The sequence below is a fragment of the Triturus cristatus genome, chromosome 9, assembly GCF_964204655.1.
Source record: "Triturus cristatus chromosome 9, aTriCri1.1, whole genome shotgun sequence".
Lineage (NCBI taxonomy): Eukaryota > Metazoa > Chordata > Amphibia > Caudata > Salamandridae > Triturus > Triturus cristatus.
The window spans coordinates 481,432,049-481,504,137 of record NC_140592.1 but is presented as its reverse complement, the minus strand read 5'-3'; positions in this window follow the sequence as shown (position 1 = coordinate 481,504,137).

The following is a 72,089-nucleotide window of genomic DNA, read 5'->3' as shown; positions in this document are numbered from 1 at the left end:
GTGAGTAGTAGAGAGAGGGTAGTAGAGAGTGAGTAGTAGAGTAGTAGAGGGTTAGTGGTAGAGAGAAGTAGAGAGTAGTAGAGTGAGTAGTAGAGAGTAGTAGAGAGTGAGTATTAGAGAGTTGTAGAGAGTGAGTAGTAGAGAGTTGTAGAGAGTGAGTTGTAGAGAGTGAGTGGTAGAGAGAGAGAGTAGTAGAGAGTCCGTAGTAGAGAGTAGTAGAGAGTGAGTAGTAGAGAGAGAAGAGTAGAGAGTACTAGTGTAGTAGAGAGTGAGTAGTAGAGAGTAGTGGAGTAGTAGAGAGAGAGTAGTAGAGAGTGAGTAGTAGAGAGTAGTAAAGTGAGTAGTAGCGTGAGTAGTAGAGAGTAGGTAGTAGAGAATGAGTAGTAGAGAGTGAGTAGTAGAGAGAATAGTAGAGAGTGAGAAGTAGAGCGAGTAGTAGAGTAGTAGAGTAGCAGAGAGTGAGTAATAGAATGAGTAGTAGAGAGTAGTTGAGAGCGAGTAGTAGAGAGTGAGTAGTGGAGAGTGAGTATTAGAGAGTAGTAGAGAGTGAGTAGTAGAGAGTGAGTAGCAGAGAGTAGTAGAGAGTGAGTAGTAGAGAGTAGTAGAGAGTGAGTAGTAGAGAGTAGTAGAGTGAGTAGTAGAAAGTGAGTAGTAGAGAGAGAGTAGTAGAGAGTGAGTAGTAGAGTAGTAGAGAGTGAGTGGTAGAGAGAAGTAAAGAGTAGTAGAGAGAGAAGTAGAGAGTGAGTAGTAGAGAGAGTAGTAGAGTGTGAGTAGTAGAGAGTAGTAGAGAGTGAATAGTAGAGAGTGAGTAGTAGAGAGAGAGTAGTAGAGAGTGAGTAGTAGAGAGTAGTAGAGAGTGAGTAGTAGAGAGTCAGTGGTAGAGAGTAGTAGAGAGTAGTAGAGTGAGTAGTAGTAGAGAGTAGTAGTAGAGAGTAGTAGAGAGTGAGTAGTAGAGAGTAGTAGCGAGTGAGTAGTAGAGAGTGAATAGTAGAGTAGTAGAGAGTGAATAGTAGAGAGTAGTAGAGAGTGAGTAGTAGAGAGTGGGTAGTAGAGTGAGTAGTAGAGAGTGAGTAGGAGAGAGTGGTAGAGAGACAGTAGTAGAGAGTGAGTAGTAGAGAGTGAGTTGTAGAGAGTAGTCAAGAGTGAGTAGTAGAGAGTGAGTAGCAGAGAGAGTAGTAGAGAGTAGTAGAGAGTGAGTAGTAGAGTAAGTAGTAGAGAGTAGTAGACAGTGAGTAGTAGAGAGTAGTAGAGAGTGAGTAGTAGAGAGAGGGTAGTAGAGTAGTATAGAGATAGTAGTAAAGAGTGAGTAGTAGAGAGAGAAGAGTAGAGAGTACTAGTGTGGTAGAGAATGAGTAGTAGAGAGTAGTGGAGTAGTAGAGAGTGAGTAGTAGAGAGTGAGTAGTAGAAAGTAGGTAGTAGAGAGTGTGTAGTAGAGAGTGAGTAGTAGAAAGTGAGTAGTAGAGAGAATAGTAGAGAGTGAGTAGTAGAGAGTAGTAGAGTAGCAGAGAGTGAGTAATAGAGTGAGTAGTAGAGAGTAGTTGAGAGCGAGAAGTAGAGAGTGAGTAGTGGAGAGTGAGTATTAGAGAGTAGTAGAGAGCGAGTGGTAGAAAGTGAGTAGTGGAGAGTGAGTAGTAGAGAGTAGTAGAGAGTAAGTAGTAGAGAGTAGTAGAGAGTGAGTAGTAGAGAGTAGTAGAGTGAGTAGTAGAAAGTGAGTAGTAGAGAGAGAGTAGTAGAGAGTGAGTAGTAGAGTAGTAGAGAGTGAGTGGTAGAGAGAAGTAGAGAGTAGTAGAGTGAGTAGTAGAGAATGAGTAGTAGTGAGAGAAGTTGAGAGTGAGTAGTAGAGAGAGTAGTAGAGTGTGAGTAGTAGAGAGTGAGTAGTAGAGAGTAGTAGAGAGTGAGTTGTAGAGAGTAGTAGAGAGTGAATAGTAGAGAGTGAGTAGTAGAGAGAGAGTAGTAGAGAGTGAATAGTAGAGAGTAGTAGAGAGTGGGTAGTAGAGTAGTAGAGAGTCAGTGGTAGAGAGTAGTAGAGAGTGAGTAGTAGTAGAGAGTAGTAGTAGAGAGTAGTAGAGAGTGAGTAGTAGAGGGTAGTAGCGAGTGAGTAGTAGTGAGAGAGTAGTAGAGAGTGAATAGTAGAGTAGTAGAGAGTGAATAGTAGAGAGTAGTAGAGAGTGAGTAGTAGAGAGTGGGTAGTAGAGTGAGTAGTAGAGACTGAGTAGGAGAGAGTGGTAGAGAGAGAGTAGTAGAGAGTGAGTTGTAGAGAGTAGTCGAGAGTGAGTAGTAGAGAGTGAGTAGTAGAGAGTGAGTAGCAGAGAGAGTAGTAGAGAGTAGTAGAGAGTGAGTAGTAGAGTGAGTAGTAGAGAGTAGTAGAGAGTGAGTAGTAGAGAGAGAGTAGTAGAGTAGTAGAGAGAGAGTAGTAGAGTAGTAGAGAGTGAGTAGTAGAGAGTAATAGAGTAGTAGAGAGTGAGTAGTAGAGAGTAGTAGAGAGTGAGTAGAAGAGAGTAGGAGTGAGTAGTAGAGAGTAGTAGAGAGTGAGTAGTAGAGAAAGAGTAGTAGAGAGCGAGTAGTAGAGAGTGAGTAGTAGAGAGTTGTAGAGAGTATTAGAGAGTGAGTAGTAGAGAGTGAGTAGTAGTGAGTAGTAGTGAGTAGTAGAGAGTAGAGAGAGAGTAGTAGAGTGAGTAGTAGAGAGTGAGTAGTAGAGAGTAGTAGAGAGTGAGTAGTAGTGAGTAGTAGAGAGTGAGTAGTAGAGAGTGAGTAGTAGAGAGTAGTGGAGGGTGAGTCTTAGAGAGTAGTAGAGAGCGAGTAGTAGAAAGTGAGTAGTAGAGAGGGAGTAGTAGAGAGTTGTAGAGAGTGAGTAGTAGAGAGTAGTAGAAAGTGAGTAGTAGCGAGAGAGTAGTAGAGAGTGAGTAGTAGAGTAGTAGAGAGTGAGTGGTAGAGAGAAGTAGAGAGTAGTAGAGTGAGTAGTAGAGAGTAGTAGAGAGTGAGTAGTAGAGAGAGTAGTAGAGTGTGAGTAGTAGAGAGTAGTAGAGAGTGAGTAGTAGAGAGAGAGTAGTAGAGAGTGAGTAGTAGAGAGAGAGTAGTAGAGAGTGAGTAGTAGAGCGTAGTAGAGAGTGAGTAGTAGAGTAGTAGAGAGTCAGTGGTAGAGAGTTGTAGAGAATAGTAGAGTGAGTAGTAGAGATTAGTAGAGAGTGAGTAGTAGTAGAGAGTAGTAGTAGAGAGTAGTATAGAGAGTAGTAGCGAGTGAGTAGTAGTGAGAGAGTAGTAGAGAGTGAATAGTAGAGTAGTAGAGAGTGAATAGTGGAGAGTAGTAGACAGTGAGTAGTAGAGAGTGAGCAGTAGAGTGTGAGTAGTAGAGTAGAAGAGTAGTCGAGAGTGAGTAGTAGAGAGTGAGTAGCAGAGAGAGTATTAGAGAGTAGTAGAGAGTGAGTAGTAGAGTGAGTAGTAGAGAGTAGTAGACAGTGAGTAGTAGAGAGTAGTAGACAGTTGAGTAGTAGAGAGTAGTAGAGAGTGAGTAGTAGAGAGAGAGTAGTAGAGTAGTAGAGAGAGAGTAGTAAAGAGTGAGTAGTAGAGAGAGAAGAGTAGAGAGTACTAGTGTAGTAGAGAATGAGTAGTAGAGAGTAGTGGAGTAGTAGAGAGTGAGTAGTAGAGAGTAGTAGAGAGTGAGTAGTAGAGAGTGAGTAGTAGAGAGTGAGTAGTAGAGTGAGTAGTAGAGAGTAGGTAGTAGAGAGTGTGTAGTAGAGAGTGAGTAGTAGAGAGTGAGTAGTAGAGAGAATAGGAGAGAGTGAGAAGTAGAGTGAGTAGTAGAGAGTAGTAGAGTAGCAGAGAGTGAGTAATAGAGTGAGTAGTAGAGAGTAGTTGAGAGCGAGAAGTAGAGAGTGAGTAGTGGAGAGTGAGTATTAGAGAGTAGTAGAGAGCGAGTAGTAGAAAGTGAGTAGTAGAGAGTGAGTAGTAGAGAGTAGTAGAGAGTGAGTAGTAGAGAGTAGTAGAGTGAGTAGTAGAAAGTGAGTAGTAGAGAGAGTAGTAGAGAGTGAGTAGTAGAGAGTGAGTGGTAGAGAGAAGTAGAGAGTAGTAGAGTGAGTAGTAGAGAGTAGTAGAGAGTGAGTAGTAGAGAGAGAAGTTGAGAGTGAGTAGTAGAGAGAGTAGTAGAGTGTGAGTAGTAGAGAGTGAGTAGTAGAGAGTAGTAGAGAGTGAGTAGTAGAGAGTGAATAGTAGTGAGTGAGTAGTAGAGAGAGAGTAGTAGAGAGTGAGTAGTAGAGAGTAGTAGAGAGTGAGTAGTAGAGAGTCAGTGGTAGAGAGTAGTAGAGTGAGTAGTAGAGATTAGTAGAGAGTGAGTAGTAGAGAGTAGTAGTAGAGAGTAGTAGAGAGTGAGTAGTAGAGAGTAGTAGCGAGTGAGTAGTAGTGAGAGAGTAGTAGAGAGTGAATAGTAGAGAGTGAGTAGTAGAGAGAGAGTAGTAGAGAGTGAGTAGTAGTGAGTAGTAGAGAGTCAGTGGTAGAGAGTAGTAGAGAGTAGTAGAGTGAGTAGTAGAGATTAGTAGAGAGTGAGTAGTAGTAGAGAGTAGTAGTAGAGAGTGAGTAGTAGAGAGTAGTAGCGAGTGAGTAGTAGTGAGAGAGTAGTAGAGAGTGAATAGTAGAGAGTAGTAGAGAGTGAGTAGTAGAGAGTGGGTAGTAGAGTGAGTAGTAGAGAGTGAGTAGGAGAGAGTGGTAGAGAGAGAGTAGTAGAGAGTGAGTTGTAGAGAGTGAGTTGTAGAGAGTAGTCGAGAGTGAGTAGTAGAGAGTGAGTAGTAGAGAGTGAGTAGCAGAGAGAGTAGTAGAGAGTAGTAGAGAGTGAGTAGTTGAGTGAGTAGTAGACAGTGAGTAGTAGAGAGTAGTAGAGAGTGAGTAGTAGAGAGAGAGAGTAGTAGAGTAGTAGAGAGTGAGTAGTAGAGAGTAGTGGAGTAGTAAAGAGTGAGTAGTAGAGAGTGAGTAGAAGAGAGTAGTAGAGAGTGAGTAGTAGAGAGAGTAGTAGTAGAGAGAGTAGTAGAGTGTGAGTAGTAGAGTGTGAGTAGTAGAGTGTGAGTAGTAGAGAGTGAGTAGAGAGTGAGTAGTAGAGAGTAGTAGAGAGTGAGCAGTAGAGATAGTAGTAGTAGAGAGAGTAGTAGAGTGTGAGTAGTAGAGTGTGAGTAGTAGAGAGTGAGTAGAGAGTGAGTAGTAGAGAGTAGTAGAGAGTGAGTAGTAGAGAGTAGTAGAGAGTCAGTGGTAGAGAGTTGTAGAGAATAGCAGAGTGAGTAGTAGTGAGTAGTAGTAGAGAGTAGTAGTAGAGAGTAGTAGAGAGTGAGTAGTAGAGAGTAGTAGCGAGTGAGTAGTAGTGAGAGAGTAGTAGAGAGTGAATAGTAGAGTAGTAGAGAGTGAGTAGTAGAGAGTGAGCAGTAGGGTGTGAGTAGTAGAGTAGAAGAGTAGTAGAGAGTGAGTAGTAGAGATTAGTAGAGAGAGAGTAGTAGAGAGTGAGTAGTAGAGTAGTCAGTGTCAGTCTGTGTCAGTCAGTTTCAGTCAGTCAGTCAGTGTCAGTCAGTCAGTGTCAGTCAGTCAGTCAGTGTCAGTTAATCAGTGTCAGTCATTGTCAGTCAGTCAGTGTCAGTCAGTCAGTTTCAGTCAATCAGTGTCGGTCAGTGTTAGTCAGTGTCAGTCAATCAGTGTCAAAAAACAAGCACTTTCCTGAATAGGAAAATGTCCTTCGTGTTGCACTCGGTCTCAGAGATGCGATCGCTTTTAGTGAATTGAACTCAGATAAGTCGAGGTTGATTCAAGCGTAAATTCAGGTTTATTAAACCGTTATTCCAAAATAATAGAGTCAAAGAATTGTATTCATTCTTATTCAATACATCATTTGTCCAACTGCCCAATGCATTTTGGGCTTTCTGAGCCCTTCTTCAGGGGCGATGCTCTAAAAGGTCAGTCAGTGTCAGTCAGTCAGTGTCAGCTAGAGCAGCTCTGCCGACCTGGTTTCTCTGTCTCTACAGCCGGTCTGCTGACCTGGTTCTCTAGCTTTAGAGCTGCTCTGCTGACCTAGTTCTTAGGCTACAGAGCAGCTCTGCTGATCTGGTTCTCTGGCTCTAAAGCAGCTCTGCTGACCTGGTTCTCTCCCTCTAAAGCAGATCTGCTGACCTGGTTTCTCTGGCTCTACAGCAGCTCTGCTGACCTGGTTCTCTGGCTCTAGAGCAGCTCTGCTGACCTAGTTCTTGGGCTAGTAGTAGAGAGTAGTAGACAGTGAGTAGTAGAGAGTTGTAGAGAGTGAGTGGTAGAGAGAGAGTAGTAGAGAGTCAGTAGTAGAGAGTAGTAGAGAGAGAAGAGTAGAGAGTAGTAGTGTAGTAGAGAGTGAGTAATAGAGAGTAGTGGAGTAGTAGAGAGTGAGTAGTAGAGAGTGAGTAGTAGAGAGTAGTAGAGAGTGAGTAGTAGAGAGAATAGTAGAGAGTGAGAAGTAGAAAGAGTAGTAGAGAGAGTAGTAGAGAGTAGTAGAGTAGTAGAGAGTGAGTAATAGAGTGAGTAGTAGAGAGTAGTTGAGAGCAAGTAGTAGAGAGTGAGTAGTGGAGAGTGAGTAGTAGAGAGTAGTAGAGAGTGAGTAGTAGAGAGTGAGTAGTAGAGAGTAGTAGTAGAGAGAGCATAGTAGAGAGTGAGTAGTAGAGAGAGTAGTAGAAAGTGAGTAGTAGAAAGAGAGTAGTAGAGAGTGAGTGGTAGAGAGAAGTAGAGTGAGTAGTATGGAGTAGTACAGAGTGAGTAATAGAGAGTATTAGAGTAGTAGAGAGTGAGTAGTAGAGAGAGTAGTAGAGAGTGAGTAGTAGAGTAGTAGACAGTGAGTGGTAGAGAGTAGTAGAGAGTGAGTAGTAGGGAGTAGTAGTAGAGAGTGAGTAGTAGAGAGTAGTAGCGAGTGAGTAGTAGTGAGAGAGTAGTAGAGAGTGAATAGTAAAGAGTAGTAGAGAGTGAGTAGTAGAGAGTGAGTAGTAGAGAGTAGTAGAGTAGTAGAGAGTGAGTAGTAGAGTAGTAGAGAGTGAGTAGTAGAGTAGTAGAGAGTAGTCAGTGTCAGTCTGTGTCAGTCAGTTTCAGTCAGTCAGTGTCAGTCAGTCACTGTCTGTGTCAGTCACTGTCTGTGTCAGTCAGTCAGTTAATCAGTGTCAGTCAGTCAGTGTCAGTCAATCAGTGTCAGTCAATCAGTGTCAGTCAATGTCAGTCAGTCAGTGTCAGCTAGAGCAGCTCTGCTGACCAAGTTCTCTGGCTCAAAGCAGCTCTGCTGACCTGGTCCTCTGGCTCTAAAGCAGCTCTGCTGACCTGGTTCTCTCCTTTTAAAGCAGCTCTGCCGACCTGGTTTCTCTGGCTCTACAGCAGGTCTGCTGACCTGGTTCTCAGGCTCTAGAGCTGCTCTGCTGACCTAGTTCTTAGGCTACAGAGCAGCTCTGCTGATCTGGTTCTCTGGCTCTAAAGCAGCTCTGCTGACCTGGTTCTCTCCCTCTAAAGCAGCTCTGCTGACCTGGTTTCTCTGGCTCTGCAGCAGCTCTGCTGACCTGGTTCTCTGGCTCTAGAGCAGCTCTGCTGACCTAGTTCTTAGGCTGTAGAGCAGCTCTGCTGACCTGGTTCTCTGGCTCTACAACAGCTCTGCTGACCTGGTTCTCTGGCTCTAAAGCAGCTCTGCTGACCCAGTTCTATGGCTCTAAAGCAGTTGTGCTGACCTGGTTCTCTGGCTCTAGAGCAGCTCTGCTGACCTGGTCCCTTGGCTCTAAAGCAGCTCTGCCAACCTGGTTCTCTCGCTCTAAAGCAGCTCTACTGACCTGGTTTCTCTGGCTCTACAGCAGCTCTGCTGACCTGGTTCTCTGGCTCTAGAGCAGCTCTGCTGACCTGGTTCTTAGGCTGTAGAGCAGCTCTGCTGACCTGGTTCTCTGGCTCTACAACAGCTCTGCTGACCTGGTTCTCTGGCTCTAAAGCAGCTCTGCTGACCCAGTTCTATGGCTCTAAAGCAGTTGTGCTGACCTGGTTCTCTGGCTCTAGAGCAGCTCTGCTGACCTGGTCCCTTGGCTCTAAAGCAGCTCTGCCAACCTGGTTCTCTCGCTCTAAAGCAGCTCTACTGACCTGGTTTCTCTGGCTCTACAGCAGCTCTGCTGACCTGGTTCTCTGGCTCTAGAGCAGCTCTGCTGACCTGGTTCTCTGGCTCTAAAGCAGCTCTGCTGACCTGGTTCTATGGCTCTAAAGCAGCTCTGCTGACCTGGTTCTCTCCCTCTAGAGCAGCTCTGCTGACCTAGTTCTATGGCTCTAAAGCAGTTGTGCTGACCTGGTTCTCTGGCTCCAGAGCAGCTCTGCTGACCTGGTCCCTTGGCTCTAAAGCAGCTCTACCAACCTGGTTCTCTCGCTCTAAAGCAGCTCTACTGACCTGGTTTCTCTGGCTCTACAGCAGCTCTGCTGACCTGGTTCTTAGGCTCTAGAGCAGCTCTGCTAACCTGGTTCTCTGGCTCTAAAGCAGCTCTGCTGACCTGGTTCTATGGCTCTAAAGCAGCTCTGCTGACCTGGTTCTCTCCCTCTAAATCAGCTCTGCTGACCAGGTTCTCTGCCTCTAGAGCAGCTCTGCTGACCTGATTCTATGGCTCTAAAGCAGCTCTGCTGACCTGGTTCTCTGTCTTTAAAGCAGCTCCACTGACCTGGTTCTCTCCCTCTAAAGCAGCTCTGCTGATCTGGTTTCTCTGGCTCTAGAGCAGCTCTGCTGACCTGGTTCTCTGGCTCTAAAGCAGCTCTGCTGACCTGGTTCTCTCCCTCTAAAGCAGCTCTGCTGACCTGGTTCCCTGCCTCTAGAGCAGCTCTGCTGACCTGGTTCTCTCCCTCTAAAGCAGCTCTGCTGACCTCGTTCTATGGCTCTAAAGCAGCTCTATTGACCTGGTTCTATAGTAGCTCTGCTGACCTGGTTCTCTGGCTCTAAAGCAGCTCTGCTGACCTGGTTCTCTCCCTCTAAAGAGCTCTGCTGACCTGGTTCTCTGGCTCTAAAGCAGTTCTGCTGACCTGGAGCCATATGTAGGAAGCCAAATTGCAATCGCAAATGCTGAAATTCGCAGAATTTCAGCGTTTACGATCGCAATTTGGGCAGTGTGCTATGTAGCACACAAAAAGCCACACGCAAAATAAGGAATCGCAAAATTTGCGATTCCTTATTTTGCGAATGCATTTAAGGAATCCCAAATTGCGATTCCTTAAATGCAATGTAGGAAGCGCCCAAGTTGTGCGATTTTGGCTTAAGGAATCGCAAATTACCACCAATTTCAGGATGGTGGTAATTTGCGATTTCTTTGAATAATACACTTTTTTGCATTTTTCAAAGTGCCATGTGGCACACATACTTGCCCTAGGCGCATGTATGTGCGCCACATGTGCACACATGTTTATTTCAGGGGTGCAAAAGGGTGTCATTTGACACCCTTGCAACCTTGAAATTGCATTCTCAATTTGCGATTCTCTAATTGAGAATCGCAAATTGAAAATGTCTTCCTATTCATTCCTATGGGCCTTCTAGCCCATAGGAATGAATGGCAAGGTATTCCTTATTTGCGAATCTCAATTTGCGATTCGCAAATAAGGAATATGTGGGATTCGCAAAATATTTTGCTAATCCTACCTACATTGTGTTTTGCGATTCTCTAATTGCGATTCCCTAAAAATCGCAATTTGAGAATCGCAAAACACGTTTTACCCAAATATGGCCCATAGTTCTCTGCCTCTAGAGCAACTCTGCTGACCTGGTTCTATGGCTCTAAAGCAGCTCTGCTGACCTGGTTCTCTGGCTCTAGAGCAGCTCTGCTGACCTGGTTCTCTTTCTCTAAAGCAGTTCTGCTGACCTGGTTCTCTCCCTCTAGAGCAGCTCTGCTGACCTGGGTCTCTGGCTCTAGAGCAGCTCTGCTGACCTGCTTCTTAGGCTCTAGAGAAGCTCTGCTGACCTGGTTCTCTGGCTCTACAATGGCTCTGCTGACCTGGTTTCTCTGGCTCTACAGCAGCTCTGCTGACCTGGTTCTCTTCGCTCACGATGCATGCACCCGACTTCGCGAAAATATATTTAATTTAATAAGATAAGTTTATTATAAGTACAAATATATTATTTTTATGAATATCTTGGATAATCTCTTGTCCTAATATGTATATTAAAGACACATACATATCATTTTGAAACATACATTTTTTTTGCAGGAGTCGCGCACCCAGTGCGCCCCAGCATGTATATGACATCACGCGGGACCCGCCGCCGCGCAAGCATCTCGTACTGTAATGCGCATGTGTCGCGAATGTGCGGGAAAAACCATAGGTTTTACAGACGTTATAGTTAGAAATTTGCATTTAAAAAACCATTGAAATTCACTGAAAAAACCATAGGTTGCAGGGGTGTTATAGTTAGCTGGACATTTCACACGTACAAATCCAGAGAAATTTCACCGTTATAGTTAGTTCTGCTAACTATAACTCGTGCCCCCGCAATGCACTGCTCATGACGTCACATATTACATAATTCATGGCATGGCCAGTGACATCACTGATGGCATCACTGATGACATCTCAAATAAAATCACTGATGACATCACTGATTACATCATCCAGTGACTGTGTTTTTGTAAAGTTTAAATATGTTTTATATATATGCCAAGGTATAGTGAAGAATGAGTGGGTGTATAAGTGTCTGGATGGACGATTTAGCAGCTGTGTGATTGATTGCATAAGTGAGTGATTAAACGTGTCTTACTGAATGCATTGGTTAGTGACTAAACTGTCTGAATGTCTGTATCAGTCTGTCTGTTGTTGTGTAAACTGCTACATGGGTTGGTTAACCCCTTCTGTGCCCATGACGAGATGGTCTCGTCATGGAGCACAGTCGCACTGTGCCCATGACGAGACCATCTCGTCATGACACCCACCCACGGGGGAAGCGCTGGCGCTCCCCCCGTGAGTGCTCGATCTTTTTTTTTTTACTGGGAAGGCAGGGGAAGACCTTCCCCTGCCTCCCCCCGCGTCATCAATGACGTCAGCGCGCGAGCCGCGCTGACGTCATTGGAGGTTTCCCTTTGCTCTCCGAGGCGCAGGAAGCCATTTGCTTCCTGCGCCACGGAGAGTAAAGGTGAGTTTTGGTGCTGGGGAGTTTTTTTTTTTTTGCATCGTTGGGTTTGGGTTAGGGTGAGGGGACTTTGGTCTTGGAAGGCATGCCACGAGGCTCGGCTTCGTTCGTGTGTGCCTGTTGTTGCTTCCCTCTAAATTGTTTCCCAAGTTGAAAAACGCTCATCTTTCAAGTTGCTTCCGTGTGAAATGGATCTAAAAATGCAGAGAAATGCCCTTCTTTGTAATTTATCGAATTCAAAGTGCAGCAGCATGATTTTTGCCTCGGTGGTTTTGGGTTAGGGTGGGGGCACTTTGGCATGCCACGAGGCTCGGCTTCGTTCGTGTGTGCCTGTATTTGCTTCCCTGCGAAATGGGTCCAAATTTGAAAAACGCTCGTCTTTCTAGTTGCTTCCCTGTGAAATGGATCCAAAAATGCAGAGAAATGCCCTTCTTTGTAATTTTTCAAATCCAAAGTGCAGCAGCATGATTTTTGCATCAGTGGGTTTGGGTTAGGGTGGGGGCACTTTGGTATGCCCAGGCATGCCACGAGGCTTGGCTTCGTTTGTGTGTGCCCGTTGTTGCTTTCCTGTGAAATGGATCCAAATTTGAAAAACGCTTGTCTTTCTAGTCGCTTCCCTGTGAAATGGATCCGAGAAATGCCCTTCTTTTTAGTTTTTCAAATCCAAAGTGCAGCAGCATGTAGAGAAATAGAATTTCTTATATGATACCTAACTAATAGCAAGACATAGGGGTTGCAAAGTGGCCAGATTGTTTTTTTTTACATCCAAATACACCAGCATCACTTTACAGAGTTTGCCAGTGAAGTGCTACTTTCATTTTCTCGTCTTTCTTTGAAGAGCATTGTTGTTTCCAGGTTGGGAGAGTGTACCATTCCTGGAGGTACTGCAATACCTGGTTGATGGGTGGATTGGAAAACACAATGTGTACCATGGCTCTGTGTTTATGGATGTGGTCTTTTTATACCATACTGCTTAAGTTTTGTAAGGATGTAAGCAATGGACAGTGAAACTGTTCCCTTCAGGGCCCTCTAGTCATGTCCATAACTTTTCAGGTGAAACCACTTGCTGATTTCTGAATAGTTAGTGAGAGATCGTTTAGGTAACCATGTTGTTTCTGCTTACATTTCACATGCTTTGCATTCCCTATGAGTGGTTGCTTTTTTTTTTTTAGGCAGCATATTACTCTTATCAAGTGCATAATTTGAATTGAGCCACATCCAAGTGTTTATAGCGGGCACAATTAGGTTACAGCTGAAGGCAGTGCGAGTTTCAGTGGGCAAGTATGGTGTTCAGTGGGGATGTGGCACTATGGACAGAGCTGTGGAATTTGGAACTGGGGAACCGGGTTCCGCATTCATGACCAGTCCACCACACCACTGTACTGAGGGAGCACATTCCCATGCTAGACCGTAGAAGGCCCCACTAGACCTTAGAAGGCTTGGTGTCTTAGCACAATCAGGTGTACCCTAGTGGTGTCAATTGTGGGTTAACCTTGAAGGCCTGTCCACCACAATCCATACTGAAGTCCATCTCAAATTTCCCACCTCCCAGCGTTCCCCTGGGTCTCCCGGTAAAAATGGTGCCTCACTTGTGTGGGAGGCCCAAGTACCCGCGACAGACAAGGGCCCAAAACGTAGTGAGGTGACATCAAAATTGCCTATTTCAAAACCACCTGGTTTAGCAAGGGGGGTCACCTGGGTTTTTGGCCGGTGCTCGGCGGCCATCTAGGGAAACCTACCAAACCCATACATTTCTGAAAACTAGACACCCGGGGGCTTCCAGGGAGGTATGGCTTGTGTGGATCCCCCAACATTTCCTTACCCAGAATCCCCTGCAAACCTCAATTTTAGCTGAAAAAATCACTTTTTCATACATTTATGTGTGGGAAAGTTGTGGCATCACCGGGCTCCCTCAAATTTCCCACCTCCCAGCGTTCCCCTGGGTCTCCTGGTAAAAATGGTGCCTCACTTGTGTGGGAGACCCAAATACCCGCGACAGGCAAGGGCCCAAAACGTAGTGAGGCGACATCAAAATTGCCTATCTCCAAACGACCTGGTTTTGCAAGGGGGGTCACTTGGGTTTTTGGCCCGGTGCTCTGCGGCCACCTAGGGAAACCTACCAAACCCACACATTTCTGAAAACTAGACACCTGGGGGATTCCAGGGAGGTATGGCTTGCGTGGATACCCCAACGTTTCCTTACCCAGAATGCCCTGCAAACCTCAAATTTAGCTGAAAAAATCACCTTTTTCACACATTTTTGTGTGGGAAAATTGTGGCATCACCGGGCTGACACAAATTTCCTACCACCCAGCGTTCCCCCGGGTCTCCCGATAAAAACGGTGCCTCACTCGTGTGGGAGGCCCAAGTACCCATAAGACTTTGGGGAACGCGGGGTGGGTGGAAATTTGTGGATCCACGCAGATTCCGGAACTTTCCACTACAGAAATGTGGGGAAAATGTGTTTTTTTTGACAATTTTTTAGGTTTGCAAGGGATTCTGGGTAACAGACCCTGGTGGGAGGCAGTCAAGTCACCCCATCCTGGATTCCCCTGGGTGTCTAGTTTTCAAAAATGTATAGGTTTGCTAGGTTTCCCAAGGTGCCCGCAGAGCTAGGGTTCAAAAACTACAGCTAGACATTTTGCCAAAAAAGGGTCATTTTTCACTGCGAAATTGAGGTGTGACCACGTTGCGTTTTGCGCCGTTTCCTGTCGCGGGCACTAGGCCGACCCACACAAGTGAGGTACCGTTTTTCTCGGGACACTTTGGGGAACGAGGGGTGGGTAGAAATTTGTGGATCCACACAGATTCCGGAACTTTCCACCACAGAAATGTGGGGAAAATGTGTTTTTTTGGACAATTTTTTAGGTTTGCAAGGGATTCTGGGTAAGAGACCCTGGTGGGAAGCAGTCAAGTCACCCCATCCTGGATTCCCCTGGGTGTCTAGTTTTCAAAAATGTATAGGTTTGCTAGGTTTCCCAAGGTGCCCGCAGAGCTAAGGTTAAAAAACTAGAGCTAGGCACTTTGCCAAAAAAGGGTAAATTTTCACTGCGATATTGAGTTGTGACCATGTTGCGTTTTGCGCCGTTTCCTGACGCGGGCACTATGCCTACCCACACAAGTGAGGTACCATTTTTATCGGGAGACTTAGGGTAATTCAGATTTATAAAGGAACTATTATTATCTATTGACTTTCGATGTATTTCTGCCTTCCAAATGAAAGATATTGTGTAAAAAAGAAGTCATTCTAAAAAATGACTGATAATTCTCATGCTAGTATGAGTATTCCCAATTTCAGAAATGTGCAAATATCTATTGTTTCTAAACTCTATATTTTGTTCCCATTTCAGAAATACATAGGTGTCTTTCATACCGATTTTTCCATGTACACATTTTTACAGAATAATTACTATATACCCGGTACATAATAAAAACCCGTTGCAAGTTGCTGCTCAGTTTTTGGCTCTGGGTTCGTCGGGTTATTGGTGAACCTACAAGTCCTATATATCCTCACAACCAGTAATGTCCAGCGATGTAATGGTATATTGCTTTCAAAGAGCTGTCATAATTAGACAAAGTTACAGGTGAAAACGTTGACACAAAATGCTGTTTTTTTCAACTAATTTTCAATGTATCCTATATTTAACTGTTAGTTTCTATAAGAAAACCTTGATGGATCTACACAAATGACCCCTTGGTGAATTCAGAATTGTGTCTTCTTTTTGAAAATGTATAGCTTTCCAGGATCTATTATTGTTTTTGTACCCATTTCTGCCATTAACTGGAAGGAGGTCAAAAGCACAAAAAATAGCAAAAATAGGCTATGTCCCAGAAAAATGCCAAAACTGTGTACAAAATGTTGGGTTTCTGACAAAAGTCTGGTATCCCTGAAAAGCTGGAAAAATTGTGATTTCAACCCCACAAACCCTTTTTGATAACATTTGCAGGGAAAAACCCAGATGCTTTCATTTGCAGCCCGTTTTTCCCGAAAAAAACAAAATGTTGCTGTATTTTGGCTCATTTCTGTAACCCCTCTAGGAGAATCCACAAAACCTGAGTACCTTTAGAATCCCCATGATGTTGGAAGAAAAGGACGCAAATTTGGCGTGGATACCTAATGTGGTCAAAAAGTTACAGGGGCCTAAGCGCGCACTACCCCAAATAGCCCACAGGAGGGGGAAAAGGCCTGGCAGCGAAAGGGTTAATAGGTACATGAGTGTCTAAATGGTTTATTGTTTGTTTGTCTCAGTATTTGTATGGGAGACTGAGTGTGTGTGGCTGGGTGGGAGGTGTGTGACTGTGCATAGATGTGTGAATGGTTGATGGGAGTATGGGTTCAAGAGTGCATATGGAAACAGCTGTATGGGTGGGTGAGTGTCTGTATGAGTGTGTTGTTGAGTGAATGGATGTCTCAGTGGTGCATGCCCAAGTAACTTCATATGTTAAAGGCACTATATGTGAGAGTGAGTGATTCTGACAGTGGCTGTATGGCTGAGTGTGCACCTGTATCAGTGATTATGTAAGTATGCGTTACTATCTGTATGAATAAATGAGATGGTGTGTATATAATTGTATAGGTGAGTAAATGGGACTGTGATACATTCTTTGCGTGACTAAGTGGGTGTGTGAGTAACTGCATGGATGAGTTGCGGTGTGTGATTGTCTGTATAGGTGTATGAGTGCATATGATAGTATTGTATTTATGAGTGACTGCGTGTATGAGTGATTGTATGGATGAATGAGTAGATGTGTGTCTAGACCTAGCCATCAGGGAGTGCGTATGTAGTAACTGGTATTGGTGTGTTAACAATTTCAAAAATGGCTGTCTGTATTTTACAGTGGATGTATCAAAGGTTATGTTAGACTGTGAAGAGGTGCATCAGATCTTCACGTGGATGATGTCATCAGTGATGTCATTTGAGATGTCATCAGTGATGTCATCCATGATGTTACTGACCATGCCATGAATGATGCAATATGTGACGTCATGAGCAGTGCATTGCGGGAGCGCGAGTTATAGTTAGCTGAACTAACTATAACAGTGGAATTTCTCTGGTTTTGTACGTTTGAAATGTCCAGCTAACTATAACCATATGGTTTTTTTGTTGAATTTCGATGGTTTTTTAAATGCAAAATTCTAACTATAATGTCTGTAAAACCTATGGTTTTTTCAGGGAATATATATATATCGGCTCGCAGAGGGAGAGCTACGGGCCGTCGGCTCGCAAAGGCACAGCAGCGTACTGGCTCACAGAGCACAGAGGGACAGCTGTGGTCTGATTCGCAGAGGGAGAGCAACGGGCCGACGGGCCTGCTAGCAGAGACACAGCTACGAACTAACGGGCTGGCTCGCAGAGGTAGAGCTGCAGGCCTGAGCTGCGAGCCGATGGGCTGACTCGCAGAGGAAGAGCAAGGGCCAACGGGACTGCTAGCAGAGACACAGCTATGAGCTAACGGGCTGGCTCACAGAGGTAGAGCTGCGGGCCCTACGGCTCTACGACTGGTTTCTATAGGCATAGCCGCGAGCCGCAATTGGTTCTGACTATGATATAACACAGATACATCATCATGTACAATATCAACAACAGACGAAACAATGTTGTGTAATGGCAGTTATTTTTTCGTGAATAATGAAAAATGCTGCGCCATCTTAAAAGATATTCCATACATTGTGACTGTGTCACTACGTGCAGTTTGCTGTAAAAACTTGCTGTTTCCTCCCTCACAGGGGCATTTCGATACCTCGATTTGGCCTTCCACTCCGACCTTGAAGGCAGAGTTCGACAAGCTGAGCCGAATAAGAGCCTTATTGTCCCAGAAAGAAGTTTCTCTCACTTCTGCCCGTGAGACTTATGTCCTGCAGGTGGCCAACACGAGAACAGAAGTTCATAATCTTTTAAACACTGATCTCCCACAACATTTTGGTGAGCTAATTCATTCTATTTTCAATGCTTCGCATACAGCAGGGCTGGTGCATTTTTTTAAGCTTGTGGGATCCGGCCTTGTAACGTCTCCTCAAACTATTTTTGGTGTGATCCCTGCTTTCATTCATTCTATTTTCTCTAGTGTTTTCGGCGGGTTGCCACTTCGACTAGCTTTGGCTGCCAGACTTTTCCTCTTGATCTGCATGCTCAGAAATGGCTGCTTCACTTGTGCTCGTTCACAACCCAGGCATACTACAGCTACTTTGCAACCGCATGCTTGACTGTTATGGTACCTTGCCGCTGGCCACTCTCAGCGTGGCTTACAATTTGTCTTTCCAGTATCCCTGGTATACTTGCATCCAACCAGCATTCTCATGCATGTCCTGTCCCTTCCAATGGGCGTTAGATCTATGCCTCACAAACACAGCGTCGCCTGACCTGGATTTTCCTTTCCTGATGAACCCTTTGGTAAATCATGTGCGTGAATGTTCCGGTATTGGTTTCATGGCATGTGCTGCTGCACTTGGTGTGCTAGCTCAGTGTGATGTATGTACGGCTGCACATGATTTCCTGCAACGGAGTTACATTGAGTACCACGCAAGTTGCCCTGCTATGGTGCTGGAAGCACCGATAATTAATGAGCACGTTTGCTCCTTTGAATTGCTGAATTGGATGGCGTCTACTTTTTCAGACGAAAATAATGATTTCCTGTTGAAAGCTGTTGCAACTTACTGCTCTTACACACTGATGGATTAATTTGGCGGTGCCACATGTTTTTTTTTTTTCTCTCTCTCACCAGGGTATTATTACATTTTTCTCTTTTCAACCCTGTTGGCATTCTTCGCCTACTTCATTTTCCTGTATTGGATATCTGCTCTTCTTGGCTCAGACTTTTTGGACTCTGTGTCCTACTTTGCTCACTATGCGTAGGACCGCCCAAAGGGGAGGGTGTCATGGGGGTTAGGAGGTGCCAACAAACGTTGCTAGGTTAGCATGAGTTCATACCTTGCATCACAGCCATTTTAGCTGCTTTTTCCACACAACTCTAAATGCATTGGTTCTCGTAAACACTTCTGTTTTCGTTGCTTCACATGGGAACTGTCTGCCTTTCACTATTTCTGCTGTGCACTGAGTTCTCGTCTGTACGCCATGTTCAAGAGCAGAAAACAACATTGCAGGTTGTTCAGCTTTGGCCCGTCCCACGCACATATAGACATAACATGGAACAGACCTCCGCTTCTGAAATTTTGAGTTCTTTTAATATTGCACAGGATGCAAATTACGCACACTTGGAGAACAATCTTTCCCAAGGAAGAGCTGTGCTTGTCCGGAGATGTAAATCCTATCATATAAGACTTGAGGTAGGAGGTTCCGCTGTCCAAGCCCAGAGGTCTTCCACTGATATAATAAACATAGCTCGTAGCATGGGGAGGGTGGTAAGCGTTATATGGCTTAATCCACTGACATTATAAAATACTTTCCCCATTTGTACTTTACGCAATTGAAACTATGCTGATTGTATTGTTTAGATGCATTTCTTTCCTGACCTTAGCACATGTACTAAATTACAGAGCTCATTAGTTGAAATAAACATTTTAAACTGTACAAAGTCTCTGGTTACTCACATTGTGAACAGGTATGAGTGTCTAAGCGAAAGAGTGTCTTGGTCCCACAAATTCTGAGAGGACCTGAGTCGCATTGTTCTAGGATATCGAATCATTTGTATCTCCGCTGTAGTACGGAGAACAAAAAAGATACTATAGCTAACCGTATAGGGCTTTCTGGGCCCTGAGGCATGTTTTTGGTACACCACAACATACCAAAGTCCTGTTTTCCTGTGATGTGGGGAGTGAGCCGGTAATGTGGGAAGAGGGACCGTGAAGGGGGTATCTCGCACAGACAGAGCTGCGGTATATTTTCAGTGTTGCCTCGCAGAGGTAGAACTACGGATCCGATGGCTTGTAGATGGAGAGATGCGAGCTGATGGACTGAATCACAAAATAGCTGCCAACACTTCCTAGTTTCAACCATTCACAGCCAATCAGCCGCAAGCTCGTGCTCGTAACCCCTCAGCCAATCAGATGTCAAAATTCACAAATATCGATATCTGTCATATTTTATATTTCTCAAAAACTACTGAACGGATTTACACCATTGAAACAAAAGCGTGCTTTCTGGACCAAGACCTTTCACCCTGCCAAATTTGGCGTAATTCCGTTCAGCAGTTTGGCCTGTGGCCTTGTCTAAAGTTTCCTATGGAAAATTAATTGAGAATACACGTTTTGGGACCCCACTTTTTTCTCAGTCCCCCCTTGACCAATCACCCCCAAACTTTCGTGATAGGAGCTAATCAAAAAAGAGAAACGTTTTTGGAAAATTTCGTAAAGATTCGTCAAACAACGGCAAAGTTATATGCACAGGAAAAAATGCTTTTCCTATGGAAACGTGGTCCTAACTACAACTATCTACTACCGACCGCCAGTAGATAATATATACACTGAAAAAACGATAGGTTTCAGGGGCGTTATAGTTAGTTGGACATTTCTCTCGTACAAAACCATTGAAATTCCCCTGTTACAGTTAGTTCAGCTAACTATAACTCGGGCGCCCGCAATGCACTGCTGATGACGTCACATATTACATCACTCATGACATGGTCAGTGACATCACTCATGACATCACTGATGACATCTCAAATGACATCACTGATGACATCACAGATGACATCATCCTTGTGATAGAGTGGCAGACCTCCTCTCACCCTAATATAACCTTTGATACACACACTCAAAAATACAAACTAACATTTTCAAAACAATAGACATACCAATACCAGTTACAACACACCTATTCAGTAATTCCAAGATCTACACACACATCCACTCATTCACCAACAGTCCCTATACAGTCACTCATGCATGTACTCACTCATCATATGTACTCATACACCTATACATCCTGTTACACACCACCACTCATCCATAGTTATTCACACACATAGTCACACATGCAAACAAAGTATCAAACATCCATTTACTTGCATATACAGTTATACACACACTACCACACTTACTTCTACAGAAACTTACACATACGTATTCTCTTAAACAATCACTTATAGAAACACCTACTTATTTGTACAGGAACTCTTCCAATCTCTCACTCTCACATATACTCACTTATGTACACCAATACTCACATATTCTAGTTTAAAACATATGTAGTTACTCATAAAGACACTATTGAGACAGTCATTCACTCACTAACACACCCATACACACACTCATCCACCTATACAGTCCTGCACACATGTTGTCTTCAACACAAACAAACAGTGAGTCTCTCATGCATGCATCTATGCACTAAGTAATACCCCCACCGAACCATACAGACACTCATACTGATACTCAAAAAACCAACTAATAACCCATATAGACACTCATGTAGCTACTCACCAACCCATGCAGCCACTTATACACAAAGTGAGAGACTGATACAGATATTTACATATTTAAACATTACTCACTAACCCATGTATTCACTAAGATACACTTAATCAGTCAGTTATACAATCAATTTTACAAAAACAAAATCATCCATTTAGACACTTATATACCCATTTATTCTTCCATCGACCTTGAGATATACATATATAAAACATATTTAATTTTCAGAAAAACACATATTCACTGGATGATGTAATCAGTGATGTCATTTGAGATGTCATCAGTGATGTCATGAGTGATGTAATATGTGACGTCATCAGCAGTGCATTGCGGGCGCGCGAGTTATAGTTAGCTGAACTAACTATAATGGGGGAATTTCTTTGGTTTTGTACGAGTGAAATGTCCAACTAACTATAACGCCCCTGAAACCTATGTTTTTTTCAGTGAATTTCAAAGGTTTTTTAAATGCTAATTTCTAACTATAACGTGCCTGAAACTTATGTTTTTTTCAGTGAATATATATATATTTATTATACTATGTATACATGTGAAAATGTCTCGGTCCGCCTGTTTGCCTCGGTGGCACAGAAAAATAAGTGGAACTGACGTCAGCACGCCGACGAGGTCCTCTTATGGCTCCGATGACGTCATACAGCGTCGCGAGCGGAGCCATGCTATTATGACGTCCTCGTCGACGTGGGAGAGCTAGGAAAGCATTTCCGTGGAATGCTGGTGCAGGGGATATTCACCCAAGTTTTCAGGCTAGTCCTTTGGGAGCAACTGTTTATGTTGCCACTCCAGAAACCGAAACCAGTGATCTGAGGGCAGAGGCCCTGCTGATGGCACACGACGTGGGGTGCCCAGTCGTGTGCACCGGCGGGGCAGCGAAGTAACAAGCACCACAACCCACAAAAAAAGGTAACGAGGGCATGCAATAACACAGTATCTTCTCTTTGTATCTGGCAGGAACAACAAAGTTAAAATACCCTAGTACCAAAATGTAGAATTAGTGCTACAACGGTCTTCAAGAGGACCTGCGATGCCGCTTCTGCCTCCCGTACCCTGGAGGCGGCACATGGGTCACGCGGTACGGTCATGCTGCGGTGGGACGCACACTCGTTGACCTCTCATGGCACTGCTCCACACTTCAGGGAGGACGCTTTACATTAGCTATGTTTTCTGATGACGTGTCGTGCCGGCCCCGTCCAACAACAGAACTCCTGTAGGTCCAAACAGACTCTTCCATTTTCTCACCGGAAGTGAAACCAGGCCACGCGGACACTTTCACAATACAACAGCTGGGAATGCACTTTTCGCTTAAAAAACCACATTCCTTCCTCCTAATTAATCAAATAAACGTCTCACTGAAGAACAGGGGCCTGCTTCGATTGGTAAACAGCCTTTACAACGACTTTTTTACTTCGCGAAACCATTACAACGCATGCATTACCATGCATGCGTTGTACATTGTGAAGTCATTACTACACATTTTTTTAGAACGCATGGTCATTTACCACGCATGCCTTTACAACAAATTTTGTTGTAAAGGTATGTATGGTAAATGACCATGCGTTCTAAAAAACTTGTAGACAATCCACATTGTTGTAAGGAAACAGAGGCTGTTCCGTTTCCTCACAACGACGTGCACCGCCCCTCGGAGATGACGTGAAGCAGGAACCATGAGGAGAGAGGAACCACGGGGAGTGAGAGGTAAGGGGGATTGGGCATGGGGTGTTTTTTTTTCTAGGGTTTAGGGTAGTGCAGTGGTGTTTGGGTAGTATAGGGGTCGTGCTGGGGGTAGTGTTTTAGGGTTTAGGGTAGTGCAGTGGTGTTTTGGTAGTGTAGGGGTTCGTGTTGGGGTAGTGTTTTAGGGTTTAGGGTAGTGCAGTAGTGTAGGGGGTCCTGCTGGGGGTAGTGTTTTAGGGTTTAGGGTAGTGCAGTGGTGTTTGTGTGGTGTAGGGAGTCGTGCTGGGGGTAGTGTTTTAGGGTTTAGGGTAGTGCAGTGGTGTTTGTGTAGTGTAGGGGGTTGTGCTGGGGGTAGTGTTTTAGGGTTTATGGTTGTGCAGTGGTGTTTGGGTAGTGTAGGAGGTAGTGCTGGGGTAGTGTTTTAGGGTTTAGGGTAGTGCAGTGGTGTTTGTGTAGTGTAGGGGTAGTGCTGGGTGTAGTGTTTTAGGGTTTAGGGTAGTGCAGTGGTGTTTGTGTAGTGTAGGGGGTAGTGTTTTAGGGTTTAGGGTAGTGCAGTAATGTTTGTGTACTGTAGGGGGTTGTGCTGGGTTCTAGTGTTTTAGGGTTTAGGGTAGTGCAGTGGTGTTTGTGTAGTGTAGGGGGTCGTGTTTTAGGGTTTAGGGTCGTGCAGTGGTGTTTGGGTAGTGAAGGGGGTCATGCTGGGGGTAGTGTTTTAGGTTTTAGGGTAGTGCAGTTGTGTTTAGGTAGTGAAGGGGTCCTGCTGGGGGTAGTGTTTTAGGGTTTAGGGTAGTGCAGTGGTGTTTGTGTAGTGTAGGGGGTCATGCTGGGGCTAGATTTAGTGTTTAGGTTAGTGCAGTGGTGTTTGTGTAGTGTAGGGAGTCGTGCTGGGGTAGTGTTTTAGGGTTTAAGGCAGTGTAGTGGTGTTTGTGTAGTGAAGGGGTCATGCTAGGGGTAGTGTTTTAGGGTTTAGGGTAGTGCAGTGGTGTTTGTGTAGTATAGGGGATTGTGCTGGGGTAGATTTAGGGTTTAGGGTAGTACAGTGGTGTTTGGGTAGTGTAGGGAGTCGTGCTGGTGGTAGTGTTTTAGGGTTTAGGGTAGTGCAGATATGTTTGGGTAGTGTAGGGTGTCGTGCTGGGTGTCGTGTTTTAGGGTTTAGGGTAGGGCAGTGGTGTTTGGATAGTGGGGGGTAGTGTTTTAGGGTTTAGGGTAGTGCATCCAACCAGCCACAATATCCGTGGACAAAGGGGATCCTGACTCTTTTAAACGCTCCGCCAATTGAATAATTTGGGTCAAAGGTCCTACCACGTCCAAGACCTATCAATTCCTTTCTTGGGATCCCGCATATACTTGGAGAAAAAGGTACATAGTTTCTCATCAATTTCAGGCGTGTGTGCCACCTTCCCCTTCAGTGAGGGCCTGGGACATTCTCCCTCCTCATCCTATTCCTGACCTCCCTTTCAAGGGGTTGATGAATTTTCCCCACCACATACTCTGCCACTTTGGTGTCAGGGGTCCACTCCGCCGACCTAGGATGGTAAATATGGGTAGGCTCGAACATGTCCGAGTGGACCCCATCCCCAACCCGGGGCCTGAGAGGAGTGGGACTCTGGATGCCAGGGACGCCCCAAGTCCTTATCCTCATCGGAGGAGAAATCGTCCTCCGATACACCCTCTCTCTCTAAGGGAAACCTGCCGTCGGGATCTACAATAGTGGTGACAGCGTCGCAATTTTCTCCGGACTCCTCCTCCTCCCGGCAGGGTGCATGTTTTAGCGTTCGCGCACTCTTGAGGAAGGTCTCCGTAAGTTTATCAAATCCTTCCAAGTGCCCTGTGTTATGCTTAACGGCCCTTTTATTCCCCATCTGGGAGCTACTGGGACCCGCCACCACCAGATCTGGGTCACTGAACACCCCAGGGATGCTTTCCACCAGCTTATCAACCTGATCCCTAAGAGGAGCCAGCGCCCTAGAAATAGCCAGAGAGAGTGCTTGGTCCACTGCTGGAGGGAGAAGTTGGGGGGGCCATTCCTCCTCCACTTCCTGGTAGGAGGAGTAAAAATGGTCTTCTGGAGAAGACATGATAGCAGAGGTTTGAGCACAGAACAAATGCTCTTAAAATCCTTAAGGCAGCCCCCCCGCCGGTGCTCCAACAGCTGTGCTTTCCCCGAAGCTGTTATAAGAATAGACTGAGGCGCAATACCAATTACCACCACCAGGTGGTGCTGGTCACTAACGTGGCCGTGTGGGAAAATCACAGCGTAGCGGTGTCAAAATTAGGTAAGGGTTGGTCGGGAATCAAGCAAACACTAAAGGTGTGACCGGATTCCCAAACGCCCGTAAAGACCAGCGGGAGCGCTCGACGAAGCTGCCTCGCTCGGACCAGACGCGCCTGACAGGATCACACCGCGTGCAGAGCGCACAGCGGGAGAAACTGCGAGGGGGAGAACGCTCTCAGACAAGAGCCTGCTGCGCAGGGAATATGAAACAATACCAAGGCAATAATGCTAATAACGTGCACAAGAAACCGCTATACAAACAGCAACATCGTCAGATTAAGCCAAGAATGTAAGGAATGCACTTAACTGGCGAGCAGTGAAGAAAAAGGAAGCGGAAGGGACGTCACGATATTATATACGATGGACTGTGATATGATTGGACTATAGTTGCCTTGGAGACTACCCCCCTCATGGTTCATGGGTTGTGTAGTCTTTTGTTTAATGATTGTTGTGTTACGTTTTCTTTGAACTGCTATGCAAATAAAGTGAGGAAAGATATGCATAATCCTTGCCTCCGTTCTGCCATAGAATTCATTAAACTTTATTCGATCTGATTTAGAAACATAGATCATAAAAGTGTACATAAAAACAGTAAATCCTCTTTCCTAATACAATACAGTGAGAATTAATTAAAAGCAAGGTAAAAACGGGTGTTACAAAGCCCGGTTCAGAGCAACTTCAGGTTAACAGAATTGTAAAGTTCAATGTTTCACAAGATCAATCTCATGTACTTCGTGCAAAATACGCAATAAGGGGTCCAAGTAAGATGTAACGCTCCAATATCTGACCAGTCTGCACTAAATAAAACTGCAGAAAAACTAAAAATAAAAAGTGTTTTTCACACTTCTGTCATTGGGCTATATGTGGGCTACATCTAGGTGATATGTGTGCTACATTTGGGCTCTTTTGTCTCTGGTGGCCATCTTGGGAGACTTATTTGTTATGAAGTTTCCTAATTTCCTCATTTACTGCAGTCTCCTCAGTAGGAAATGCTTTCAGTTTTTTACTTTGATTCCATCAAGAAGGCATTCAGATGTGTCACACATTTGGCATACATTCAGAATGTTAGCACTCTAGTTGTTCATAAGATCACTGTAGTAAAGCTACTGCTCACCAGGGAGTTAACTGGAAGTGTACTGCTGGTATTGAAAGTGATTGTTTCAGTCTGCATGTCAGAATTTCCAACGAAATAGAAGAGGATTTGAGATCTCACTTAAAACATGCCCTAAATTTTCTTTCTGCAGCATTAACCATAATTTCTATGGCAAAATGAACCCCATCACTTGTTGCAGAGTCCGGTGGTGAGCTGTTGGTTCCTGTCTGGCAGTGCAGGGCTGCCGCCGTTTCTTACCTGCTCCCAAGGGGATGGGCTTTGCTCCGCTCTTCTGACCAATGACCTGCTCCTTCTGGGGGTCTTAGCACTCTGGTTTGGCCGGCTGGGTCCAGCAACGCCGGACTACAAGACCCAAGATCCTCCGGGGCGGACGCCTCATAACAACGCGCCAGGCGGTGCTTAAAACTGAGCTTGTACCATCGTCCCGCGAGGACGCGCGCGGTCGGCGCCGGGCTAAGCCCGGGCAAAGGGCGGGCCGTCTGTGGCCATCAGGGGCCAGAGGAGGCCGGGCCGACCCACCCCCCTAACACGAGGATAGTGACGATCACTAGCTGCCCAAGAGCTACAGTACTGTGTCCCGCTTAAGGAAAATATACGTATTCCCGTGGGGGCTCGTGACATTGCCAACTATCCACGTCTCAGTTCTTGTAACATTGTGTGTTGCCATTCATCTTGTGTCCTTCTCTCTGGGTGTTGGGCTCCCACTATGGGTAAAAGGAAAGCTGCAGAGGGAGGACCGATGGGCAGTAGCAAAAAGGGTAAAAAAGCGAAGAAAACTATTCACGCTGCCATGAATTGTGTCTTGACTAGAATTGAGGAGATTGTTAATGAATGTGAGGATTCACTGGGCGGTGGGCAGGTGGGGGGTAAGACAGTCAATACTGCGCCAAATCATAAGAATACAATTCCATCTATGTTTTCCAGTCAGCGTCTGAACAAGCAACAATGTATCATCTCCGCCCCTACCAAAACAATCCCCGATCCTCAAGTCACCCCTGCACAGTTTACGGGCACTATGAATGATATAGAAGCTGGCCCAGCTATCCTTGATTGTGCCCCTCAACCTATTCTATGTTCTAATAGGTTTGCCCCCCTCGATTCTGATCTATCTTACTCCACTAATTTTGCAGAAAAGCCTAATGTGGATCTTGTGACCTCTATCAGGTCTGATGTCGATACCCTGGTGGCGCTTCAAGATAGAATTAAGAGACTAGAGGAGCTGGCGGCGGATCTTAATAGGAGGGTGGAGAGCCTCGTTGCAAGTCAAGTACCTCCCCCGACACCCCCCGTTCTTTCACCAATTTCTGGGGTCGCCCCTTCTATGAAGAAGTTTGTTCCACCAAAGCTAATCCCCTCAAAAACCAATGTTGATTCCGTATATGGGGGGGCTCACAGTGAGGATAATAATATCAGAATAAATGGCCCTATTGAGTCATATGCAGACATGACAAGACGCCCCGAGTCAGCAAGGACCCCAATTATAAATTCTCTCAATAGGCGCCCCTCTAGTTTTCCCCTGCCTCTTAGAAGGAGTAATAACAATCTATCACCTCATACGCCAGTTAACACGCCCATGTCTCATCTTGTCCAGGCTAAGTCCTCTGTTTTCATGACCCATGTACCAAAATTACCTTCACGGTGCAGTTTTGAAAACAGTGATTCACTACATAACAAAGCTATTCACTGGCTGAGGCATGTTAGAGGGTGTAGATCGATTATTAGAGAGGACATAATACGGGTAAGAAGGTTATCACGAGCGGATGCTATTACTGATTGTGTAGAGATTGCATTTAGGGACCCTGCCCTAGCAGAAAATTTATTACTACTTGAGTACAGGTCATCACCCCCCGCTCACTCTTCAATTCAGATTTGCAGGTTTCCTGCTTGGACCCACCTGAGGGAGGGAGAGGACTCTGGTCTAAGACAAGTGGACTGACTATCTAATTTTCGAACAAGACCCCCCTTACATTTACATGTATTTCATACTAACGAGGGGCCAGTCCTGAACACCACTTCTTCTCCCAACATGTTTCTAAATGGTCTGGGTGAAATTGTCGAGACTATGGTAGCTGGCGAGGGGTGCCAAGTTAGCATGGTGATGGATGTGGGGACTCCTTCAATGCCCATTCCCCCGGGAGTCATTAAGTTTTTATCGTGGAATGTTGCAGGGCTAAAGAGGAATCTCATAGATCCTGTCTGGAGTGATTTCATCGATAAATTCGATGTCATCCTCTTTCAGGAAACCTGGAGTCTGGTCCCCCTGCATAGATCAGGGTTTACTACCTTCTCTATCCCCGCAATTAGGTCCATACGAGGACGACCCTCGGGGGGCCTTTTAATCTGGGTCAACATCAGCTTGAACTGGGCAGTCAAGAGTCATGTAAGCACATCTTTTGACCTTCTGCATATATCCATCAACGGGGTTGACCATCAATCTCCCCTCGAAATATTTAATATCTACGCTAAAGGGACCCCCGGTGCACAAGCAAGCTCTACTGTATCAGCTCTTGAGTCTGAACTCACAGCCATTACCACTCAGGCGGATGGCATCGTTGCCGGGATCTCAATTGTACTTTTGAGCCCCTGAGCAGCAATGACATCCTGGGCATTGGAGATGCTGACTCTAAGTAGGGTATACCCCAACTTACTCTCCCGCCAATAAAGAAATGGACTAAGAGAGCTGTGCAACTCAACGCTTTAACCCTGGAGTTTAATCTGAGGGCGATAAACGAGAGAACCCGTTCAGATAGTTCGGGAGCCCCTACCTTCATGGGAACTGGTGCCCCCTCACGCATTGATTACATCTTGTTGGACACCGAGTTGTGGCCGGATCTTATCGACATGGAAGTTATCTCTCGGTGTGAGAGCAACCACAACCCGCTGGCCATGCAACTCAGGCGCAAGCCGGTCACTACTTCTATTGAGCCCTCAAATAAGCAGAGGCCTGGGGCAAGAGAGGTTGTCCCGACTAACTGCAATAGGCGCCTCAAGTGGCCTAGGGTAGTAAAGCGAGAGATGGACCTGAGTAAAATTAAAAGGATAGTGAAAGAAGGTACTGTAGCATTGGACATGCCCATGGGCTGTTTGTCGCAGGCCCTTTCTTCTAAAGATTTCTCAGAAGCATATCAACAGACTGTGGTAAGGTTGGGGAAGTTCTTTGAGTTGCATGAAAAGGGGGTCCATAAGCTTCCCCCCCCAAAGACAGAAAACCCTTGGTTTTCATCTGATTGCAGGGAAAAGAGACAGATTTTATCTCGAGCCATAAAATCCAAGAAACAGCCATCCATTGTCAATGCCTGGAAAATCTACTACAAAGCTATAAGGAAGGCAAAGCGACTGTGGGATGAAACCCACTGGCAGGATTTAAAGGCTGCTGCCTTACTGAAAGATTCAACCCCCTTTTGGAATCTTATTAACATCAGTGATAGGGGAGGGGCGGATCCAATCCCGAATCACATTACGGGGAGTCAATGGCATGTACATTTCTCTGATCTCTACTCACATAGGGAAAGAGCGGTTTTAGAAGAGCAGACACCGGTGGCAGAGTATTCTGTATCCTTGGAGATAGGGGCCCAGTTTGGGCTAACAGAGGTCCTTTCTGCGATCAATACGATCGCTCCGGGGAAGGCTGCTGGACCCGACGGTCTCCCTGGCGACCTTCTGCTCCATGAAAAAGATCTATGGGCAGAGTTCATCCTTCGGACTCTAAACAAACTAGCTTCAGGATACCCAGTTCCGGATTCATGGAAAGGGGCGGAGGTGGTGCCCATCTACAAGAAAGGTGACAGGGAGGACCCTGCCAACTACAGACCGATTAGTTTAATCGACGTGATACAAAAAGTGGTTGGCAGAGTCCTCCTGACCAGGATCAAGGCTTGGGTAGACGAGGAGGGTATTTTGAGTCACTTTCAAGCAGGATTTAGAGAAGGAGTAGGAACTATTGACCAGGTTTTCAGATTTTGCACAATATATTGGAAATCTGTTACTATTGAAAAAGGCAGCCTTTATCTGGCGTTCATTGATTTAAAAACGGCCTTCGACCTGGTCATACGATTAAAACTGTGGCAGGTGCTGTGCGATCTGGGCATCCCTCCTCTAATCCTGGACCTCCTCAAACGCCTCCATGAAGGCAATTTTGCAAAAGTCAGGTGGGGACACCAGGGACAGCTCACAGAGAGGATAGCTGTTGAGAAAGGGGTCCGCCAGGGTTGTGTGTTAGCCCCGACCCTGTTCTCTCTTTTCATAAATGGGGTGGCAACACCATTTGAGAGACGACATGGCCGATGCCCCAACCCTGTGCGGGGAAAAAACACCTACCCCGCTCTTTGCTGATGACACTCTGTTGATATCAAAAAGCCCTATGGGCTTACAAAGATTGTTGTCCCGTTTCTCCCAGTTTTGCGACATCAGGGGCTTGAAAATAAATACAACAAAAACCAAGTGTTAGATTCGGGGATCTCTGGTTGGCGCAAGGTTGCCCTTGTGTCAAGCAGGAACCCTCTCCTCCACGTCAGGGTGCAGGATAACCCCTCGCGAATGACCCTTGCTCACCCTCTAGGTGCGTGGCGTGAGCAGCCAAGGCGATTCCTCAGGCGTTGTTGGTTAAGCACTTACAATCATACACACAGTAAATACATCAATCCCCCCAGAAACGGACACCAGACTTGGATATATATAAAAATACGATTCTTTATGTAAAAATAAGGTATATATATCTCAGCAGACTTATCACAAGACCAATAACGTTTTCGCTATGCCACCAGGTTGTAAAGCGGGCAAATGTTCGTTGTTCGTAGCTTCAAATGGATACTTTGTAGTCTCTTGCAAATGTTACTTGTGGTTCCAGTACTCACAGAGATCGACTCCTGCGAACGGGGAAATAAGGCGTTGCGGGCCCCGAGCCCGATACTGGAACTTCTTTCGTGATGTGGAGAGTCGGCACAGGTCGGTGCGACTCTCAGCTTGGGAAGTGTACTTGGGTCCTCAATCAGCAGGTGTGGGCAAGTAGGCAGGCGCGGCCCGCGACCCGTTAGCACGGCGGTGCAGGAGGGGTCTCCACAGCGGGGGCGGCGCGGCCTGAGATGTCCGGGGATAGCGAAGCGGGGTCGCAGGGCACGGTCAGTGCAGCTGGATGACCCGGCGTAGATCACAGTCGTCGGACGGCTTCCGGCGGGAGGGGTGATAGCGCGGTCAGCGCGCTCCAGTAGCAGGCGGTGACAGGGATGCAGGCGGCCTGGCCCGGGGACAGAGAGCGGCTCGGGACGGAGCGGGGCTCTCACGGGTTTGAGGCAGGCGAGCTTCTGAGTGTCACGGCCCTAGGAGGAGCGATGAGGGGCGCAGTCTCTTTTCCAGCGGGATGCCCACACGGCTCGAATTGGAGGATGAGCAAGAAGCACAGAGAACCCACTGGTCCTGGGGTTCAGTTCAGGGGGCAAGCTCAGATCAAGCCCTTGGAGAATGTTCAAGCACAAAGTAGCAAAGTCTTTTCAGTAAGTCTCTTCCTCTCCTTTCTCAGCAAGGCAAGCAGCAGGCCAGCTCCTCCAGCGTCTTCTTCTCCTTCTAGTCGGGCAGAGGTTCTTTGTGGTAAACAGGATTCTGATTTCTTAGGAGCCAGGCTCCTACTTTTATACCATGATTCTTTTGTTCTTTAGCGCCAGGGGGCCTAGGCCTGGCTCAGTCCAGTTCTGGAGCACTTGGTTATGGGGACTCTGCTCTTTCCTTTCAGCAGCAGGGCAGAGACATCAGCCGCTCCACAGGGGGCGGCGCCGGCTTTGTGGTGGCAGAGCACAGGTCTATTCAAGAGTCAAGGTGTACTCCTCCCACCCATCCAGGTGTCACCTCTCTACCCACCACCTGGCAGCCAACCTGTCTCTGGGGGATCCCCCCACCCTGCTTCTTACTGTTGCCAGGCAGAACACACACATACAGCAGAGGTGGACTGAGATGGTCAGGTCAGTAAATACTAACTTTCTAAAAGTAGCATTTACAAACCCAGGATATTAAAATAAACTTGATTACAAGAAGTATTTTATCATCCTGAGCTCAGGCATACTAAACTTGACACTTCTACCATGCTCTCTGAGTCCACTGGGGTCACAGCGGTGGTGTGATCCCAGCAGCCCATTCTGGCCTATGGAGAGCAGGTAGCCTTCAATAGTGAAGAACGAAAATGGCTGTAATTCACTACTAAGACATGCCACACACATCAGGGCATGTCCTACCTTATGCCTACAATGCACCCTGCCCTTGGGCCTACCAGAGGGGTGGCTAATATGTAGGTAAGGGAAGGTTTAGGGACTGGCAAGTGGGGGCACTTGCGCAGTCAGCGCGACGGTCCCGGACCGCGCACAGGGTCTGCGGTGGCAGACGCCTAGACACATTTTACACGGCCGCTTTCTGTGGGTGGCGCAACCAGCGCTGCAAGCCCACCAGCAGCATTGGCATTCACAAGCCCTGGCACCCCTGGTGCACTTTACTGGGGACTGACAGTGAATCCAATAAACCAATCAGGAACATCAATTACAGGTACACTTTACCTAGGGAGCACTTGCACTGCGGCACGGATTAGCCGTGGCGCAGTGCCCTGAGCGGACAACACCAGCAAAACAATCGAGGCACACCATCAAAAAGTGGAAGGGAAACTCACGCCAAGGTGCCAGGTCTAACACGTGTCCCCTCCAGCTGAAATGTGGGGAGAACTACCCTTGCCCAGGGGGTTCCTCGTCACTAAGGCGGAAATACCTGGACAGACTGTCAGCGTTGGCGTGATCTGTACCAGGACGGTGTTCCACCGTAAAGTCCATACCCTGTAGGGAGATGGACCACCTCAACAGCTTCGGGTTTTCACCCCTCATTTGCATCAACCATCTGAGGGGCCTGTGGTCCGTCTGAACCCGGAAGTGAGACCCAAACAAGTAGGGTCTTAGCTTCTTCAGTGCCCAGACCACAGAAAATGCTTCTCGCTCAATTGCACTCCACCTACTTTCCCGTGGAAGTAACCTCCTACTGATGAAGGCTACGGGTTGGTCCCAGCCCTCCTCAGTCATCTGTGAGAGAACAGCCCCTACACCATGCTCTGAAGCGTCTGTCTGTACTAGGAATTCCTTGGAGAAGTCAGGGGCCAAGAGCACGGGCGCCGTGCACATGGCAGTCTTCAGGGTGTCGAAAGCTTTCTGACAGGTGTCAGTCCAAATCACATTCCTGGGCTGCTTCTTGGAAGTCAGCTCTGTCAAGGGGGCAACGATCGTTCCATAGCCCTTGACAAACCTCCTGTAGTACCCAGTGAGCCCCAGGAAGGCCCTCACTGCGGTCTGCGTCTTGGGGGGTTCCCAAGCCAGGATGGTCTCAATTTTGGGTTGCAAGGGTGCCACCTTGCCACTCCCCACTTGGTGTCCCAAGTACACCACGGAACCCTGCCCGATCTGGCACTTGCTTGCCTTGATCGTGAGGCCTGCTCGGCGCAGAGCCATCAACACTTCCCAAAGGTGGCGCAGGTGTTCGGGCCAGGTGGCACTGAACACTGCGATGTCATCCAGGTAGGCGGCACTGAACGCATCCAGCCCAACCAGTACCTGGTTGACCAACCTCTGAAAGGTGGCAGGGGCATTCTTCATCCCAAATGGCATGACTCGGAACTGGAAGTGCCCATCTGGTGTAGAGAATGCGGACCTCTCTTTGGCCCCATCGGTCAAGGCGATCTGCCAGTACCCAGACGTTAAATCAAACGTGCTGAGGAACCGGGCAGCCCCCAGCCGATCAATGAGCTCGTCAGCTCTGGGGATGGGGTGCGCGTCAGTCTTCGTTACTGAATTGAGTCCTCTGTAGTCCACACAGAACCGGAGTTCAGGTGTGGCTCCCGGCGCAGCAGCTTTGGGGACCAAGACCACGGGGCTGGACCAAGGACTGCTGGAGGACTCAACCACCCCTAGCGCAAGCATTTTGGAGACCTCCTCCTTAATGCAAGCTCTGACCCTGTCAGTTACCCTGTAAGCCTTGTGCTTCACAGGTAAGCTGTCTCCTGTGTCCACATCATGGATGCACCAATCTGTGACACCAGGAACCAGGGAGAATCGGTCGGAAAACTGTCCCAGCAAGTGGCGGCAATCTTCCTGTTGTTCGGGCGTCAGGGTGGGTGAGAGGTTAACTCCATCCACTGACCCATCTTTCTCAGAGGCCACTAAGAGGTCAGGAAGAGGCTCGGTCTCCTCTTCCATTCCATCATCAGTGGCCAGCAGCATGCCCACTTCGGTCCTCTCTAAGTGGGGCTTAAGGCGGTTAACATGTAGGACCCTCAAAGGGTTCCTGGGAGTCTGCATGTCCACCAAGTAGGTGATAGGACTTTTGCGCTCCACAACCTCAAATGGACCTGTCCACTTATCCTGAAGTGCACAAGGCTCCACTGGGGCCAAGACCCACACCTTTTGTCCAGGTTGAAGCTCTACCAGAGTGGCATTCCGGTCGTACCACCGCTTCATTTCCTCCTGGCTGGCTTCCAGATTTGCCTCAGCAAGTTGCCTGAAACGCCGAGTCTGGTTTCGGAAGGCCAGCATGTAACTATATACATTCTGGGGAGGTTTCCTGGGAGATTGCTCCCAGCCTTCCTTTACCAAACTCAGAGGTCCTCTTACCGGGTGACCATACAGAAGCTCAAAGGGGCTGAACCCTAGAGACTTCTGCGGCACCTCTCGGTAAGCGAAGAGCAGGCATGGCAAGAGGACGTCCCACTTACGCCTCATTGGACCGTCCAGGCCCATGATCATGCCTTTGAGGGTTCGGTTGAATCTCTCAACCAACCCATTTCCTTGGGGGTGGTAAGGAGTGGTGAATTTGTAAGTTACCCCACACTCCTTCCACAGGGATTTCATATATGTGGATATGAAATTGGTCCCCCTGTCGCTCACCACCTCTAGAGGGAATCCCACTCGGGAGAAAATTCCCATCAGTGCCCGTCCCACCACGGGGGCCGTCACTGTCCTCAGAGGGATGGCTTCAGGGTACCGGGTGGCATGGTCCACCAAGACCAGGATGAACCTGTTGCCCAGGGCTGTCTTGGGGTCCAGAGGCCCCACAATATCAATACCCACTCGTTGGAATGGCGTACCGACCACAGGGAAAGGTTGCAGAGGAGCCTTGTGCTTCCCTCCGCTCTTACCACTTGCCTGGCAAGTCTGACAGGTTCTGCAGTAGGAATATGAATCCTTATGCATTTGGGGCCAGTAAAAGTGGGTGACAAGCCTGTCATAGGTCTTGTCCATCCCCAAATGTCCTGCTAAAGGCACATCGTGAGCCAGCCCCAGTAGGAAGGTTCTGAACTTCTGGGGTACCACCAGCACACGGGCTGACCCAGGTTCAGCAGCCTTAGGCTCGGAATACAGGAGGTCACTCTCCCAGTACACGTAGTGTGTTTTGGCCTGAACACCGTTGGCCTGGTCTGCAGCCTGCTGCCGCATACCTACGAGAGAAGGGCATTCTTTCTGCTCCCTGCAGAATTCCTCCCTGGAGGGACCTCCTTCTTGCTGCCAATGGGTCAGCTCAGGCAGATCTCCCAGTTCGGCAATCTGTTCCCCGGTAGGCTCCAGAGCATCCCCCTCAGGGTCTACTTCCTCCTGGGCCGTGGGAACTTCGGGGGCCGGTTTCCCGCGCCTCCTGCGCCTTCTCCCTAAGGCCGGTTCCTGGACCTCTCCCTCAGGCTCCAGGACCCTCTCAACACCCCTACTGGCTGCCATGGACCGGGTGGTCACGCACGCCCAGTCGGGTAGACCCACCATCCTCAGATGCGTGGTCTTCTCCACCTTTTCCCAAGGGGAACTCTCCAGGTCGTTCCCTAGCAGACAGTCTACAGGCATGTCAGTTCTCACAGCGACTTGTAGAGTACCAGAGACCTCCCCCCACTCAAAGGGAACTTGAGCCATTGGACAACGACTCTCTACGTTGTCAGCATTGACAACCCTACAGTAGGCATTGGGTACAATTTGCTCTTGAGACACCAGGTGTTGCCTCACCGAGGTCACGCTGGCTCCTGTATCTCTAAGAGCCTCAACCTTCTTTCCATTGATGGTCACTACTTGCCCATATTTCTTAGTGTTAGAGGGCAGGTAGGTTATAGGGACCATCTCACTGTCTCCTAGCGAGACTAGGGTCATCTGCCCGGGACCCCCACCCTCCTGGACTGCTACCTCCTCCCCAAAGTTAACACTAGCTACTTGCCGGGGTGGAGCACCAGTGGGTGCGGTCTTACCAAACAGGCGACACTTAGGATCAGAGGCAATGTGACCCGGGTCACCACACCTATAACAATTGAAGGGCCCCTTTGGAACAGGTCTACCTGTCGGAGCCCCGTTCTGCTGCGGGGTTGGGGGAGGCTGAGAACCCTTCTGCTGGTTCCCTTGGGAATTACTTTGGGGGCCTTTTTGGAACCCCTTCTGTTTACCCTTGTCCCCCCCACTCTTCTGCTGGGGACCCTGCCCACCTTTGGCGGAGTCTCCCACTTGACCCTTGTGGACCCTGGTGCTGAGCCAGCGGTCCGCCTCCTCAGCAAGCTTCCTCGGGTTGGACAGCTTGCTATCTATCAGGTGCTGGCGTAGCTCAGGAAAACATTGACTGGACAAGTGCTCCCATGCAATTAAATCAAGCAGCCCTTGATAATCATTCACTTTGCTACCCTTCACCCAACCATCCAGCGCTCTGCAGAAAAAGGTCACATATTCCACATACGTACTCTCAGGGATCTTCTTGGTCTCCCTGAACCTCTGTCTATATAGCTCAGGAGTTAACCCATACCTGGTCATTAAAGCTTCCTTCATATGGGGGTATGAGGTCTGGACTTCTAAGGGCAAATCTAACAGTGTGTCCCGCCCTTCCGCAAGGAACCTTCCCCACAACCCCGCTCCCCAGTCTTTCTCAGGGACCCGGTGTGAGGACATGGCCACCTCGTAGGCTCTAAACCACTGCCCTATGTCATCCTTTCTAAAATACTCCTTTACTACGTCTTTGGGGATGTACACCTTGGACTCTACCTGCGCTGGTGGAGCGCTGCCACCAGAAGGAGCGGTGTCCAAACTTTTCGCCTTCAGCTCCAACTCCTTCAATCTTATATCATGATCCATTTGGCGTTGTTGTGCCTCCAGGGCCAACTTTTGCTTCTCCATTTCCATTTGTCCGGCCACCTTTGCCATCTCCATTGCATGCGCCCTGTCGGCTGCCCTGTCTGCCAGCTCCTCTGGCGACCGGACTCTGCTGGGCTCCTCAAGGTTGTCGGGTGGAACGATGTCCCCCCATTCCGTGGGTCTCTTGACTCCTTCCAGGCTCTCAACGCCTTGGTGTACTGGTTCTTCCTCTTGAATCCAGCATGGGGAACTCGGAATTTTACACTGTAGCCTTTCAATTGCTCCATCGTGTAGCCTTCCAGTCTCTCCCAATCCACCTCATCTATTCCAGAAATCACAGAGAGCGCTCTTCCAGCAGAGAGCGAGCCAGGCATGGTTGCAGTAATGGCAGATGTCTCAACAAAGTTCAAAAACTAAAAACCTGTGGCTGCGTTATTTGGTCTGCTCTCACTATCTGGTGATTAATAATTCACTGTATGCAAATTACAAGTGCAAATCCGAAATCCCACCGCTGCCACCAATGTTAGATTCGGGGATCTCTGGTTGGCGCAAGGTTGCCCTTGTGTCAAGCAGGAACCCTCTCCTCCACGTCAGGGCGCAGGATAACCCCTCGCGAATGACCCTTGCTCACCCTCTAGGTGCGTGGCGTGAGCAGCCAAGGCGATTCCTCAGGCGTTGTTGGTTAAGCACTTACAATCATACACACAGTAAATACATCAATCCCCCCAGAAACGGACACCAGACTTGGATATATATAAAAATACGATTCTTTATGTAAAAATAAGGTATATATATCTCAGCAGACTTATCACAAGACCAATAACGTTTTCGCTATGCCACCAGGTTGTAAAGCGGGCAAATGTTCGTTGTTCGTAGCTTCAAATGGATACTTTGTAGTCTCTTGCAAATGTTACTTGTGGTTCCAGTACTCACAGAGATCGACTCCTGCGAACGGGGAAATAAGGCGTTGCGGGCCCCGAGCCCGATACTGGAACTTCTTTCGTGATGTGGAGAGTCGGCACAGGTCGGTGCGACTCTCAGCTTGGGAAGTGTTCTTGGGTCCTCAATCAGCAGGTGTGGGCAAGTAGGCAGGCGCGGCCCGCGACCCGTTAGCACGGCGGTGCAGGAGGGGTCTCCACAGCGGGGGCGGCGCGGCCTGAGATGTCCGGGGATAGCGAAGTGGGGTCGCAGGGCACGGTCAGTGCAGCTGGATGACCCGGCGTAGATCACAGTCGTCGGACGGCTTCCGGCGGGAGGGGTGATAGCGCGGTCAGCGCGCTCCAGTAGCAGGCGGTGACAGGGATGCAGGCGGCCTGGCCCGGGGACAGAGAGCGGCTCGGGACGGAGCGGGGCTCTCACGGGTTTGAGGCAGGCGAGCTTCTGAGTGTCACGGCCCTAGGAGGAGCGATGAGGGGCGCAGTCTCTTTTCCAGCGGGATGCCCACACGGCTCGAATTGGAGGATGAGCAAGAAGCACAGAGAACCCACTGGTCCTGGGGTTCAGTTCAGGGGGCAAGCTCAGATCAAGCCCTTGGAGAATGTTCAAGCACAAAGTAGCAAAGTCTTTTCAGTAAGTCTCTTCCTCTCCTTTCTCAGCAAGGCAAGCAGCAGGCCAGCTCCTCCAGCGTCTTCTTCTCCTTCTAGTCGGGCAGAGGTTCTTTGTGGTAAACAGGATTCTGATTTCTTAGGAGCCAGGCTCCTACTTTTATACCATGATTCTTTTGTTCTTTAGCGCCAGGGGGCCTAGGCCTGGCTCAGTCCAGTTCTGGAGCACTTGGTTATGGGGACTCTGCTCTTTCCTTTCAGCAGCAGGGCAGAGACATCAGCCGCTCCACAGGGGGCGGCGCCGGCTTTGTGGTGGCAGAGCACAGGTCTATTCAAGAGTCAAGGTGTACTCCTCCCACCCATCCAGGTGTCACCTCTCTACCCACCACCTGGCAGCCAACCTGTCTCTGGGGGATCCCCCCACCCTGCTTCTTACTGTTGCCAGGCAGAACACACACATACAGCAGAGGCGGACTGAGATGGTCAGGTCAGTAAATACTAACTTTCTAAAAGTAGCATTTACAAACCCAGGATATTAAAATAAACTTGATTACAAGAAGTATTTTATCATCCTGAGCTCAGGCATACTAAACTTGACACTTCTACCATGCTCTCTGAGTCCACTGGGGTCACAGCGGTGGTGTGATCCCAGCAGCCCATTCTGGCCTATGGAGAGCAGGTAGCCTTCAATAGTGAAGAACGAAAATGGCTGTAATTCACTACTAAGACATGCCACACACATCAGGGCATGTCCTACCTTATGCCTACAATGCACCCTGCCCTTGGGCCTACCAGAGGGGTGGCTAATATGTAGGTAAGGGAAGGTTTAGGGACTGGCAAGTGGGGGCACTTGCGCAGTCAGCGCGACGGTCCCGGACCGCGCACAGGGTCTGCGGTGGCAGACGCCTAGACACATTTTACACGGCCGCTTTCTGTGGGTGGCGCAACCAGCGCTGCAAGCCCACCAGCAGCATTGGCATTCACAAGCCCTGGCACCCCTGGTGCACTTTACTGGGGACTGACAGTGAATCCAATAAACCAATCAGGAACATCAATTACAGGTACACTTTACCTAGGGAGCACTTGCACTGCGGCACGGATTAGCCGTGGCGCAGTGCCCTGAGCGGACAACACCAGCAAAACAATCGAGGCACACCATCAAAAAGTGGAAGGGAAACTCACGCCAAGGTGCCAGGTCTAACACCAAGCTGATGACGCTGTCACCCTAAAAAGCTTTAGGAATAACATAAAGTTAAATAACACTACACTGGAGCTAGTTGAGGCTTTTGATTACCTAGGAGTGAGGGTCAATAATAAGCTTAAATGGGCCCCCGATTTTTCCAAAATGCTCCTTATCCACAAAAGAGTCTCAGGGGCAATAGCGAAACATCAGAGGCTTTCATATAGCAGGCCAATAGCTGCGGCAGTCAAGGCCTATGAGGGGAAGGCCATGTCAGCGGCTCTCTACGGGGCGGAACTGTGGGGATTTGAAAACCTAACAGAGTTGCTTAAATCCGAGAATAAGTTCTTTAGGGACATAGTCTCGCTTCCTCTGTCCACCCCGCTAGTTCCGCTTCGCAGTGATCTCGGTAGACATAACATCAGCTATGTGGCTAGGCTGCACCCTATATTATATTGGACAAGGCTTAGAAGGTCTTCTGAACTTTACCATTATGCTTCTGCCCTGGACGAGTTATTAAAACTTGGAGCTGAGCACAAGATCCCCTGGGTATCGAATCTGAAAAAACAGCTGCAGAAGATAGGCCTGGAAGAGGCTTGGGAGAGTCAGCTTCCTCCACCCAAATCCACGATAAAAAAGATCTATTGGGAATGGGTCACGATCGACACTCTAAGAAATCAGAAGGGTGTCCTAACTGGGAATTTTCTAGACGTGAAACCCGCTCCCAGTATGGAACCCCTTATGGACCTGATCGAATCCCCTGGAGATAGGTTACTATACCTAAAAAGGAGATATGGTACCCTCCCACTTCATGAGTTTCAATCTGGCTGGAGTAAGGTAATTGAGAGCCCTAAAGGCTGCCCAGGCTGTGCTTCGCCCACAGAGTCTATTGGCCATTTTATGTTTGCTTGTCAGGCGTACAGGCAGCCAAGATTAAGATGGCTGAAACCGGCTTGTAATAATCTGGGCACTAGGTCGTCCAGGGTGGCGCTGCGCATCCTGACCTATGAAACATCAGTCCCCAGTGTTATCTGTGGGACTGCCAAATACCTGGGCTGGGCCTGGAGGATAAGACGTAAGCTCCTTAAGGCGTACCAACCATATGTGTAACCATCTACCCTCCTGACCCTGCACAAACACTATTGTCTATTTACATAATGCAACGGGGGAGTGGGAAAACGCTGTATATATATATATATATATATTTTTGTATCTGTATAAAGAACGAAGCCACTGTTGTAGTGGGTTTTAAACTGTTTTATATGCACTGTATTATACTTTTATGATATTTTTTTTATATCGAATAAAGTTACTACAACAACAAATTAAATGTTTTAAGTGTTACCAGTCTATTCCAATCAAGATGGCTTCAGGTGTGCCATAATTTGTCATAAGTAAGACTGTTAGCTCTCTAGTTGTTCTTTAGAACAATCTGGGAAGCTGCAGTAGAACACAAAGGCATCAACTGACAGGTTGCTCCTGTTGAAATATAACAGGAAGATATTTGAGATCTCACTTAAATCATATCCTAATTTTTCTTTCTACAGCACTAACCATAATTTCTATGACAAAATGAACCCGCTCATTTTGTTCCTTTTTAAATTAAATGTTTTAAGAGTTACCAGTTTATTCCAATCAAGATGGCTTCAGGTATACCATAATTTTGCCTTAAGTAAGACTGTTAGCGCTCTAGTTGTTCTTTAGAACACTCTGGGAAGCTGCAGTAGAACACAAAGGCATCAACTGACAGGCTGCTCCTGTTGAAATATAACAGGAAGATATTTGAGATCACACTTGAAACGTCCTAATTTTTCTTTCTACAGCACTAACCATAATTTCTATGACAAAATTAACCCCATCATTTTGTTCTTTTTTAAATTAAATGTTTTAAGAGTTACCAGTTTATTCCAATCAAGTTGGCTTCAGGTGTGCCATACTTTTGTCATAAGTAAGGCTGTCAGGGATCTAGTTGTTCTTTAGAACACTCTGGGAAGCTGTAGTAGAACACAAGGATTCAACTGACAGTCTCTGCCCTTGTTGGATGTACTTGATTTACTGAGAATGACAGACTTCATTTTCACATGACTGAAAAAGATAATGTGAATTTACAGAAAATATGCTCTCATTTTAGCTTCAGTTTTCTCTCAAACATGATTCATGATATCCCAGCAGAAGGTTTTTCACAGGGTAAAATCACCTCAGAACACACCACAGTTCCTGAAATTAGTATGGTACCATCAACAAATGGATTTTAATGTAACTAAAGTCCGTTATCACCCTTTATAGTTCTCCTTTTGGTAACCCTCAAAATCTTCGATTCACTACAATGCATTTCAATGGGGTACTCTCATGTATATTGGTCCCCGTGATGGCTGCCAGCAATTCCACGATGAAGTGCTGACAGCCAATCAGATCTCACAATGAGATGTGTCGTTAGGCTCCGCCCAGATATTGAAACTTTTTCTTTTTCTAATTTCTCATGATCTACTGAACGGATTTACACCATTTAACAAAAAGGGATCATTCTGAACCGAGGGCTACCTTTTCACCAAATTTGGTGTAATTCTGTTCAGCAGTTCGGGCTGTAGCCGTGTCTAAAGTTTCCTATGGAAATTAACATGGAGAAACACGTTTTGGGACCCCCCTTTTTTCTCGGCCCCCGCTTGCTGAATCAACCCGAAACTTTTAGGATAGGAGCTGACCGGAGCGCCCCACGAGTTTTGAAAGTTTCGCGAAGATTCATCAACCGACGCCAACGTTATTGGGAAAAGAATGTTATGATTTTCCTATGGATAATAGGTCCTAACTATAACTACCTATTGGCGACCGCCAGTAGGTAATATATAATATATATATAGATCTAGGCTTCACAGTGGATGCACCTTCTAAAAGTGGCCTTAGAATAAAATCCAAGTTTAATCCCAATGTAGCATTTGACAACATTGAAGCTTTTTATCAAGCCATGATCTACGAATTGGTCAAGCTGAGAGAGGACAAATCATACATTATATAAGATAACCTTACCAATGGTCAAAGAATTGCATTCAAAGACTTGATGGAAGATCCAATGATTGTCATAAAGCCCTCCGACAAGGGGGGCAACATAGTCTTGTGGGGCATTGAAAGCTACAGAATGGAAGCCAAGCGTCAGCTAACAGATAAAGACTGTTATGAAATTATTGATTGGACAACATATGAAGGGACTGTGAATACCTATTCGAACATGCTTCACACCTGGTGGCAACAAGGTCTTTTAGATGATGATGAACACAGATTCTTAAGGAATAATAATCAGAAAGTACCTTGTTTGTACTTTTGCCTAAGGTACACAAACATCCCACTAGACCACCAGGCAGACCCATTGTTTCCTCCAATGGAGGTCTATTAGAAAATACTTCTATTGGAATATTTCCTGGCCCCATATGTCACAGATTTAAGATCATACTGCAAGGACAGTTCCGATTTTATGAGGCGTATTCATGACATCAGATGGGAAGAAGGATACTTAATGATTTCATTAGATGTATGCTCACTATACACCTGCATAGATCAGCATAAGAGGGTTGAAGCATGCATGTACTATTTGAAAAGACAATGTATTGAAAAGTACGATCATATAATGATTTTGAAGAAAATGATGCTTTTTTGTCTCCAGGAAAATATTTTTCTATTTGAGAAAACCTTGTACAGACAAAGATCAGGCACAGCGATGTGAACTTGCTTTGCCCCCAGCCTGGCAAATCTGTTTCTAGGCTGGTGGGAGGAGCAAGTAGTATGGAATGAGCTCAATGAGAGGTACACAGAACATGTACCGCTTTAGATCCGCTACATAGAGGATCTCTTCATCATCTGGGATGGTGAAAGAGATCAGGCTACTGAATTCATTGACACACTAGGCAGGAACAACCTAAACTTGAGTTTCACACATACCATCAGCAACACAACTTGTGGCTTTCTTGATATACGAATATTTGTCCAAGATAATAAACTGATAAATACCCTGTTTCGGAAGGAAACTGCAGGCAATACAATCCTGCATGCGCAAAGTCATCACCCTAAATCCCTATTAAATAGTATTCCGTACGGGAAGCTATTGCGGGCACGTAGAAATTGTAGCACCAACGACACTTTTGTTAAAGAAGCATCAAACATGAAACAACGTTTCAAAAAACGGGGTTACTCTGAAAAAATTGTAAACCAGGCGCAGGCTAAATTGCTTAATATTACACACACTGATGGCCTCTTTTCCGTTAAAGATCCCAATAAGATACAGGGTAAAACTGATCAACCTCGAATGATAACATATAACGCAAGATCTAACAAATTGAAACAACTAATGGGCAAGCATTGGAGTCTCATAAAATCAGACAACACAATAGGCAAAACCATTGGTAATTTCCCGGTTATTACATACCGGGGACCTAAATCCCTAAAAGATAAACGGGTCCAAAGCTATCAAAATTCTGATACGAACTCCACATGGCTTCAAACTACTCAGGGATTTCATAAGTGCAATGCCTGCAAGGCCTGTAAATCCATCTCTAGCTGCAAAACCTACAAAATGTACAATGGAAGAGAAAAGTGCATTAATAAGTTCATCACATGGACTGCTGAGTTTGTGGTGTACTTATTTGAATGCCCATGTGGAATGTGTTATACTGGCAGTATAAAACTAGCCCTCAAAATCGCATTTTGGAACACCAAAGAGCTATCACCAACATATATTTCAATTACTCAGTAGCGAGGCACTTCTATGAAGCACACAAAAGCGATAGAAAACTCGATAGAGTCTATAAACACATCCGAGGAGAGGATTGCGAGAAAGAGCTAAGAATCCTGGAATCCAAGTACATAATTGATCTTAATACAATATCACCCTATGGTTTAAATAGGGAGGAGGAACTATGTACACACATTAGTATTTAATATACTGTTGTTACTTTGTCTGCTAATTATGAACAGTAATTTAGGACCTTGGTCCTTTTAAAATTGTGTCTAAATGAGATTTTTCTTTTCACTTTTAGGTGGTTTACTAGTGTGAGGTTTCACTACCCCACTTCTAGATATATATACATCTCTTTCTTTCTATTGTGATTTTAACAATGAATTGAGGGTGCACTTATTCACGTAGGACAGTAATATTGGGATGTTAGATTATGAGGCTTTAGTTATGTTGCTGCACTATGATGCGGCTTGTTTTTGGCATAAAATGGGGATTTTATTGGTCCTTCTCCGTCTTTTTGTATTTATATCTGTATAGTGTGGATATGATTCTTTTCCCTATGAAATAACTTTAATATTTACTCACCAAATCACATACTAGCATCATCCGTTGTCCTTCTATCTGTCCTTAATTATTTAGTTTTTTACACATATTTTGTCATGCGTACACACTTATACCCTAAAGACTTCATCTCAGCCACAACTCGTAACTCTCCACATCTCTCCAGTACACTATATAAACAAATCAGAGGAACCCCTTGGCATTGATTGTATATGTGTGCAGACAAGCATGTAATTAATCAGCATATACCATAAGTGTGTAAATAAGCGTCTAAGTAATTAACTTGCACTATACATATTAATGCTTTATTTTACAATTTACTTGGTAGATGGCAATAGGAAGGAGGCATTGAGAAGTTTACCCTGTTTTCCTTTGCTCTTTCTCCTAAAATAATGAGGAGGAAAGAACACAGATCCTCTCACCGGCAAAATCCCTTCAAAAATTCCTTCGGTTTCCTTTTCTTTCCTTTCTTCGCTTTTCATGTATATTGTGAAAAAAAAAGAATTGTGACGATCAAACTGATATTGCGGGATTGAATTTGTATATACACAAAATAGAATTGCAATAATGATTTATGATGTTTTAGAGACACAATTATGCTAAAAAGAAATTGTGTTTTTGTTTGGGAGATATCCGCAATTGCGGACTGTAGTGTTTCCTCTATGTTCATTATGACATCATGCTTACAAAATGGTGACTGGGAGGTAATGTAAACAACTTGACAAAGGCCATTTTGCGGCTGAAACGCATTGTTATTTGGCGATTAAACCTACCCGAAATTGAATCTGGTGTGCCGCCTCGTTCCTGTCTCTGGAATTGAACTTTTTGATGTATTGTGGTAGGCGAGCGGCGTTTCTTGGCAGCACTTGATGTGCGATATATATATATATATATATAAATACTTTACCTAGAAAAAGCATTTTTTGTTAATAACTTTGGTGCCATTTCACAAGTCTTCACAAAGTTTTCAAAAGTAGTTTGTCACCCACTTCAGTTGCTGTTTGGGAAGTTTTGTGTTGATTCGTCAAGCAGGTGCAGAAAAAAAACAGGGTCTCAAAACTTGTTTTCCTCATGCAATAACCCATAGGGATTTTGAACATGACTACAGCCCAAATCCCTGAATGGAATTTCACCAGATTTGGCAGAAAGCTAGATCTTGGTATAAAAAGAGTGCTTTTTGTAATTTGGGGGTCCATTACGATGGCGGGCGGACTTTGTTCGCCCGCCACCGTAACGGTACACGGGACCAACCGCCATAGGTGTGGTGGTCCCGCTATGGCAATCAGGATGCGACCGCCACCCTGGCGGTCGCATTCCGCATATATTACATTGTCGGAGGCGGTGCTGCAAGCAGCACCAGCCACAATGCAATATATTCATGTTGTGCATTAGCATACACAGCGCAACAGGCACCGTGCGGTGCCTGCCACCTTGTGAATGCCAATGTAGGGGGTACCATGGGTACCCCCCCAAGTGCAGCCCTACACCCCCCCCCGCCCCCCGGGGGCCCACAACGGGCCCCCAAAGTAAACACAACATGCATTTCCATGGCAGAGACTCCGCCATGGAAAGACATTCCTCTACCATTCTACCGGTGGAAAACCGCTGGACAGTCTTTCCGTCCGCCGCGGTACCCCCGCCATGCTAATGTGGCGGGGTAAATGGCCGTCCGGCGGGGTGTTTTGGCGGGCGTATTGCCACCGCTGGTCAGGCGGTGGCGATCCGCCCACCATGCTAATGGGCCACTAGGTGTTAATCCGTTCATGTAGTTTTGGAGTTATTAAAGAAAAAAGATTTATGTATATCTAGAGACATGGAGAGTCTGCCCATCTAACAGATTTCATCGTGAGATCTGATTGCCTGCCACCACTTCAGCCAGGAAGTGGTGGCAGCCATCTTGGGACTTGGACTTGACCAAGTCCCAAGAAAAAGCATACAAAAAGGACAAGGGGGCAGAGTAGGAATATCCTGACCCCCTAGGCCTGGTGGTGGGGGCCAAAAATGTTTTTTTTATTTTTAATTAAAGAATTTTTCCCGAATTCACAGAGGATTCGCTGGGGAAAAAGCGTGGTTCCGTATGGCTTTTACTATCCCCCGGCTGTGCTAGGTCCTGGAGGGAATTAATTATATTACAATGAGGAGGGTTCACACGCGGCCCCCCTCCCAGGCCGATTTTGACCCTGGGGACCCCACACCCTGGGGTCCAACCAGTCTAGAAAATGGGGAGTGGGGCCATGGGCCTCCCCTTATGGGCTTATTACAGCCCCAGGGACCCTATCCCCCAGGGCCCGGCCTTAGTAAAAGAGGGGGAACAGGCCATGCCATGAAAAAGGGGGAGTGGGGATGCACAGCCCCCTGTTCCAGGCAGATTTTGGCCCCGGGGACCACATCTCATCCATGTGGGCCTGGCTGATCTAGAATACCAGGAGGGGGTCTGCGGGGCCCCGTGTGGGCCAATTGAAGCCCCAGGGACCTCAAACCGCCAGGCCCCAGCTGCTTTTAAAAATGGGGAGGGGGACTGCACAACCCCCTTCTTGGGCTAATTTTGGCCCAGAGACCCCATACCCCCGAGGTCCGGCCTTAGCAAAAAAGGAGGAGGCCACAAGGCTCCCCTCCCCTGGCCATGTTTGGCACCAGGGACCCCTTCCCCTGGTGCCCGGCCATGCTTATAGTGAGGGTCCCACCCCTCCTGGAGCCACTAATGACCCTGGGGACCCAATCTCCTAGGGCAAACTCCTGCTATGTCCCGGAGTGCCCACTGTAGTGTCTTGGTTGTTCTATGACCATGTACAGAATGTGGAACCCCTAGGTTGCTAAGGAAGGCTGAGGAACTGTTCAGTTGTCAGTTGCCAGTCTTCGGTGTTGGATGGGATCTCTGATATCTTCAACGTAATAAAGAATTCTTAAGCTACACCTCTCCTGCCTCCTGTGTTCCTGTGAGGGTAAACTTTACAGTTGGCGATGAGGATCAGCCAATTCTTTCTTGGCTGAAGTGGAAGAAGGTTTTCAGCCATTTTGCGAGGGTGTGTGGTACATCTCTCAGCGCTGAGAGAAAAACCTCCCTTTTAATGCATTGCTTAGGTTCAGAGGGACAAGAGGTTTTCGAGCATCTTCCTGAACTCTCGGATCCTGATGCCACAGGTCTAAACAAATTCAAAATTTCTATTAAAAAGTTGGATTTGCACTATCTCCCAAAGATTAGCACGGTTCTTGAAAGGTACCACTTCGGAAGAAGGATGCAGAAGAGTCTGTGGAGCAGTACATTACTGAATTGTGCAAACTTGCTACCACCTGCAATTTTGGGGCATCTTTGGATGAACGTCTTAGAGACCAATTCATGTTGGGCTGCAGTATTGAGAAAGCCAGAGATAGTTTGTGGCAGAAAGACACAATCCGTCTCTACATGAGGTTCTTACTATAGCCAAGACTCATGAACACTCAAAGGCCTGTGTTGAGACAATTCGTAAAAATGATCCTTTAAAAAAGGGTCATGATAATGGTGTTTAGGTTGTGGAAAAAGAAAAAATAACTAGACCCAAAGTCCCTGTTAAGGTAGAGAACAAACCTGCTATATCCAAGTCTTTCTCTGGCAAGTGCTTCAGGTGTGGCAACCCTGTACATATGGCTAATTTTAAAGCTTGCCCTGGTTGGAAGGTCACGTGTAGTGTGTGTGGACCCAAGAGCCATTTTACAAAATGTTGCAGATCAGGTAAAGATCTCAAGAAAATCAGAGAAGTAGATCTCCATGAAAATGATTCAGATTCAGAGAAGATTAACATCTGTCAAATTAAATCCTCTCATAGTAATGGTCCGATGGAGGTTGTTTTGATTAATGATGCACCAGTAAAGATGTTATTTGACTCAGGGGCCAAGGTTACATTGATCCCTAAGTCATTTTTTTAACGGTATTTAGTGAAGAAAGTTAAGCTGTCCAAACCTGACATAAGACCAAGGGGTATGGCGGAGAAATAATCGATCTTTTGGGCTATTTTTGGGGAACAATTGACTTTAAGGGTAGAATTATACCTGGAAAAGTGTATCTGTGCATGAAGGGAGATTCTCTTATAAGCTGGTTCCATCAACTGATTTACATGTGTTCTTGGACCCCAATGAGAATCTTTCTGTATGTTTGAAGGTGATTCCGAAAGTTAATCAAGTTGGTGATGGGTGGAAACCATGGGTCAAGGAGTTTCCCGAAGTGTTTGATAGTAGACTTGGATTTCTCAAGAACTTACATTACATAAAGGTTAGGCGTGATTATGTACCAAAAGTAGCTAAAGTTTGGGGTGTGCCACTATTAGCAAAGGAAAGCATGAAAATTGAACTAGAGAAGTTAGTTGTCAATGGCATGATACAAGAAGTTGAAGCCACAGAGTGGCTTGCTCCAATCGTCATGGCCCGCAAAGCTAATGGCGAGGCGAGACTCTGTGTGGATTTGAGGGAGCTCAACAGGGCTGTTGTAGTCGATCATTATCCTCTACCTAACATCAGTGAAATGTTGTGCTAGCTAGCTGGTGCCAAATATTTCTCCTCTCTTGATTTGACCTCAGCCTACCATCAGGTCAAATACATCCAATCTCTCAAGCTCTTACAGCCTTTGTGACGCCTTTCGGCACTTTTAAATTTTTGACGATGCCCTTTGGCCTTATTTCTTCTGCTTCTGTATTTCAGAGGGTCATGGAGCGAATCTTGAGGGGTGTGGATGCAGCGAAAATCTATCAAGATGATGTGTTAGTGTTTGGGGAGGACACCAAAGCGCATGACAGCAGAATGAGAGTTGTCTTAAGAAGGTTATGTGATGCAGGTCTCACTTTAAGAGCTGACAAGTGCCGCTTTGATGTGACAGAGATTGAATATCTAGGGCATTTGTTGTCAGCTAAAGGTATCAAACCCAAGCCTGCCCTGGTTAATACTATTGGCAATCTCAGAGTCCCTCAAGATAAAGATGAACTTGTAAAAAGTTTAGGGATGGCGGAATTTTATCATAAGTTTATTCCCAATATTGCTGGTGTTACGGAACATTTAAGGAATATTTAAAAAAAGGTATCTGAGTTTGCTTGGTACAAGTCCTGTGATAAGGAATTTCAAAATTTTAAAGATTTGTTGAACAAAGCTCCCGATCTAGGTAGCTTTGACCCTAAGAAAGCATCTTATTTAATGACTGATGCCAGTTCAAAGGGTCTTGGTGCTGCCCTCCTTCAGAAATGTGATGGTGAAGAGAAAGCCATATTGTTCTTTTTTTTTTTTATAAACAATTTTTATTGAACATTTCGTGTTTCCGTGACAGTTCGGTTCACATAATATGCATATATCCAGCATTGCATAGACATTCGATCTCACATTTCCCGCGTATATCCCTATCAATTCTATTCCATGCGCCTGGGTAGTTCCCCTGGGTGGACTCCCCAAATAACCCTTAGCAGGGTATGTTCACTCACTAGCGTCAGACTCGGACTACTCCAATGGGGGGGGGGGGCTCGCAAATGTGTCCACGGTAGGCGTTCCAACCTCCCCAGACCCTGCCCCACTTTTTAGGACACCTTTGGTGAATATACACTGACTTTTCTGCCATCATTGCCATGTCCATATCTTTGCACCATTGATTGAGAGTAGGGCTAAGCCTGGATCCCCAGCATTGTGCAATATTTTGCTTTGCCACTGTCATGCCTAAAGTTACCCAGTCCTGAGCAACCCTGTTCAAATCTGTGGGTTCCCTGATGTTGAGGAGACAGCATCTCGGGTCTGGTAGTATTGTGACATGTGTGACCTGGGAGAGTGTGCGCATCACCGCCTTCCAGTAGTATACCATTTTCGAGCATAGCCAGATTGTATGGTAGAATGTGCCTGTTTCTCCGCATTCCCTGAGACAGAGCGGTGTAACTGCGCGGTGTATTTTATGTAAGAGTGTCCTAGTGTAATATGTGCGGTGTAGAATTTTTAACTGCACTAGTCTTAGTCGTGATGGAATTGCAGCCGCTCTGGGGGACGCAAGTGCCTCCCGCCAGTCAGCCTCATCAATCTCTCTCAACTCCCACGTGGCCTTCAGTGTTTCTGTGGGATCCGAGCGTTTATTTACTATTTTGCGGTAGGTCAGCGAAATTGCATTTTTGTGTAGGTGGTCAGTTAAAAGCGAGGATTCTTCAGGCCTCGCACCAGCTGGCAGGAGGGACTGCAGTGCATGCCTGATCTGCATATATCGAAATAGTTCTGTCTGCGCTAAGCCGTATGTGTCCTGCAGGTGGGCAAAGGTAACCACTCCTCCCTTCTGCCACAGGTCCCCAACTTTCGATATCCCTATTAAATCCCAGCTATGGAAGCCCTTGGTATTACCCAGCATCCCACGTCGCTGAGTATCCCATAGCGGCATCGCTAGTGTGACCACCCCTTCCCAGCCCAACGTTTGTTGCGCCTCAAACCATATGCGTAGCGTGTGCGATGTTGGACCTGTAAGATTGCGTCATTTCTTTTTGTTGTAAAGTGCCCCCATGATCCCAGACGGGTCCAGAAGGTGTCTATCCATCTGGAATGCTGGATCTGTTTGGGGGACATGAAGCCATTGGTTGATAGCCACCAGCTGGGAGGCCAAATAGTATACTTTGATGTCCGGGATTGCAATCCTGCCATCATACCAGCTTTTGGTAAGCTTGTGCATTGCTATACGGGGTGCTTTTCTGTCCCACAGTAGCGCCGTCACTTACGCATTTGTTGCTGCAAAGTAAGTAGCGGGGACAGGGAACGGTGTGTTCTGTAACGCGTATAGAAACCTGGGCAGCGCCATCATCTTAAAGAGGGCAGCCCATCCCAGTAGCGTTAATGGTAGTGTATGCCAATACTTTATGTCTTTTTTGAATCTCGCCAGGGGCTGTGTCAAGTTTTTTTTCAGTAAACTTTGCATGGTCATGTGTCACGAACATCCCCAGGTACTTAAAGCCATATTGTTCTTGTCTAGACCTTTAAGAGCTGCAGAGTGCAATTATTCAGTGATTTAGAGGGAGGCACCCGCTATATTTTGGGCCATACACAAGTTACATTAGTTTCTGTGGGGCTGTGAGTTCTCAGTATTAACTGATCATAAACCGTTGAAGGAAGTGTTTTTGAGGAAAGGTATAGATTTAGTGTCTCACAGCATTCGGAAATGGGTTGTGGCAGTAAAGGAATTTAATTTTGTGATTTCGTACCTACCTGATGCTAGTAACACGTTAGCTGATTGTTTGTCTAGATTAGTTAATATGTGTGATGATGAGGTTGCTGTTCCGGGTAAAGGTGAATGGTTTGGTGGTGAGGAACTTGAGGAAGAAGTTGATGTCTGTCTCATCAGTGAGGGCATTATTTCTGAAAAAGAATGGAAGGAGTCATTGGCCAAGGATGAGTTTTTGCAGAGAGTTGTGTCCATGGTATTGAGTGTTTGGTGTGATAAAAAAGAATGCAGTGTAGAATTCAAAGGCTTCTGGCAAGTCAAGGAGGAGATGTCTGTTGTTGACGGTGTTCTCTTGAGGGGCTGTAAGTTGGTTCCTCCTTGCGTTCTTTGGGAACGTTTGCTGAAAAGTGCTCATTCCAGCCACATGGGTATCGTCAATACCAAAGAGAGAATAAGAGAAGCGTATTGGTGGCCAGGTGTTGATGCTCAAGTAGAAAGGGTTTTTAGAGATTGCATGGAGTGTGCTGGTAGTTATAAGATATTAAAATGTAGAACGCAACCTATGGTAAAAAGGGAGCTGTCTGAAGGGCCCTGGAGTGACATTGCCATAGACATATTGGGCCCGGTCAAAGGGAATACATGTGATCGCTATGTGTTGGTATGTATGGATAAGTACTCACGTTCCCCCGAGATTAAGATTGTGAATTCTGTTGAGTCAAGTGTTGTAATTGATTTTTTGGATGAGTTGTTTGAGAGGGAAGGGTTTCTGTCTTCGTTACAATGGCGTCCAATTCACTTCCAAGATCTTTGAAGAAATCTTGTCCTCCAGAGGTATCAAGCACAAGAGGGCAGCTCTCTATCATCCTGAAAGTAATGGTGTGGTTGAGAGGTTTGTGAAAGTTTTGAATGAGTCCTCACAGCAGGCTAATGTGTCAGGAGTCAACTGGAAATTAGCAATGAGAAAGAAGGTCAGAGAGTATAGGTTTACCCCACATTCTTCCACAGGGGTTTCCCCTTTCCACCTATTTAACGGAAGAGTGGCAAACTGTGAGGTTTGTCCTAAATGGGTGTTTTCTAAGAAATCTGTTGTTGATGAGAATGTTGGAGATGTGCATATGAAATGGGGCTAGATTCCGCCCCAACCAAACGCACTGCGTGAAAGCGCCTTGTTAGCGATCATATATAAAGTTAATCCAATCTTAATCATAAACTTTTCTCTCAGTGTTCTCAGTTTGTCCTCTATTTTCTCCAATTTTGTCCCCACACGGAATCCAATACGCCGTTTTCCAAATTTCTTAATGTTTAAACTGTGCTCCTCCGGCCTCTTGTAAAAACATGAACAGATGCGAGGTTCGTCAGACAGTGTTTATTCGATAAAAACCCAATGCATTTCGGGCAACGCAGTGCCCTTCGTCAGGGGTCACTATAAACAACGATAAAATGACCAGTTACTACTTACACTTATTGCCATCATACTTCAATTGTTCTCATGACTTAATATGCGATATCCCACCATAAACATTTGTTTTACACCCCTTTGGTTGCCACTAACTTCTCTAATGCGTTAACCAAATGTTTTCCTTCTTTTTTCCCCCTTTTTTTTCCGTATCATCCATTCCCAAAGCGCATTCCGTTAATTTTTCACCCTATTAACCTCATCACTAAACAGTTCATCAAAATTCTAACAGTTAGATAGAGCCTACTATGACTTCCATTCTTTTCTTCTTTCATCTGCAAATTGCAACTTTTACAAGTACTCTGTCTCCCTGTGTTCTCAATTTAAACTCGTCAAATTTGTATACTCATTTCAACAAATGTGAACTGTTTCGCTGTTATTCATACCTGTCACAAATCCATACGAATGTTGGAGATGTGGAAGGATGGAGAGATAAGGAGAGGCAGGTGTTGGAAACACATAGGGCTTGGTTTGATGATCGTAAAACTGTGAAAGAAACAGTTGTATCTGTGGGAGACTGGGTCAAAATTAAGTCGCCCCGATTGGGTATAGGTAGTTCCAAATTTAGTAAACCTTTAATGATTATTAAGATTTTTAGGAATACAATTAAGACCAGTGATCACAGAGTTTGGAATCTCTACAGGGTATCGAAATGTCATGCCATTAATGCGTTGGATTCCACTGATCCCACCTCTGCCATGTCTCCTGGGGATAGGAACTTGAGACCTCACAGAGCAGTCAGACCTCTTACCAGATTGCAAGATTATGTGTAAGGTTTTTTATTTCAGTGCTATGTTATTTACCACATTGTCCTTATATTATGATGTGTCCATACTTATGATCTTATGTTTATTTTCTTCCTTATGGCCAGCTCTTTATTTTGGTGTTTGTTTTTTATATATAAGGTGGGAAGTGATGAAGTGTCTTGGTTGCTCTATGACCAGGTATAGGATGTGGAAACCCTAGGTTGCTAAGGAAGGCTGAGGAACGGTTCAGTTGACAGCTGCTAGTCTTCGGTGTTGGATGGGGTCTCTGATGTCTTCAATGTAATAAAGACCTCTTAAGCTACACCTTTCCTGCCTTCTGTGTTCCTGTGAGGGTGAACTTTACACCCACCCCTGGGAAATAGCGGTTTCCAGGCACGCACTGGTGTGGGCAGGGAAATCTGTTTGCTCTCGCTTGGCAGGAACAATTTTAAAACTCCCACCAAGCGACAGCAAACACTAAGGACCTGATTACGATGTCGGGGAGAAAGCCTTCGAACAGTGCCCGGAGGCTTCCTGTCTGACATCGTAGATTTTATTCTTACTGCCTTATATGGATGATGGCGGTCAGTATGAAATCAGCGGGGGGATTCTGAAACGGTTCTGATGGGCTCAAGGAGCCTGTCGGCGCATCGGAAGCCAGCATAATCACCTAATGAAAGTGGAGGCAGGTTCGGCTCCGCCTTCGGGATGATGATGACACTTTCCGACAACCATTTCATGTCAGCCTTTTGACATAAAAAGGCTGTTGGAAAGTGTCTTTGAGGGCCCTTTGCAGGGCCCCCTTCCCCCTGGCTCTCGCTTCCAAATCAGGCAGTCAGAACCGCTGACCTGTGGTCGGGCGGTTCCAGACCGATAAGGTGCCGACATCGTAATCAGGGCCTAAGTCCTTTCCCAGCGGGCAGAAGCATGAAAAATACTTCTGCCTGCTGGGAGCGTACTTTACATAAGTTTCCCTGCCTGCTTCAGTGAGGAAAGAGACACAGATACAAACGTTGCTCGTCTGCAGGGAGCAGCATTTTTATCTGCTCCTTGCGGGTGGGAGCAATGCCGGCTCCTGCTGGAGGCGGGGAGCTGGCTGGGTCCGGGGAGGCCTTGGGGCTCCATGCGACCCCCAACAAGAAGATGGTGGGTGCCTTGGGTGGGTAGCAGAACACCCGTCCTTTATTAACCAGGCCATAGGGGATGGGGTCCCCGGTGCTGAAACTGACCTGGGGAGGAGGGCCTCGCGGCTCACCTCCCCCATTATAGGCTGGGCCCCGGGAATGGGATACCTAGGGCTAAAATTGGCCCGGGAGGGGGGTTGCGTGTCCCCCACCCTGGGGTGACTGTGTTGCAGGGAATGATTGTTTATGTGCAGGAAGGTGTCCCTTCCTACACATAAACAATCACTAATGGTGATTTGTTACTTTTCTGTGTGTTGCAGAATGCAGCACACATAGAAGTAGCAAATCATCATTATTTACTGATTGTTTATGTGCAGTAAGGGACACCTTCCTGCACATAAACAATCATTAATGGCATTTTGCTCTTTCAATTTGTGCTGCAAAATGCAGCACACTTCGAAGAAGTAAAAACGAGGAGAAATAAAAGTATTTCACCTCGTTTCACCACTCAAAGGCCTGTTCTTGAATTGCATTAGTTTTTGGCACTGCCTCAGATTTACACCTCTTTGTAAATCCTAGGCAGCGTCAAAAGCAATGGGTATTGCGGTGGGATGTATGTCGTTACAACGCACACTTTTACAACGCATTCACTTACACCGCATTTTTTACAACGCACAATCCATTACAACGCATGACATTACAACGCAGGACACTACAACGCATTTTTAAAAACTACCTTTACAACGCATTTCCATTACAACGCATACAACCTTTACAACGCATACCATTACAACGCATAAAATTAAATTGCATTTAAGGTAAGTATTAGATAGTATAGGGGTAAAAATTACTATTCTAACTCCAGGGGGTGCAACAGTAGGGTAAGTGTTGGATAGTATAGGGTTAAAAATTACTATTCTAACTCCAGGGGGTGCAACAGTAGGGTAAATGTTGGATAGTATAGGGGTAAAAATTACTATTCTAACTCCAGGGGGTGCAACAGTAGGGTAAGTGTTGGATAGTATAGGGTTAAAAATTACTATTCTAACTCCAGGGGGTGCAACAGTAGGGTAAATGTTGGATAGTATAGGGGTAAAAATTACTATTCTAACTCCAGGGGGTGCAACAGTAGGGTAAGTGTTGGATAGTATAGGGGTAAAAATTACTATTCTAACTCCAGGGGGTGCAACAGTAGGGTAAGTGTTGGATAGTATAGGGGTAAAAATTACTATTCTAACTCCAGGGGGTGCAACAGTAGGGTAAGTGTTGGATAGTATAGGGGTAAAAATTACAATTCTAACTCCAGGGGGTGCAACAGTAGGGTAAGTGTTGGATAGTATAGGGGTAAAAATTACTATTCTAACTCCAGGGGGTGCAACAGTAGGGTAAGTGTTGGATAGTATAGGGGTAAAAATTACTATTCTAACTCCAGGGGGTGCAACAGTAGGGTAAGTGTTGGATACTATAGGGGTAAAAATTACTATTCTAACTCCAGGGGGTGCAACAGTAGGGTAAGTGTTGGATAGTATAGGGGTAAAAATTACTATTCTAACTCCAGGGGGTGCAACAGTAGGGTAAGTGTTGGATAGTATAGGGGTAAAAATTACTATTCTAACTCCAGGGGGTGCAACAGTAGGGTAAGTGTTGGATAGTATAGGGGTAAAAATTACTATATTATGCGTTATAATGGTATGCGTTGTAATGGTAGTATGCGTTGTAATGGAATGCGTTGTAAAGGTAGTTTTTAAAAATGCGTTGTAGTGTCATGCGTTGTAATGTCATGCGTTGTAATGGATTGTGCGTTGTAAAAAATGCGTTGTAAGTGTAGTGCGTTGTAAAAGTTGCGTTGTAAAGGTTGTTCCCCATTGCGGTGTGATGCCCACAGCAACACCAATTTAATGGCCCTTTCACACTAAGATATGCGTGTAAAGGGGCCTTATTTAAAAGAAGGTGTTAAGCCACAAAAAGTGGCTTAATACCGCTTTGTAAATATGGAGATTGGCATATCACCACCAGAACGAGTCTATGCTGTGCAGGAACCCTGTGAAGTGTTCCCACTGAGGTGCCGTTTTAAAAGGGCACCGCAGGGGGAACCACCACGTTGCCAGCCCGCCAGACTACAAATAAGTTGTAATCTGGTGGGTGGGCAGCATGAGCTCTGCCTGAGCAGTGGATCGGGTGTCGGACTGCGGACGCGGCTGGATCCGCCACTGCAAGTCTGGCAGTCTGAGGACCACCAGACTTCTACTCTTGCCCAAAGTGTTTAGGGTGGCAAGTGGTCTTCTGGGTAGTTGCTATACCCAGTGATAGAGATAGAAAACAGCTTGGGAAGAGTGATATCTAGGCAGTGAATTGGCATATTTACTCCTAAAGTAAGTAATGGGACAAGGAAGGAGAAGATGAGGTAATGAAGTATTCTTGCATTTCTTTTTTCCGCTCAAATCAAAATTTACAAACAACGCACGTTTCGAACAAACCAACACATCAAAAGAAGGCATATACACACAATAGAGGGTGAGGAAGTTGTGCACTTCGGCAATGCAAGTTTCCCTACCCATGTGAGACAGGAAGAGTAGTGGTGTGCCATAGCAGACCAAGCATTTACACACAAACACACACATACATATGCACACACACACAACACGAGTAAGTTGTGTGCCAAAGTTGTGCAAGCTCCCTTCATACGTAAAGTAAATGTACAGCAATTGGGTTACAGCTGCAGTGCTAGATTCTCTCAAGCACAGGCCATAAAAATTAAGTTATACACAGCTCCACTACCAGCTACCTGAACACCAGTGGCAGTTTCTTCAATTGGGCGGGGGAGATTCGTCCCCTTCCCGCTGCGAGCCTCACAGGAAAAATAAAATGTCATTGAAAAGATTTCATTGCCATTTTAGTTTTCCGACGTGCGCATTCACCGCACTGCAGCAGCCAGCCTTCCGTGGGAACTCGTGTCCCAGTCCTCATGTTTGCGGACGATACATTGATTATCTCCAGGACCCCGAGCGGGCTACAAAAGGCTGGGAACGCATTTAGCGATTTCTGTACTCAGAGAGGACTTGAGATTAATACCTCAAAAACTAAGTTTCCGTCACTTAATCAGCATAAGTCCTTTAAGGGAAGGATACTATTAAATAACGTGCCTTTGGAACAGGTGGATGTTTTCACGTATCTAGGCATTTCCCTCCAAAAGGATATGGGCTGGAAAAATCATCTGAACCTTACAGTTCTAAAACTTCATCAGCATATAGGTGCCCTGCTGATGAAACACAAAACGTCGCTTACTAAACCTGTAACCCCGGCCCTAGAAATTTATAACATCAAAGTGGTGAGCTCAGCTCTATGTGGAGCTGAGCTATGGGGATTTAGCGACTTAAGACGCTTTGCCCTGGCAGAAAATAAGTTTCTTCGCTGCCTGGTTGGGGTTCCTCAAAGCACACCGTTGACCCCACTTCGTTTAGATCTAGGCAGGAAGAAAATTGAGGATATGGCAAAGCTACGTCCACTCTTATACTGGAGGCGACTATGGTCCACCCCGGAGCTCTCACATTTTGTACAGGGTCTAAAAGATGTGATTGCTCTGGATCGCTTTCACAAAATAGGCTGGCTCAAAGAGATTAGAACCATACTTGCCAAACTTGACTTGTTGCGTCTCTGGGATTCCCCAGAGACCTCTGCCTTCCCAACCAAGTTGGAATTAAAGCAAAAATATTGGGAAATGGTATTCTTGTCATCATTTAATGCGATCACTGGCACTAGCTTGTCAGGCCGGTTTTTGGATTTCAAAGCCAGGCCTGTCTGTGAGTTGTTTTGGGACCTAATAGAGAAGCCACTTGATCGGAAATTATATTTCCAATTCAGGACAGGCTCCCTCCCCACCAAATCTTTCACATGTAAATGGGATTTATCCACGAGTAGCAAGTGCCACCATTGCAGGGTTGAGGATGAAACCATACCCCACATATTTTTTGTATGTCCGCTATACGTGGCACCATGCCGTAAATGGCTGAGACCAGTTTGCTCTTCCCTGAGCACACGGAGCTGTATGCGTGCTTTAAGAATTCTAGGCTCCGATTGTGGTCCTAACATAGCTATTGCTGTCGCTAAGTTTTTCGGATGGTCATGGGCCATTCGCACTTGCACTTTACAATCCCCTGCTGTTGGTCAAATCTAAATATTGATATTTTACTTATGCTGTCACATGAGTTTTATAACTTTTATCAAGGTTTTATTATTGTTTTGGAGCTTTATTGGAATTTAATACCATTTTTAACATAGTCTTAGTGTAAAGGTCTTATTGATATTGTCTTGTGATGTATGTTGTATATGTTTTTCGTGCTTTTATGACAATCGTCGAAATAAAGCTTCCAAATTGAATCGCAGCCAGCCTTCCGTATGCCCAGAGACATGTAGGCGTATCCTCTGCTGCGACAGGAGCAGTGGCTGGCTGGATGCTCCAAAGTGCGCATGTCACTTTGGCCGGCTGTCTTGCGCCGACCAAAGTGACATGCGCACTTTGAAGCTTTCTATCTAGCGATCTTAGAAAGCTGGGTGGAGACCAGGCACAAGCCCACAAGGCTTGAAGAAGTGTCTAGCCAACCCAATCCATCCAATTCTGGCACTGCTGTCACAGCATGAGAGCAGCACCAGGACTGGGTATGGGAGTTGGCTGGTTCCATGCTGGAGTAGAGAAGAAGATCAGGAGGAGCGAGGACGTGCAAGCCAGGTAATTGATTTATTTTTCTTTTCCTCCTGCCCTCTACTTCCATCCCTCCCACCCCTCCAGTTCCCATAGCTGTCAACCACCACTGCTGAACACACACGGAAAAGGTAGAGTAAAAGGTGTCGGCAGAAGCATAAGCTTCTTTCATACACATGGTGCAAGAGTGAGGCCCTCATTACAAGCGACCTCTTCATTTTGAAGACATCAGTAAAATAAGTTACTGGACTCATCAGAAGTTTAAGATCTGCGGAAACACTGCAAATCTCTTACCTTTCACATAGAGATTTAGCAACCAAATTCTCCAGGTGAAACCCCGGTCCAAATGGAGGATTACTGGTGTAAATTGACCCAGAATTACCGCTTCCCCAAGTAATTGCTCATTTCTGAATTGACCCTCAAGGTTTAACCTGTAATGGGACGGATTTTTGCCACTCCCGAAGTTACCGACACGCCCTACCATTGGTATCCGGGGAAGGGGAAAATGCATTTATCATATATACAGACCCACTCAACAGGTAGAGTAGGTGATGTGAAAGAGCAGTGCAACATTCCATCACAGCCACACTACATATAACAGTAGTAATGCAAGCTTAAGATATACACAAAAACTCACTCACTCACACACACACACACACACACACACACACACACATAAACCCACACCTGGTAGATTAACTCATTGCAGCAGCAGTGCAAGCTTCTCTCATAAACTGAGCAGGTAGAGGTGGTGGGTGCAAGCTTCATAATGCATACACACAAAATATAGATTAAGATGTTGAGCATCAGTGCAAACTCCCCCATACACAAAGCTGGAGTGACTGGTGGACAGTAGTTGTGCAAATGCCCCTCAGCCAACAACAAAGGGTAGAGGTGTGCAAAAATAGCAAACGTTTCCCTCACACATTCAGGACATGCCGTTTATGTGGTGTGCCGTGACAGTGAGAATTTCACCTACAATTAATGGAGAGAGAAGAACAGCAGTGCAAGCTTTCATCACACAAGGAGAACATTTAGATTAAGTAGTTTACAAAAGAAACACAAGCCTTACACAGGAAAGATAATGTGCTGTTTTGAAGCCGTGCAAGCCTCCCTCACACAGACACACAGGAACGGTAGATGGGTAAATGTTAGAAATGGGGGTCTCTAGTTGGCAAGGGCTTGCACCTTTGTACAAATAGGGACCCTTCTTCCTAATCAGAGTAAGGGAGTTGCACTCCTAAAATAACCCCTGCTCACCCCCTTGGTAGCTTGGCACGAGCAGTCAGGCTTATCTTAGAGGCAGTGTGTAAAGCATTTGCACATAACCAACGGTAAGACAGTGTAAGCACTACAAACGGACACCACACCAGTTTAGAAAAATATCCAATATTTTTATATACTTAAGACAAGACCAAGACGATAAAAATCCACAATACAGTACTAAAAATCTTCTGTTATCAAAATAACCTTGTAAAACAGTTCCTTGATGTCGATAGCTCCGTCCGGGGCTATCACGGCGTCATGAGCAAACAAATCCAAACAGTTCTAGCTGACCGCAGCGTCGCCGGCCAGCTACGGCGTCGGGAAGACCCGCAAACAGTACCTTTCAGAAATGCAGGGCATTGATGATCTCTCGTTGAGCTTCCAAACACACGGCATCCGCAGGCGTCGGTTCTGGAGGTCGGTGCAGTCACACGCGTTGCAGATCGAACTCCTCTTTGCTGAAGTCAGGAGCGCTGGCGTCGGCAGGCGTCGGGTGTTACGGTGCGAAGTGCAGCGTGCGGTGTCCTCAGGTCACAGTGCGAGCAGCAGCTCGGTGGCGGTGTCAGATGGCGTCGTCGGTGAGACCAGGGTTGCGGTGTGAGATGAAGGCAGTGCTCGTTGCGGTGCTGGCAGGTCACGGTGCTGGCAGGTCACGGTGCAAGCATCGGCGGCGTCGTTGCTGAAGCGCTGTTGTCGGCTGACGAACTGGAGTCGATCGCACTGGCGTTGGTCAGCTAAGGCTGCGGTGCGGGATGAGGGCAGTGCGTCGTGAACTTTATGAGCGGTGCCCTCGAACCACGGTGCAAGCAGCAGCGTCGATTCCGGCGTGGAGCGGCATCGTCGGAGATACCAAGGCGTCGTCGTGAAGCGAGGCGGTGTGCAGTGTGGTGCCCACAGGTTGCGGTGCGAGCTGTGGCTCGGTGGCGGCATCAGCAGGCATCGTCGGTGAGACCAGGGTCGCGGTGCGGCGGTGCCTTCAGGACACGGAGTTGGCAGCGGTGTCGTAGACGGCGTCGAGCTTGAAGGCTTTGCTGTTCCTGAGACTTCTTGAACAGGGGGCAAGCTCTACCTCAAGCCCTTGGAGAAACTCACAAAAATAGATTGCAGAAAGTTCAGCCCAGTCCTTTTACTGCCCAAGACAGAAGCAGCCACTGCAGGCCTACACAGCAAAGCAGTTCCTCCTCACAGCTTCTCCAGCTCTTCTTCTTGGCAGTCTTTTTGATCCAAAAGAGTTCTGAAATCTTGTGGTCTGGGCCCCAATATTTATACTAGCAAATCATTTGTCCTCTTGCAGGCAGAGTGTCCTGTACCTAGTTCAAACCAGTTCTGGGTGCATTCTGCTAGTGTGCACCTTCTTCATTTGTCAGTGTGGGCCAGGGTCCTCAGACACACCACAGGAGGTGGAGCCAGCATTGTGGAAGGCAGGCACAGCCCTATTCAGACCCAGGTGCTACTCCTCCCACCCATCTACATGACAGTAGGTCTATTCAGCCCTGTGCTGACTCACCCTGTCTCCTGGAGTCTCCCCCAGCCCCTGTCACTCACAAACCAGACAGACAATACACAAGCTAGCAGAGGCAGGCTGGATGGTTAGGTAAGAAAATACCTACTTTCTAAAAGGGGTATTTTCAAACACAGAATGTCAAAACCATCTTCACTAAAAGATGTATTTTATCATTCTGAGTTCAGGCATACTAAACTCTCATTTCTACCAGGTTCCCTAGGTCAGTTAGGATTATAGGATGTTATAATCAAACTGCCCATTCTGGCCTATGGGGAACAGGTAGCCTTGCAATAATGAAAAACGAAGTAGGCTGTAATTCACTATCAGGACATGCCACACACACCAGGGCATGTCCTACCTTTCACATACAATGCACCATGCCCACAGGGGTACCTTGGGCCTACCTGAGGGGCGACTCACATGTAGAAAAGGGAAGCTTTAGGGACTGGCAAGTGTGTGCACTTGCCAAATCGACATGGCAGCCCCAGGCTGTGCACAGGCTCTGCCATGGCAGGCCAGAGTTACACTTTACGGACTATTTGCATGGGTGGCACAATCCAGTGCTGCAGCCCACCAACAGCATTTGATTTATAGGCCCTGGCACTCACAGTGCACTTTACTAGGGACTGACACATAAATCAAATAGGCCAATCATGGAAACACCAATCCATAACATATTTTATACCAGGAGCACTTGCACTTTACCACTGGACAGCATTGAGAAAAGTTTGCAGAATCATTACACCAGCAAAAACAGAGTCAAAACCGGGAGGTCAGAAAGCAAAAACTCAGGGGAAACACGCCAAAAGATACCAAGTCTAACAGTAAACTTCCTTCAAACATGCAGCACCGGAAGAGCAAGCAGTGTTTAGGAGAAGTGCACACTTCCAGTACACACACATGACATGAAGGGTAAGTTGTGTGGCAGAAGTGGAAGGTTTCCTCACATACACAGAAAATGAGAAGTAATGATTGTGCGTCAGCAGTTCATGATTCTCTTGTCTAAAAAGAGCAGGAAGAGTATGGGGTGTGCAGACCCAGTACAAGTTCCCTCCAACACAGACAGTACAGAAAGAGTAAATGGCGTGCAGTAGCAATGCAAGCTTCGCTCATGTATGGGTAGGTGGGCTGCAGCAGCTGGGCAAACTTGCCTCGCACACGAGCCAGGAAAGGAAAACAATGTGCTGCATGACTGCACACTTCCCTTCCCACATACACATAGGAGAAAAACAGGAAGCAGTGTTCAGCATTTGTGAAGGCTTTCATCACCACCGACGAGCTCACGCTTACATAGGGAAAAAGCGAGTATGTCCTGTGCATCAGTCAAGCTTTCCTCATACACACAGAAATGATAGTGTAGTGTTAAACAGTGTACTTCTCCCTCACACACAGCAAATAGTTAGAGTAAACAATGTGCAGCATCTTCCCTCACACATTAAAAGAAATGTAGGTAAGTTGTGTGCAGCAGTGCAAGCTTCCCTAAAACACACAACAGGTAAAGTAAGTGGTGTAGTGCAACAGTTGAAGCTTCAGACACATAACAGACTTCCAAATGTAGCAGTGCACGATTCTGTCACACACAGGACATGAAGAGCCATTGTTGGTGTCAGTTTGCAGCAGTGCAATATTTTTACAACCACGCACACACGACTAGAAGAGTAAGTAGCGTGTAACCACAGAATAAGCCTTCACATGTAGTAGAACAGTAAGACATATGCAGCAGTGCAAGCTTCCCTCACACACACAAAAGGAAATTGTCTGAGTGAACTAGCAATGTAGAATAAGTGGCGTACTACAGGAATACAAACTTCCCTAACAGAGCGAGGATAGGAACAGTAGGTAATGTGCAGCAATGCAAGCGTCCCTCACACACAACAAGGAAATTGTCTGAGTGAACTAGCAGTACAATCTTCAATAACACACAAAGGATAGAGCAAGTGGCCTGTAACAGCACTGCAAGCTTCCTTCACACACAGCAGAGAGGCACAGAAAGAGATAAGCAACAGTGTAATCTTCCCTCGCACACAACAGGAAAAGCGTGTGTACACATAAGCAGTGGAAGGTTCGCTAGCTCACACAGCAAGGTTAGAGTATGCACCCTATAACAGCAGTGCAAGCTTCCCACACACACAGTGGAGAGGAAGACTAAGAGATCAGCAGCAGCGCGATCTTCCCTCATAGGCAGTGGAGGAGAGGAACAGTAAGATATAGCAGCAGTACAAGCTTCCCACACACGCAGTGGAGATGAACAGTGAGAGCTCAGCAGCAGTGCAAGCTTCCCTCACACACAGGAGGAAAAGCGCGTATATGCATAAGCAATGGAAGCTTCGCTAGTTCACACAGCAGGAGTAGAGGACGCACCCTGTAAGAACAGTGCAAGCTTCCCTCACACACAGTGGAGAGGAACACAAAAAGATAAGCAGCAGTGCAAGGTTCCCTCACATGCAGCGAAGACGGTCAATAAAAGATAAGCAGAAGTGCAAGCTTCCCTCACAAACATGACTGTAAGGTTAGCGGTGTACAGCAGAAGAACACTAGGTCTGTGCAGCACAAGAGGAGTAGGTTGTGTGCAGCAGCTGCCTCATCTAAGACACGCAGAAGTACCTATGCTAAAGCATCGTCACTCTCCGTTTAAAGCCCACACCATTCTGCTTAGGCCGGGCAAGTCACTCGATGTTCAAGGCTGCCATTGTGTTGCTTTGAAGATGGAAATATAATTTCACATTCAGGTGGGCGCAGGGTAAACAAAAACATTTATTTTTGGGTCTGGTTCACCCACCCTTGAGCTCCTTCGCACTCTTTGCGTCGGCAGCGCACAGAAGGGTACCGTCTCCAGTTGGCAGCTCTGGAAGGTTTTTGCTGTCGGTGGGCGCTTGTTTGGGCATGACACAGTGCTCGTAAATTGCTGTGGTAGTGGGCTGGCTGGCGCCGCCGGAGATCACATGAAGCGCTCGGCTCTCTTAAGTCTTGCTCCCACGAATTTCGCGGGGTTGGGGGTTTATTTTTAGAAATACATGTTGTTCTTGGAACTGGAACATGGGCAAAAAAAAAAAAACAAGGAGGGGAGGCGCTGAGGGGAAAAACAGACTCATTATAATAAAATGTCAAGAGGTTGGCTTGTTGTCTTTGGCAACAACAGTTTTTTTTTTTTTAATCCAGACGTTGAACGAAAAATAATATCGAATCTTTACACGATTCTTAAAAGGCACATCGCAGACGGTTTGCTCAAGAAGGTTGAAGCGACCCTTGACCCCTGGAGCTTGTTTTGACTTCAAGGTTTTTTTCCGTCATCTGTGAAAAAGTAAACACAACAAATGTTAAGTGGAAATGTAGCTTCTGCACTGAGATAGAGTGGGCCTTGTCACAGAGGTATATATGAAAATGACGTCCATGCAACAAAATGGATGCCGGCAAAAATGGAGTTTCATGATCGGGATGTCGAATGGAGGATCAGGAGGAGGGCACAGCAAATCCAGCTCTGGACGTCAGGCGACGTTTTAGCACAATAACGGAGGCGACATCATGGTTGCTAGCCTGGAGTTGGCCAGGTAGCGGGAAAGTAATCCTTGATTCCAATGAGCAGCTTAGTGTCGACGGTTCCCTCACAAGATGCCCTTCGCTGACGGGGAGGCAGAATGGAACCCTGGGGCAGGACTGCGTGCGGCGGTAAAGCATGTACATATAGGCCGGGTGCAAGTACCGTGGACAGACTTCGGTTCCCCTCAGCAACATCGATCAATCTCTCTCCCTTCAGAAACCTTCATAGACTACTGTCCCTTCAACACCCCAGTCAGACTCTTGTCCTTCAACACGCTGTGCAGACTCCTGCCCCACCAACACCCTAGTCAAACTGTTGTCCCTCCAACACCCTGGGCAGACTCCTGTACCTTCAACACCCTGGGCAGACTCCTGTCCCTTAAGCACCATGCACAGACTCCTTTATGTTCTGCACTATGGCCTGACAGATCTCCAGTCAGCCCCATGAACGACCTCCGGTCCTAAATGCTATCAGTTGACTTCTGTTCCTTCAGCACCATGGCCCGACCCTGGACAGACTGCTTGCCCTCCAGCCCTCAACACCCAGGACCCTACCCGGACACGTTCGTGTCCCTTCCCCACCAAGGAGAGATTCGCAGTTCTTCAGCACTGAAGACAGACTCCTTTTACTACAGAGTCGTGACAGCTTCAACCCATTTAAACTGCCGCAGCACTCGGGACTGACTTCCATCCCCTCAATACCCGGAGAGACTCCTGTCCCTTCAGTACTCAGGGCAAACTTCCTTTTCTTTAACTACCCAGAGTCCTGTTCCTTGGGCACCGTAGAAATTCCTCTAGCACTGTGTACAGACTGTGGCCACTTTAGCACCCTGGCACATAACTACTGCCGCCATGCCATAACACATTACTGCACCCTGCACAGACTCCGATCCCTTCAACATCGAGGACAGATTGCTGTCGCTTCAGCACCATGGACAGTGATCCTTTATGACCTTGGACGGACTGTTGCTCTTTCAGCATCAGCCTGTTTTATGTCTCTTCCAAACCGTGGACAGACACCTGCGCTTTTAACACTTTGGGAAGACTCCTGTCCCTTCAGCACCATGGGAAGACCCCTGTTTTTTTTACTACCTTGGAGGGACTAGTGCACCATCAGTCCTACAGGTACACTCGTGTCGTTTCAGCACCTTAGTCAGATTACGGCCCATTGTGTAAAATGGCCAGACTCCTATCCCTTCAGCACCTTGGTCAGATGCCTGTGCTTTCTTGGCCCCGAACAGACTCCTGTAATTTCCGCACCCTGATACTTAAAATCAAGCACATTTGGCAAACATTTATCAAATTCGCACCATGTGCAGACTCCGTCACTCTATATAGACTTCAGCTCCCCAGCACGAAATACGGTCAGCTCAGCGCCAGAGGTAAACCACAGTCCCCCATGAACCCATCGGTGCCAATGCTGTGACAAAGGAACGACTTATGCACCAAAGACAATACTTTTTTTTATTTCAGGCTCACACACGTGTGCTTGCATCCTCAGCGTCGTGGTCAGACACCTTTCACGTCAGCATCCTAACAGACTCATTTGGCATCAACCCCGACACATTCCTACTCTCACAGCACCCATTATGGGCTTCTATCGCTCCAGGACCATGGACAGCTCCTCTCTCTTCAGTACATTGGAGAGTCCTGTTCCGTCATCATCGAGGACAGACTCCATTGATTTCAACTATCCTGACAGACTCCTGTCCCTTCAGCACCACGGAGTGACCATATCCCTTTAACACTATGGGCCGACTCATGTCACCTGGGCATCTTAACAGACCTATCCAACATCGAGTCCAGGCGCACTCCTGATCCTGTAGCACACAGGACAGAATTCGAACCCTTGTATACCCCGGGAAGACGTCTGTCTTTTCAGCACTGAGGACAGACTCCCTGTGCTTCAGCACCGAGGACAGACTCATGGCACGTGCCTACACAATCTCCCGACACAATCATGTCACGTTGCTGCAATGACTACCTCTGCCTTTTACGCTCCCTCTTCAGGCTCAGTTCACGAACGAAACCTGGACAGACATGTGACGCTACACCATCCCCAACAGACGCTTGTCACTTCAACAGCATGCACAGGCCCCTGTCAACTAAGAGCCACGGGACCTGGGCAGAACTCTGTCATTTCAGCACACTAAAGAGACCCCTGCGACCTGGGTATACTTCAGTCATTCGTGAATCATGAAGCGCAGACTGCTGTCCGGCGCTTACGTCAACGTTGTATACGCATTGACGCACCCTCACTGTAAAGAGGTCTTCAAGTTCCAGTAAATCCTGATAAAAGAGGAGAAGACACCAGTACAGTGTAGAGCGTCGTTTAATCCATCACATCTTGGACAGGTACAGTTACGAATGAATGTCAACCGCCACCAGCCATGTCTATATCCCCAGCTCTAATTTCGAAACAATACATCCTACCAGAATGACATTTGAAGTAGATACGAGCGCGAGGGCACTCGTGCCAACTTCAAATGACAACACATAACACACCTCCTCCCTCCTTTTATTTAACAAAGACAAAAAAAAAACTAACTAAATGAATAAATAAATTAAGAAAGTATTAAGAAAGCACAAAATCTTTGAATTTAGTAGGTAGCGTGCAAATTCTTGAGCTTCTGGTAGGACATGCTGGAACAGATGCACCTTGTTCTTCAATAGGTAATTCTGTACCTGAATTGCTCACTGGACTTTCATTCACATCCAGAAATACATTGGAAGAAGTGTTATCACGAAGATCTTTTTTACCTTTATAAAGTGAGACTGTATTAAAATTCCAAACACTTCCATCTTCCACTCGTACAGCATTCTTAAACACTTCCACTACTTGCACAGGATCCGACCAGTTGGATAATCCCTTACGTACCGTGCAACCTTTCTTTAACCGTACCAACTCACCAACCTGAACAAAAACATTCCTGACGGTTCTATTCTTTAACAGGTTATCTTTCATTTTGATTTTGTAAGCATCCATTTTAGGACAAATCTCCTTGAAGTCTATCTCAGCAAAATCTGCTTGTGTTTTGTTCTTGTTTTTCAGCCACCATGGAACACGTTTTGTACTAGGTTTGCGACCTCTCAATAACTCAAATGGACTTAACAAAGTAACCACATTGGGTGATGTTCTATAATATAGCAACATAGATTGATTTGTTCCAACACAATCCACCTTTGACTGCTAACTGAATGGCCTCCTTAATGACCCTGTTAAATCTCTCAATTTGACCATTTGCTTCTGGGTGGAAAACTGCAATCCTTTTGTGAGTAATGCCACATCTAGTCAAATAATCTTCCATCTGTTTACTAACAAACTGTGGTCCGTTGTCAGTAACAAGCTCCTGAGGAATGCCTTCCCTACAGAAATTATCATCTAAAAATAGTATAATGGCTTCAGAAGTAACCTCTCTGACCATCTTAATCTCAGGCCATTTTGAAAAATAATCCATTAGCACAATACCAAAAGATTGTTGATGCGGTAAAATACTAAACGGACCAATTATGTCAATGCCTAATTTGCTCCAAGGTGCAGCAGGTAAATCCACGGGTTGTGGAGTAGCAGTTAAAGCTTTAGCTGACTTATCACTGTTAGCACACAAATTACAAAACCTCACGTGATGTTCAACATATGAATCTATGCCTGGCCACCAAAAGCTATCCTTCAAGCGTCTCCTGGTGATAGAAATACCAAAATGCCCTTCATGAGCGATGTCAACAAACATCTTCCTGAGACCAAAAGGTGGAATAAATTTATCCCCCCTCAGAATTATTTCATTCTCTATGGCCAATTCATCTCGAACCTTGAAATAACTAACCAAACTTCCTATAAGCTTCCTCTCTTCCGGCCAACCTTCTAGTATGAACTTCTTCACTTCTTTAAGTTCCTGATCCTTCTCCATTTCTTCATTCCACAATTGCTCTTGAATAATGGGATTATCATTGATCAACACATTCACATCGCGCACAACATGTGCCACTTCACATTCGTCAGTATCAACACTATCTGATTCCATACACGGAAGAGGCAATCTTGACATACAGTCAGCATGAACATTAGTTTTGCCAGGAACATACACCAACGAATACTGGAAGTTTTGTAGTCTAGAAGAAAGTCTGGCTAATCTTGATGACAATGTGCGCCCACCACCAGGTGATAATATATGAACCAAAGGCATATGGTCCGACTTGATGGTAAATTTTGTTCCCCATAAAAACGGTCTAAAATGTTCAGCACCCCACACGCAAGCTAATAGCTCTTTTCAATTACAGAATAACGTCGTTCAGACTCTCGTAATGTTCTTGAAGCATATGCTACAATCCATTCTTTACCCCATTCTTCTTGAATCAGTACAGCACCTAGTCCACAATTGCTTGCATCTACCATTACTACACAATGCTTGCCAATTACAAAAGGTTTGATACATGGAGCCTTAGTAATCATCTCCTTAACAGTGGAAAATGTTAGTCATAACATCAGTCCAATTAAACGTCACATTTTTCTTCAACAGATTTCTAAATGGTTCAATTACAGTTGCATAATTGGAAATAAATTTGGCATAGAACTCCACTAATCCCAAAAAAGCGACCAATTGTTCCTTGTTTTCAGGAATAGAAGCTTTACTGATGTTCTCCAAATGTGACATTTTAGGTTTAATTCCATCTCTGCTGATACTGTGTCCTAAGTATTTCACTTCTTGTCTTTTGAATCTGCACTTGCCTGCACGGAGTGTTAAACCCTTGTTTGATAAAGCATTTAGAACTCATTTTTCCCAAAGACTAAAATATCGTCTTGAAATACTATAGCTCCAGTAAGACCGTCAAGGGTTTATTTCATTAGTCTTTGGAAGACAGAAGCTGCACTAGCCAAACCAAAGGGCATTCTGAAAAATCTATACAAACCGTCTGGTGTTATAAACACAGTCAAATCTTTAGATTCTTCATGGAGAAGCACTTGGTGATAAGCGCTAGCCAGATCAAGACAGGAAAATACACGTGCATCAGCTAATGTGGAAACCATATCATGTAGGTTGGGAAGAGGATGAGAGTCCACTCAGATAGCACTGTTAAGACTGTGTAAGTCTATGCACAAACGAAGATCTCCACCCGATTTAATCGAAATGGCAACTGGAGAAACCCAATGAGATCACTCTATCGGTTCAATTATTTTCTTAGAACACATATCATGAAGCATTTCTTTCAGTTTGTTCCTATAGGACAAAGGAACATTTCTTACCTTATGGCATTAGCATGTACTTTTATGCGATGTTTAAAGCCTTTGTATTCACCAAGTTTGTCACTAAATGATGTAGGAAAATCATTTTTTATTTTAGAAACTAATAAAGAATCATTAGACTTAATCAAATCCGGTTTCGTGGTAATTGTATCAACAGAATATACAGAAGGATCGGCATTAAGATCTAATTTGATTCCTAATTTTTCCTGATGTGGCCAACCTAGGAGCGATTGCCCTACTTTAGCAACATACATTTTCCCATATGTGCTGCGTTCATGAAAGTTTAATTCAGCAATGAAATACCCAATGAGTTGCAGTTTATGACCAGTATAACCACTTGGTGAAATATCAGGATGTGTGAGTACCATATTAGGCCAATTAGAACAGACCAGCGCGTGAGGCAGAATAGTGTACCAGGAGAATAAATCTACTAGTACATTTGTAGAAATTCCATTAATAGTAACATTACATGAAGGAAATGCTGCAGTGCTTATCTCTTTAGTCACACCAAGTATAGTATTTACATCATAATCATTATCACATGACTCTTCATGTTCTTGTATAACATTGACTCTTCTTGGAGCTGACCTACAAACCCTGGGAAAATGCCCTTTTTTGTTACATCTAGCACACACCTTATCTAGGCAGGACATGACTTTGAATTTCCTAGGTGATAACTACTACCACATCTAAAACAGTAAATATTATTCCACCTGGT